The 72,089-nt window shown below is 40.7% G+C and overlaps 4 protein-coding genes across 6 annotated transcripts; 1 reads left to right on the top strand and 3 right to left on the bottom strand.

The window, feature by feature from the left end:
* Window positions 1–12,584: 12,584 nt before the first annotated feature.
* Window positions 12,585–24,206, bottom strand: LOC131232294 (cytochrome P450 87A3-like). Its single transcript, XM_058228534.1, has 10 exons — window positions 24,008–24,206; window positions 23,083–23,290; window positions 21,188–21,512; window positions 19,535–19,684; window positions 18,786–19,037; window positions 18,617–18,706; window positions 15,074–15,152; window positions 13,499–13,605; window positions 13,265–13,392; window positions 12,585–12,678 (listed from the first exon to the last, which is right to left on the bottom strand). Exons 1-10 carry the CDS (start codon window positions 24,204–24,206, stop codon window positions 12,585–12,587), a joined length of 1,632 nt encoding a protein of 543 aa, XP_058084517.1.
* Window positions 24,207–39,759: 15,553 nt separating this feature from the next.
* LOC131233898 (plant UBX domain-containing protein 8-like) lies at window positions 39,760–53,111 on the top strand. 3 transcript variants are annotated; one of them, XM_058230740.1, is made up of 11 exons: window positions 39,760–39,938; window positions 44,215–44,276; window positions 44,371–44,890; window positions 44,998–45,081; window positions 45,208–45,326; window positions 45,766–46,018; window positions 46,536–46,751; window positions 46,831–46,995; window positions 51,531–51,674; window positions 51,767–51,839; window positions 52,695–52,785. In XM_058230740.1, exons 1-10 carry the CDS (start codon window positions 39,855–39,857, stop codon window positions 51,791–51,793), a joined length of 1,674 nt encoding a protein of 557 aa, XP_058086723.1. In that variant the 5' UTR covers window positions 39,760–39,854; the 3' UTR covers window positions 51,794–51,839; window positions 52,695–52,785. The 3 variants fall into 3 exon arrangements, with proteins under 3 accessions (XP_058086723.1, XP_058086722.1, XP_058086721.1); XM_058230739.1 differs by having other exon boundaries at window positions 39,761–39,938; window positions 45,025–45,081; window positions 51,783–51,839; window positions 52,695–53,111; XM_058230738.1 differs by having other exon boundaries at window positions 39,762–39,938; window positions 51,783–51,839; window positions 52,695–53,111.
* A 2,246-nt stretch (window positions 53,112–55,357) lies between these two features.
* On the bottom strand, window positions 55,358–56,311 carry LOC131233899 (protein 108-like). Its single transcript, XM_058230741.1, has 2 exons — window positions 56,008–56,311; window positions 55,358–55,449 (listed from the first exon to the last, which is right to left on the bottom strand). The coding sequence occupies exons 1-2, from the start codon at window positions 56,309–56,311 to the stop codon at window positions 55,436–55,438; spliced, it is 318 nt and encodes a 105-aa protein (XP_058086724.1). The 3' UTR covers window positions 55,358–55,435.
* A 412-nt stretch (window positions 56,312–56,723) lies between these two features.
* LOC131233897 (probable methyltransferase PMT16) lies at window positions 56,724–65,320 on the bottom strand. The gene is made up of 6 exons (XM_058230737.1): window positions 64,640–65,320; window positions 59,826–60,036; window positions 59,427–59,724; window positions 58,650–59,042; window positions 58,251–58,328; window positions 56,724–57,110 (listed from the first exon to the last, which is right to left on the bottom strand). Exons 1-6 carry the CDS (start codon window positions 65,303–65,305, stop codon window positions 56,855–56,857), a joined length of 1,902 nt encoding a protein of 633 aa, XP_058086720.1. The 5' UTR covers window positions 65,306–65,320; the 3' UTR covers window positions 56,724–56,854.
* Between the last annotated feature and the right edge of the window lie 6,769 nt (window positions 65,321–72,089).

The raw sequence follows: 72,089 nt of genomic DNA, 5'->3' as shown, positions 1-72,089 counted from the left end.
AAAACACATGCTTTCAAAATATTCAAAGCAAATAGCTTAAGTTTTCTACAATTAGCCATCCACATGCCTCAAGTGATATCATGTATTAATAAAGAGGTAAAGCTGCCCTCCATTAAAACCTAACCACGGTAAGGAGAGGGGTATGTTAGCGTCCAGTGGTCCAAAGCTAGGTGGGGCCCACCATGGTGTTCGTGAGAAATCAATCTTGTCCATACATTTTTTTTCAGATTATTTTAGGGCATGACCTCAAAAATGAGGCAGATCCAAAGCTCAAGTGGGCAACACAACAGAAAAGAGTAGAGATTGTATGCCCATCGTTGAAACATTTGTGGCACAAAAGCTTTGTATCAGTCTAATATTTTTGTTCTTTCTGTTCATTCTAATGCAAATAGCTTTATGAACAGTTGGGCTGCTTTTTGAACAGTTTAGAGGTTTTCCCCTATTGAAACATTCCCATGACTTACTAATCGGATTTGGCTCATTTTTTTGCTCATGACCTCAAATATGTTGGCAAAATAGATTAACAACATTTTGATCATACGCATGCATAAAAGTTGGCCTCAACGAATCTTCCACATGCCCACCCCCTCCCAATAGAGTATATATAACGGTAAAACTGTGAGAGCGCAAGGTAAATTGACATTTAGACACATTAACAACACATTTTTAGCATGCGTTTTTTTAGAAAATAACCTTAAAAGACATGCTTTATATGAAAAAAAAAAAAAAACACTTTTTTTTAACATGAGCTGGGCCATATTGATGTACAAAACATAGTAATTCGGCATACATCATGTGGGACAGATTTTAGAATTAGTTGGGCTAAAAATATTCAGCTAGGTTTTTGTCCGTCATATATTTGTTTAATAAATTATGGCCCACCTGACGAGTGGAAACCTCATTCTTGAACAAGAGCATGTACATAGTGGTAGTGCTCTAATGAATGGATTGGATCGCATACCAACTTGCTACATTGGTAGATGTGTGGCATGTGCATGATATATACCTTGTGCAGTCATAGGGGTTAGCTTAAAAACCAAAACTTATCTTTCATTACTAAGCTACTTATTATCCACGCATTACATGCATTACCTTTTTATGAACTTATATATATATATATATATATATATATATATATATATATATATATATATATATATATATATATATATATATATATATGGGAAAAGGTACTATGCGCTCGACCTCATGATAAGCTCCCGTGAGGTCGAGCTGTGTGGACCCCACCGTAATGTGTGTCGACCATCTGTTTGGTGAATTCAACCCTATATAAGAGCTTAGTTCCCATATAAGAACTTATCATGTTTGAGTTACAAAATCTTATCCTTAATCCTACACAATGAAATAGAATAAATGGACTCATACATGACACTTGTCAAATTGATCAACATTAATGCATCAGTCTTGAGTCACTTCTTCAAAGCTCTCATATGCTTTAATCTGCTCTTCAAATGCTCCCCTGATCGTTGATGACAATGCTTGCCAATGCTTCAGCTCCAAGATGGTGGGATGTTGGGTAAATCTCCTATAACACATGAGAATGTTGTAATTCCTAGGGGTTTCATGTAGATGGGTATCCTATAGGTTTTAGATAAGGAAATTGACTATTGGTTCAAGTCCAATATCTAGAACAATGGTGGAGATCAAGCTTTTCTTGTTTATTGAGGTTGGAATCCTCATTAGAGTGATGAAGCTCAAGGAGGAGACTTGAATCTCATGGATTTAGAGGTCTACTAAGATGTGTTGTATGAGTGAAAAAATACAGTCTCTATTTGTATGAAAAACTCATAGAAATGTCCAAAGAACAAATGTCTTATATAAAGGAATCAAGTTCCAACAGTCATAATATAAACAAAAAACAACACCGCTAATCGATCAACTAAGAGAGGTTGATCAAACAAAACTCTTTAAAATATTTCAGATAACTTGCTATATAGCTTTGGCAAAGTTCGATAGATCAATCTCGATCAATCGAGGATTGCTCGATCGATCGATTGAATTCACTTAGAGTTGGCTAGTTTTAGGCATTTAGTTTTCCAGCACTCGAGACATTTAAAGCCTTAAACAACATATTCCAATGGGGCTCCTAAGGCTATGAGATAATTAATCAAAGGTTTACTTATTAAGCCATAATCATGTAGAAGTTTTGAGTTGTTTTGGGCTAATGTTAGAGTCACTAAGGTACCTCATTATGTGTTCTTCACTTCCTTGATGCTCTAATCTCATGTGTCTTTGGTCTTCAGCTTTCAAGGACTCAACCAACTCCCTGAGATACAAACGCACATGATTGACAAATGAGGTGCATAAATTAATGCACTAATACCCACCAAGACCATGAACAGGCTATCACATCACCAGCCATCTCGCCATGGAGCTTGATTTCGATTGAGCAATGAACAAATTGTCGAAAATCTGTCTGGCATCAGTCATCTTGCCACAAGGACCAGTTTTCAATCGAACAATGAACAGACAACCATCTCGCGCATCATGATCGTCTCGCTACGACGAAACTAAGTTCCGATTGAGCAATAAATAGATCATTGTCCCTCAAGCCAATCGTTAGTGCCATTATTGTAAAAATCATTAATAGAAGAACATTTTTGGATTATATCTTCTTCATATATTATTTTTACTATTGAACTATGGTAGCATTGTCACGCCTCGAACTCGGAAACCGGGCTCACAAAATTTCCGATCGCCGAATCCGGCACCGACAGCCTCCATAGAACCCTATTCTCGGATCCCGGCACCCATTCACCAGGTTCCGATCCTGGGATACTACAAGAAGGATTTATAATCATCAGTCTGATTCATAACGAGCATAACTAAAAGCATAACCCACGAACAATAACCACAAGAACACCACCACAAAATCCACTATGATAAAAAACCTTTGAGTACAATGCGTCTGAAAGGGAAAATACAATGTAACGAAAGAAACAAAACTCCAGAAGCTCGGCTAAACGCTCCAACTACGTCGAGACTATGGCTGCGACTGCGTCCTGACGTCACCTGCACGCATCAATCGTGCATAAGCTTATAGAAAGCTTAAAGAGTGGTGTAAGTTTGTGCGCAATATAAGCGTGCTCAAAATGCATGGTCAGAGTAATGCGGAATCATAGTGATGAGCACATGAATGTAATCAGCCGTACCAAGGCTATGCGGTGCAAGATATGAATGCTATCGGCCATAACACGGCCATGCGATGCGAGATGCAACTCAAGCATGCCAATCCTCATCATGTATCAGTACAGTTCTCATTCTGGATAATCACCAGGGTTCAATACACTCCAAATGGCACTTTCGCTCTCCTAGCCGCACAGTCCAAGTGAGCGTAAGAAATCTTACTATCCGCCTGGCCAATAGTCTACTAATACCTATCCGGCACGTCGATAGCGGACCCATTCGTGAGCTGGTCAAACTCAGCCTAGTATTGCCCCCTATCATCGGGCGAGTAAGGCCACACTCCTTTCCAACCGACCACGACACAGTGGGAGACGCGGTCTCCTGGTATTCAACCTTCGTGCGCTCATATATCCACTCGGTCTCGACATTGGAGTCATCCTCTGGTACCATCGGGTTTAGAAATTTTCACCCAGGGACATCTATGGCACCCGTATGCTAGAACCAAATATTTTCAGTATCCAATCCTGCCATCCACGATGTGTCTGTAGAGGCTATGGCCCTGATGTCGCCAGGGCATACAGTAACTACAATCACACAAATGCAAATACATGAGTCACACTATCAGTCATGCAACAGTCCTGCATGTACCATGCACTTATATGGGGCAACTCCGCCTATCAGGGAGCCCATAAACAGTCCGCCCGAAGGCATATGCTATGATCGGTCACTCCTCACATCAGGCATACATATGATGCGAATGATCATGAATCATGGATGTATACTAAACATGTATAAAGAGATGGGCTCTAAGTATAACGGAGATGGGCCTAGACGGCCTACTTACCACAAGTATGGGCCTATCAGTGGGCCTTAGGGAGAGTTATAATGTGGACATTTAACCAACATTATCAATGTGGACGTCAAACCAGCATTGCTCCCAAGGCATGACCCGTTATGAATATCAATACATATGCTATGGTGTAGTAACACTACAAGAGACATTATGTACATCATATTGGGCCTCGACTCATGGGCCTCTAATACATCAAATGGCCTCATACATGGGTCTCACATATACATATCAAGGTGGGCTTCAATGAAGGGCCATAAATACATCAACATGGGCCTAGTCGCGTGGGCCTTGCATTCGTCAAGTGGGCCACACCAGTGGGCCTTGTATACATTACAATGGGCCTCATAGCATGGTCTTAAAAAAATTTCCAAATGATTGGACGGGTTGGATGAAACACATGCATCATGGTGGGGCCCGCTCAAATTAAGGGTGTGGTTTTCAATGCATACACAAGTGGGTCCCATGTGGGGTCCACCATAATGTTTATTTTCCATCCAGCCCATTGATAAGATTACTCAGACATGGGGGCCCACAGTATTATTTATATGACATCCAAACTTTTCATAAGGCCACTCAGAACTAGGGCCCACTGTACTATTTATTTTCCATCCAACCTGTTCTTAGGGTCACGTGGACCAGGGTAGGGCCCACTGGACCGGGACTCACTGGAACGTTGGTTGGCCACCCAACGGTTTATAAGGTCACACGGTCAGCGGCGGGGGCCACGGTGATGTTTATTTGCATCCAACCTATTAAAAAGGCCACGAGGACCTGAGAAAACTAGGGCCCACCGAATGTGGTTCCCAAATCTAGCCCACCCATTTTGTGTGTCCCACTTGGCTGAGGGTTCAGACCAATTTTCAGCGGCATCCAAATTTCAGGTGGGCCCCACCAACTAATTTTATATGTTTCAGCATGTCTTCACATGATTTTAAATGGTATGGCCCACCTGAGTTCTGTATACGCCTGATTTTTGGGATGGACGGCTGGTCTGTGGGGACCCATCAAATGCACGGTGCTGATGTACGAAAAGCATCAAGGTGGGGCCCACAGTTGGGCCGTGAGGCCCTGCCTCGTCCGTCCGTCCGCCAGCGCCGCAAGCAGCGCCTGCGCTGCTTCTGACAACAGTAGCAGCGCTGCTGCTCGTTGTCTATATATTTTTTTAAAACCAGTTTTTACATGGTTTTCCTGGGGTGGGGCCCACTTCAGATCGATCCGACCCAACCACTGGTCCCTGTAGATCGATACAATCCCATAGAGTCCAATATTGGGCTGTTTCAAATATACAGGAGCATCAGGGAGTAAATCAAAGGTAGGAACATTATTTCCTATACCATGGCCCACCAGGAAACCAAATCAACCTCATTTTTTGGTTCAACACCTAAAATGATCTGAGGAAGAGGATGGATGGCTTGGATTATATATATACATCAAGGTGGGGCCTACATGAGTGGCCCACCATTTATTTCTCCTTTTGCTAGCTCATTAGTACCCTCCCATGACCGTTTACACTACACTGTTCGGCCAATAGCATGTCCAGCGTCCAGGGACACTGGAGGGCATAGGAAGGCACATCATTGTGGTGGGTCCCACGTGGATGTGGCCCACCAACACCTATATACATATAATCTATATGTGTATATATATATATATATATAATATATTATATTATATATCATATATATTATATAAAATATATCATATAATAAGAAGGGCATTGGGCCCATTTTATCAGTGGATGGTGTGGAACTTCACCATCACAATGGAAAGGGAGAGAGAGAGAGAGAGAGAGAGAGAGAGAGAGACTAGAGAGACGGTGATGGAGAGGAGGGACCCCGCCACTATGGGCCCTCCATTGATATAACTCATACATCAAAATGGGTCCCACAACAAGTGGGCCCTAAAGATCAAGATTTCAACGGTGGATCACCCACCTTTAAGCCTCCTCCTTGCTCCCTTGGCCTCAAATGCTCCTTGCCTTTGCCTTGGATGGTGGATGATGGGAGATTAATGGTGTAGATGAGAGATGAGAGGGTGTAGATGGAAGATGAGAAGGTGGACCACACTTGTGGTTGGGAGAGAGGAAGCTTGGACGTGGGATGCTTGAGTTGCTTGGGAGATTTTGAGAAATGAGAGAGAAAATGAGAGGATGGGAGTGATATGAGGTGATGAAGTGATGGGTGTAATTAATGAAGCATGGGTTGGTTTGAAAAATGGGTAAAAGAGGGATGTGTGAAGAGAGAGAGAGTTGACTTGTAGAGAAAGAGGGATGGGTTGTTGTACTTGGGTAAGGTGTGACTTGACTTGTACTTGACCTTGATTGATTGATTGATTGATTGGACATATCGTAGAGATTCCCTCGAGATTCGCAATGCGCGGCGTTTCTTTAAAATAAACGCAGATCGACATCTTCTAGCCTGGGTATCGGTTCGGTGCGCTGCGACGACGCGGTCGCTATGATACAACTTTCGGATCGAGCCGACGTCCGTGTGCGGGACCTGGCTTAGGATCGTACACAAACATCAGATACGGTGCGAAGGTTGCCGAAATTCGACCGGAAGGACCGCGGAAGCTAACGGAACGGTACGGACTAGGACACGGGTCTTACAAGCAAATTGTGCTAAAATAAAAAGTTCTTAAGTTCGTTGACGTAAGTGTATTGTCACAATGCAAAAAGAACTCATTTGGAATGGCCAACCCCTACTACTTCACAATTTGCCTGAACGGAATGTAAATTAGTGGTTGAGAGAATAACTAGATCATGCATCCAGTCTCCAATTGGTCCATCTCGACGCGGAGGATGTTGTGCAACACGCCAACAACGCAATGAGCCGAGATCCAATCTCAAGTCTCACCCACAAACGATAAACAAGAAGAAATATAAACTAGAAATAGATTAAAGCAATCCAAACAAACCACAAGACAAGATATACGTGGAAAAACCCCAAACTAGGTTAAAAAAACTACGGATGCAAACTTCCACTATGAAGAAAAATGAAGATTATAAGGCAATATACTAACCTCTCCCTTGAAAGTACAGAGAAAATTCCTTGCCCACACCTTAGAAATCTTTCCCATTATTTACCTTAACCCTAGAATAGTACTAGGAACTCCAATTTATAGTTTTGGCAACTTTCCTTTCGCACCCTTACGAAAGGCGACTTAAAAATCCGCAGTCTGCATCAGATTCAGAAACGAATCTACGTAACCATGACCGGTCGAGCAGACTGCACGACCAGTCGAGTATGGGCCACAACCGATCAAGCCCCTCGGAACCAAAAGTCTTATGCTCGCTGGACTTTAAGTCGTGCCAATCCACGACTGGTCGAGTAGGGGCCATGACCAGTCGAACAGGGCCCACGACTGGTCGTGCGGCCCCCAGATGTGGCTTCACATCTCAACGATCTCCCACTTGGAGACACATCGTCATAAACCTTCATCTTCTACATCCGAAGTGCACCACCTCCCCGTCTTCAAGCCTAAAGACCAATCAAAGCTGAACAGAGCTTCAGCTTCTCCCATGTGACCGCCTTGGTTAGCATATCCGCAGGATTCTCACTTGTATGAATCTTCTCTAGAGTAATCGATCCATCTTCCAGTAACGAACATATGAAGTGATATCTGATGGCAATATGTTTGGTCCTTGAATGAAAAAATGAATTCTTAGCCAAGGGTATTGCACTCTGACTGTCACTGTACAGCTTGCAATCTGCTCACTTCTTACCCAACTCCTCCATATAACCTTGCATCCACACCATCTCCTTGCACACTTCTGTAGCCGCAATATATTCTTCTTCCGTCGTACTGATAGATACTATCTTCTGTAACTGAGAGACCCAACTGACTGCAGCACTACCTAGAGTAAAGACATAACCTGTAGTGCTTCTTCTGCGTTGATATCTCCTGCCAAATTTAAATCCATGTAGCCTTGTAGCTTGATTTTCGATCCACTATAACATAACCCTACATCCTTAGTACCTACCAGGAATCTAAGGATCCACTTCATAGCTTCCCAATGTTCCTTCCCTAGGTTGTTCATGAACCTACTAACAACTCTCATTGCTTGAGCAATGTCTGGCCTCGTGCTCACCATAGCATACATGAGACTCCCAATAGCTGACGCGTATGGAACTTTAGCCATGTAATCCCGTTCCTCCTGCGTCTTTGCACCTTGCTCCTTAAATAGCTTGAAGTGGTTGACTAATGGAGTGCTAACTAGCTTAGCACCTCCCGTATTGAATCGATTAAGTACCTTGGCTGTGTACTCTACTTATGACAAAATTAATTTCTTATTTTTCCTATCATGTTTTATCTCATGCCTAGGATTTGTTTTGCAGCTCCTAAATCTTTCATAGCAAATTTTCTAGACAACTGTCTTTTGAGGTCTGAGATGTCCTTCATGCTTGATCCGGCCACAAGCATGTCATTAACGTACAGAAGAAGGATGATGTATTAAACTTCTTCAAATAACAACAGTAGTCAGCATGATATCTCCTGTAACCGTTTCCCGACATGAAACTGTCGAACTTCTTGTACCACTGCCTCAGGGCCTGCCTCAGGCTATATACACTCTTCTTCAGTCTGCACACCTTGTTCTCCTTTCCTAGTGCCACGTATCTTGTCGGCTGATGCATATATATCTCTTCTTCAAGGTCCCCATGAAAAAAGACTGTCTTAACATTTAGTTGCTCTAGATGTAAGTCCTATGTAGCCACTATACTCAAGACCATGCGAATCGTAGACATTTTCACCATAGGTGAAAATATTTCAGTGAAATCGATACTTGCCTTTTGTTGAAAACCTTTCACAACCAGTCTAGCTTTGTATCGTTTTGAAACATCGTGCTCCTCCTTCAGTCTATAAACCCACTTGTTATGAAGAGTTTTCTTACCCTTAGGTAGAGTGACTATCTCCCATGTACGATTAGACTCAAGAGAGTCCATCTCATCATCCATGGTCTGCTCCCACTTAACCCGTGTATCTGACTGTAATGCCTCTTCAAAACACTCTGGTTCACCATTATCTGTCAGCAGTAGATAATGTAAGGAGGGTGAGTATCAGATCGTGGGTCTTCTCTCCCGAGTAGACCTCCTTACAGCTGGTGTATGCGACTCTGCCTCATAATGTTCCTGTGCATGATCATCCTGTGGCGCTGTAACACCCGTGTCCTGTAACTCTTCCAACTCTATGAATTCTTTCTCCTCGGCCTTATTTTTCTGCACACTATCCTTATGCATCACCTTTTCATTGAAGACTGCGTCCTTGCTTCTGATGATTTTCCTGTTTTCTGCATCCCAAAACCTATAGCCAAAATCATGCTGCCCGTAGCCTATAAACGTGCACCTCCTGGACTTCGCATTCAGCTTGTTTCTGTGTTCTGCATCAATGTGAACATATGAAGTGCAACCGAACACTCTGAGATGTGCAAGGTTCACTTCTTTCCCAGTTCATGTTTCTTCTGGTAGTCCACCATCCAATGGTGCTGAGGGACTTCTATTGATGAGATATGCGGCAGTATTCACAGCATCTGTCCAAAAGGTCTTGGGCAACCCTGCATGTAACCTCATGCTCCTGGCGCACTCAAGGATGGTCCAGTTAATGCGCTCAGCCACACCATTCTGTTGCGGTGTCCTTGGAATCATTTTCTGATATTTGATTCCATTTGCTACACAATACTCCTCAAATCTCTTATCACAGTACTCTCCCCCATTATTAGATTTGAGACATTTTACTGTTTTACCTGTCTCGTTTTCTATCATTACTTTCCACTTCTTACATACATCAAATATATCAGATTTATGTTTTAAGAAATAGACCCACAGTTTTCTACTAGCATCATCAATATAGGAAACAAAATAACGTAAGCCACCAAGAGATAATACCTATGCCAATCCCCACACATCAGTGTGTACAAGCTCCAACAGATGCGTCTTTGGAGCGCGTTCAGTCTTCTTGAGCTTACCCTCTTCTGCTTGCCATACACGCAATCCTTGCAGAATTTCAAGTCAATAGACTTTAGCCCTGGTAGCTTCCCTTTTGACAATAGCACTTTCATCCCTTTCTCACTCATATATCCCAACCTCTGATGCCATAACTGCCTATTCATTCCAGTTGATGCGACTGCAAGTCAACTATATGATCTTGAAGTCACGTACAAAGTACCTTTCTTTTTGCCTCGAGATATCACCAATGCACCTTTTGTGATCTTCCAAGAATCATTGGTGAATGTCATTACATAACCGGTATCGGCCAATTGCCCCACTAAGATCAAATTCCTTCTCAAACTCGGTACATGTCTGACATCCTTCAATTTCAACGTCATTCCGTCTTTCTGATTTATATGAACGTCTCCCTTTCCAACAATACTGCGCGGCTCATCATCACCCAAGTAAACTTTTCCAAGGTTACCTGACACATAATCACGTAGAATTTCCTTACACGAAGTGGCATGAAATGAAACACCCGAGTCTATAACCTAAGACTCATTCCTCGCATCAAGAGAGAAGATCAACGCCTCTATGTCACTCTCCTCAGATAGATTCACTGAATCCTTACTGCCTTGAGAGCTTCCTTCTAGTTTCTTGAGCGCCCTACAATCACGTTTCATGTGTCCCTTCTTGTCGCAATGCCAACACCCGTCTTTGTCTTTTGGTCCCTTGGACTTCTTCATCGACTTAGATTGCCTGTGTTTATTGATTCCTTTGTTCAACGATCTTCCTCTTCCTTCAACGTTTAGAGCATTCCCTGAATCCCCTAAAACTCCTGATGCTTTTCTTCTAAATTCTTCACTGAGAATTAGACCAGCCACATCATCAAATTTCAGCTTTGTCGATCCTGAAGAATTGCTCACAACAATCACCAAACTATCCCAACTGTTTGGCAAACTGGACAAGATCAATAACCTCCTGACCTCATCCTCAAAAACAGTGCCAACAGATTCCAATTGGCTTGTGACTGTATTGAACTCGTTTAGATGTTCAGTCACGCTCCCACCATCTGATATCTTCATGTTGAATAGCTGTTTCATAAGATGAACCTTGTTGGACGCAGAGAGTTTTTCATACATAGTAGCTAGGGCTTCCATTAATTCTTTTGTAGTTTTTATCTTGGATATGTTGAAAGCGACGCTTTTAAACAAAGAGAGTCGGATCGTTCCTAAAGTGTTCCTATCCAGTAAAAATCATTCATCATTTGTCATTCTTTCTGGTTTCTTCTCTTTTCCTCCTAGAGGAATATAAAGGTCCTTCTAATACAGATAATCCTCCATTTGCATCTTCCAAAAGACAAATTTTAAACCATCAAACTTCTCAATTCTAGTTTTCCCTTCTTCTGTCATTACTCCCAATAAAACTTCAACCAAAAGCTTTAATACCAGTTGTTGCGCAGCACGCCAACAATGCAGTGAGCCGAGATCCAATCTTAAGTCTCACCCACAAATAATAAATAAGAAAAAATATAAACTAGAAACAGATCAAAGCAATCCAAACAAGCCACAAGACAAGATATACGTGGAAAAATCCCAAACTAGGGTAAAAAACCATGGATGCAAACTTTCACTATAAAGAAAAATGAAGATTACAAGACAATATACTAACCTCTCCCTTGGAAGTACAGAGAAAATCCCTTGCCTTACACCTTAGAAATCTTTCCCATTATTCAACTTAACCCTAGAATAGCCCTAGGGACCACAATTTATAGTTTTAGCAACTTCCCTTTCACACCCTTGCGAAAGGTGACTCAAAAATCCGCAGTCCGCGCGCATCAGATTCGAAAACGAATTCGCGTAATCACAACCGGTCGAGCGAACTCCATGACCGGTCGAGCGGACCCCATGACCGGTCGAGCATAGGCCACGACCGATCGAGCCCCTCAGAACCAAAAGTCTTATGCTCGTTGGACTTTAAGTCGTGTCAGTCCACGACTAGTCGAGCAGGGGCCACGACCGGTCAAGCAGGGCCTACAACCAGTCGTGCGGCCCCCAAATGTGGCTCCACATCTCAACAGATGACACCAACAATTTAATCAAAACCTTTGAGTTGAGTAGACTCTAACACACCCTCGTATATATCTTACCCACACACGAAAAACCAATCCGATCCCTTGTTTACATGTGTGACATTGTTTGATTGAATTGGCAGCAACATGCCCAAATAAAAGAACACCGTGTAGATGGGTTATAAAACTTAAAAAATATCAAGTGGATGATTGAATCTCTGACTTCTGTATTGAATTCCAACGGTTGATTATTCTTCATTTTACAAATATGACTGTCCATTCGATGTCCACAAATCGACAAGCTAAGACATCATTTCAGCATAGCTGTTTTTTATAAACATTTCTAAAGAGGTTCTCAGTATTTAGACGGTTTAATTTCGAGTTCAACGAGGTTTTATTCAACTCACAATATTTACAAAGGAGCCTTTATTTGTACCCGCTTTCTGTGATTTGCATACACCAATTAACCACTCGATGGAATTACAATAATATAATACCTATTCTCTTAATGGAATGGAAAAATGGGTGTATGCAAAACCAAACCCGGGCGTAAATATTAATTTTTATTACAACAGGTACTGAGTTGTATTTATTTACGCTTCTGGAACAGCTGAATGTGAAAACCATTGGGAAATGATAAGCCTGGACTTCGCAGTGTCTCCCCTCCTTTGACTGCTATCCACCTGCGAATGAGGAATTGTTTATGTTAACTACAAGCGTAGGTTAGCAAAACCGCGAAAGGAATCCAGTGATCATTTCGAAATCCAAATTTTCAAAGGTTTAATTGCAGTTGCCTTGTCTCCTTTGTTTTGGTACCTACCATACGTTAGGGACACTAAAAGAATCTACGGCAAATGACAAAAATACCCTGGTATGAGGAGTTTGTTTTGCCTGCGTGTGGGGCCCACAGTTATGTATAAATGTCATCTAACCCGTCCATCATGTTGCTTTGCCATAAAACTAGACACCCAAATTAAATTGGGCTAATCCGAAAACCAAGTGGGCGCTAGTAAAAACAAATGGTTTGGTGATTGGAACCGTACATCCTCTAGATGCTATTGAGGATGGGACACAATCTACAGCTCCCACAGAATGGATGGTATTGATGATGAATCTGTGTTGAATGTGGGCCGTCAAAAAGAAAATTTTCATCTGTTTATATTAAGTCCACAAATCAACGGCTAGGATTATTCTTTCAGCTTGATCATTGGATTGTGTCCAAATGGGCCCAGCAGATTGGTGGATGGATGGTTATATTTAATATTGTACCTGTATTTGGTAACTAAGTGATGAAGAAAGACCGTCATTTGTAGCCTACTGAAATCGGCCCCCACACAAAGCCTCATGCCCCCACCAAAGGCCATGAAATTCTTAGACCCTCTGTTCGTATCCATGCCCTGTGAAATAAGCAAAAGCCCATTTGAAATTTTCTTGATTAACATCAACAAACAGCATTCTTTAGAAGATCTCATACAAGAAAATGATTGTATTTAAGTGGCTCACCTCCCATCGCCATGGATTGAATTTGAGTGGCTCAACAAACGTTTCAGGGTTTAAGTGGACGGCTGGAGGGCACACCATCACCGCCCATCCTGCTGGAATTGTATATCCTGCGCCATTAATGGCTAGTTAAACGTGGGATCTGTGCCTACTCCCACATGCGCTACATGGATGGTCCTTGATTTTGTTCGGCCATCACGATGGTCGATGACAAAAAAAAAAAAAAAAAACCAAGGCGATCAAATTACTATAGTCATTCTAGAATCATTGGATCAACTCTTTTTATAATGAATAGAACTATCCGACCCTTGAAGTTTTTTGATCCCATCATTTCTAGGGGTCAGTAATGGTTCAGTTAGGCCTTCTGAGGCAGGTTCGAGCCAAGCTAATTGGGTAGATGGTCAGTCTGTGAGGCAGGGATGAATGTGATGAGGTTGACTGATACCTACTCCGAATCCAAGAGGAAAAATTAAGAAAGAATATAAATAAATTCTTGTAAACTTGAAATTTGATTAATAGATAATAAAAATGAATTTACATTTATACCAAACTTGGAAGAAGCTTCAGAATCAAACTCCAACTCAAGCTCCCTAAAACATGTTATTCTCCTAATTTTCCTAAACACTTGCGCACAACTCGTATGGCTCAAAGGATGAAGAGTTATAATCAAATTAAAACTTATAAAAATGCAAATAAAATGAATTTTCGACCCTCGATCTGGTAGAATCTCGCAAATTAGGCGTGAGCAACCCAGCATAGATGGGTTAGTTGGCTAAAGTAGCTTCTCCTGCCCAAAATCATATATGGTAGGTAGAGTAACTCATTCCAGTTTGTGAGATATGCCTAGTGTAAGGTTTTGATGGTCTGGATTATCTCCACCTTTGATCAGGCCTTCTCTGGTCCATCTTGGACATGAAAGTGTCTACAACCCACTTTACATCAGTTAGTCCATCTTGGACATGAAAGTGTCTACAACCCACTTTACATCAGTCTAGGGGTAGAAACATTGGTCGGGCTTGAGTTAAAACCTAGCCAATCCAACCCACCATGTATGTTACCCATGGGCTGTGCCAGATAACCCAAGCTGACCTTGACCGAGATCCAAAACAAATTAACAGAAGATAAGTGTAGACTGATAGATATGATGTGTGTGTGCAATGTAGTATCCACTAAGTTGGGCTTTTTTGCCCCATATTCCATTCTTAAACATGAGCCAGGTTGTGCCAGGTCTTGGCCCAATTGCAGTTAAATGGGTTGGGTCGGGTTGGCTTGATGAAATCTTAAGTGGGTCAGGTCAGGCCACAAGGTAATTTGGTCGCAGGCCTGGTTAATTAGGGGCATAATTATTCTTAGTCGGTTTAGTAAATGCTAGGGCTTGGGCTGACCCTGACCTGAACCATTGCTACCCCTATTCTTATGGTGTTTATCAGACGAATGGTCCCAATCGTCACATACTTTCCCAGCATGGTGTGGACCGCTCTAGGGAGCACTTATACAAAGCTCGTGGTAGTAATCTTATCTCATGTGTTTTCACCTTTTAAAATAGCACCATATATCTGGGCTGGTTCTTTATTTTACCTTTGATCTTGACATCATCCGTAGTTTTTCTGAAAATTCCAGGTGCAATATTAGCCAGCCTAACCGCTTCGTTAATAACCTGCATCTCCCATGCAACATTTACTGTATAAGGATAACAAGCCCCAAACGCATCCGCATGTGTTAATGTAGCACATTTGTGCAAGATCTGCACCGTTCATTAGGTGCAGCTCACCATTAATGTACGCTGCCAGAATATCCAGACCAATCGGTTCATCAAGTGGATCACACATATACATTAAACATGGACTTTTTGACCATTTTCTAAAGAAAGTGTGAGCCCATCTGATTAAAAGATAGGCGCTAAGGGCACATCAGTCATCAGAATCGCATGTCCAAAAACGTGGATCCGCTCCTTGTGGCCCACACAAGAAAAATGATTTTTATAAACAATTACTTTTTTTAATGAGTTAACTAGAAAGAACCACATGATACCTTAGGGCCTGTTTGGCAGCGCGGATTAAGAGGGATTAGGAGGGATGGGATGGTAAAATCCTGGGATATGCAAAACGAGCCAAACAGACCCGATGAACTTGTCTCAGGATATAGCAAACCCATGGATATCTTAAACCAATCCACTGACATTACCATCATTACCTTAAAATTGATCCCATCCCTCTTAATCCTGTTCAATCATGCCTGGAGAGTGTTTGGTTGGATGGATTGGAGGGGATTGGAAGGTAAAATCCCGGAATATGCCGGGTGTGCCAAACAGGCTCAGTGAACTTGTCCCGGGATATAGCAATCCCATGGATCTTAAACCAATCCACTGACACCACCATCATTACCTTAAAATCCATCCCATCCCTCCTAATCCCATGGGATCCATCCGACCAAACAGGCCTTAGGGTTTAGATTTTAGAACCTGCATTTTTTTAATGCCTTCTTTATTTTTACCATCTTGCTGTCAAAATGAAGTAATGTCGTCCACTTTTTTTTCTTTTTTCTTTTTGAAAATAACGAAAATATCTTGAAACTATGAAAATACTTATTTATAAAAATATAAAAATAAAAATAAACCACTTCAGATAATCATATGTAGATTATAGTAATGAAGAGAGAATATATAAAATCAACCTGATTCAAATCTCTTGCGGGCCCCACTGTGTGAACGTTAACAAATTTGAGAGCAATGCGCATGTGAGTTTCCGCACGGGCTTATGTTCCGCATTTACAGTAAAAATAATGGTTCTAATAGGTGATGCCCGAAGTGGACTTCACATACATCATGATGGACCCCATTTTCTTAGGAACCGGAACAAGGTGTTGTAGACAATTCGGGTCTTAATAATGTAGGTGCTGAAATCTAACTTTTTTATTTTTATTTTATTTTCATGAGTGGTTCTTTCCAATGAAGCGCATGTGCGCACCACCTTTGAACACGTGTCATGGGCCTTTTATTCGAACGGTGCATGTGATGCAGCATCCCATGAAACCTTCAAAGACCAATTTTCACCGTGATCTAAAACTCTTGTAAGCCATAGAAAAGAGAGATGCAAATCAAGATAGAAAATTTTCTTCTTTTTTCATAGCCACCAAAGTTTTGGATAAAAGTAAAAAATTGAGCCATATGGGTTTCATGGGGTGGTAGATCTATAGGGTCGAGCTTATGGGAACTCCCCATGAGGTCGAGCTGTGTGGGCCCTACCATAATGTATGTCAAACATCAACACCGTGCATTTGATGGGTCCCCTTTAAATTATGGGATATCCCAAAAATCAGCCGTATACGGAACTCAGGTGGGCCATACCATCTAAAATCATGTGAAGACATGCTTTAAATATATAAAAGCACTTGGTGGGGCCTATCTAAAATTTGGACGCATATGAAACTTGGCCTGACACCTCATCCAAGTGGGACACATAATGGATGGGCTGGATTTCTGAACCACATCTCGGTGGGCCCAAAAAAATGATTATGAATGTTTTAATGGAAGATAACCCCTCTCAACTTTTGTAAGTGGTTTGGCACACAAGTCACTGATTAACTTGATTTTTAAGCCCTAAGCCCACTATGGAATGGTGCATTAGACTGATCATGGGGCAGATGTTCGACATACATCATGGTGGGGCCCACATGACTCGACCTCATCGGGAGTTCCCATGAGCTCAACCTTATAGAACCTTTTCTCATATATATATATATATATATGCTCACCTGTGCATCGCACCTTCTTATATGAGCACTCGTGTGCACTTTACACACAGTCCACATGATGCGGCACCCCTTGAAACTTCGTGGGCCCAATTGTCAAGAAGATCTAAAACTTTAGTAGGTCATAGCAAAGAGAAATGCAAATCAAAGGAGGAAACTGTTTTTTTTTTCCATGGCCCACCAAAGTTTTGTATCAGATTGAAAGTTGGGCTTGTGAGGTTTCAAGAGTGCTGCATCACTTGTACCATTCAAATTATGTGCCCATGACAGTGTGAAAGGTGCTCACGTAAGAAGGTACCCGGGTGAGCATTCATATATAGTCACGCTCACCTGTGCATGCACCTATGCACGTGCACACCTTTGCACATGTGTCATGGACGTCTAATTCGAACGGTCCATGTGATGCAGAATCCCATAAAACCCCAAGGGACAAATTTTCACTCTGATTTAAAATTTCAGTGGGCCATAACAAAGAGAAATGCAAATCAAGGGAGGAAACCGTTTTCATTTTTCATAGCCCACCAAAAATTTCGGTCACGAAATTGGTGACAGTGGTTTGCATTAAAGTGTCAAGGTTAGACCATTTAATTTTCAAGTCGACACTCGTAATGATTGCTAAATTCAATAAGTTCCATGAATGGCATGAGCATAATGCGAATAGGAGCAAATTAATTTTTTCTCACAAAGTTTTACGATTAAATTGGTTTGTGAGGTTTCAAAGAGTGCCGCATCACATGTCTTCTCTCTCTCTCTCTCTCTCTCTATATATATATATATATATATATATATATATATATATATATATATATGTAGTCGAGCTCATGAGAACTTCCTATGAGGTTGAGCTGTGTGGGCCTCGAGCTTAAAAATCAAGTCAATCCATGACTTGTATGGACCACACCACATGCAAAAGTTGAGAGGGGTCACCTCCGTTAAAACATTTATAATTATTTGTTGGGCCCACTGAGATGTGGTTCACAAATCCAGCCCATCTATTATGTGTGTCCCACTTGGATGAGGGGTCAGACCAAGTTTTAGACTCATCCAATTTTCAGGTGGGCCCTACCAAGTGGTTCTTATATGTTTTAGGCATGTCTTCATATGATTTTAGATGGTATGGCCTACCTGAGTTCCCTATAAAGCTTTTCGGGATGTCCCGTAATTTTAAAGGGGACCCATCAAATGCCCGGTGTTAGTGTTCGACATACATCATGGTGGGGCCCACACAGCTCGACCTCATGGGAGCACTTGATGAGTGGATAGGTATGATTTTCATATACATATATATATATATATATATATATATATATATATATATATATATATATATATATATATATATATATATATATATATACACTACTGACTCACCTGAGAAGTGAAAGTCATGGATTTATATTCTTCCCAAGTGATTCTGGAATCTGGATCTTCCCTCCTCTTCAAAATCTCTTCATGCTCCTCCTAAGCAAAATCACTCATTCAGATGGATTCCATTTTTTCATGCGTTAATGAAAAGAGAGAGTGGGAGAAGATCATAGACCGTTAATTTCTCGACCACATGTGGGTGGTCTGTAAGAAGCTTCATTGCAACGGTTAGAGCAGAGGAAGTTGTTTCAAAGCTGGCGAAGAGCATAACAAACATCATATCAAGAGCCATCCCCTCCGACAATGCACTCCCTTCCTTCTTCAACTCATCGATCACATAGTCGAAGAAATCTCCACAGCCTTTCTCAGGCGAAGCACGTCGCTCCTCTAACATATTCTTCAACATCCTCATCGCATTCTGCCGTCCCTGTAAAAACCCAATTTCTGAATTATTATTATTATTTTTTTACATAAACAAGTAGGCTTGTTTGAATAGGTACCATACAATGATCAACTTGAGAATACCAGAAATTTCGTCTCGATTGTCAGTTTGTACATGTGAGACCCATGTTTAGCTAATCAAACCATTGGATGTTCCAAAAACTAATAATCATCAAGAGGCTTATTTAGTTGGAATGTCGGAGATCTATGCTGTTTCTTTCTAAAACTTCTATCAGTGTCCACCAATGGATGGATTATAGAATTTTTTTAATTTTTTTTTCTTTCTTTCTTTCTTTTTCATGTGCGAGAACTTTGTTTGATGGGGTCCATCATATTGATGGTTTGGATTGATGAACTACGGGCCCCACTTTAACAAACTGAAAACCTCAGCAAATTTTCAACAGTCGGATCAAGCTAGCATTGTATGAAACCTCTTTATTAATAGAGATGTAGATAGTTGTTCATGTTAAATGTGAAATTCACCTGCATGCATTTGTAGAAAGGGCTGCCAGGAATGTTGATCGGGAAGGAGATGAGACCATCGAGAAATGCAACGAAGTTATCTCTCAAATTCTCGGAGGACGTCGATGGATGGTAGCTTATTAACCTCTTGGCAGTTAGATCAAATATCATCTGTAGGACCAAATAGGTAAGTCATTTGTTCATCCAATGGAAAGTTGTCCACTGATCCAAACCAGAACTGGGTCCAAAAATGGACCTCAAGTCGACCGGATTTCTAAATGGTTCTAAAACTTTGGACTCGGAGCTGCCATATATAATCAGGTCAGGTCCTTAGGCTAATGCAGACCTAGGTATCCGTTTACAGCCCTAGTCTCACTGTTTCTTATGTTAGAATATTTGGTTGAATCAAATAGACTATTTAAAATCTTAAATAAAAAAGAAAATAAAATTGAATCCAATAGACTATTTAAAATCATAAATAAAATTGAATCAAAGTATGACATGGTGCATTAAGCACCATTTCAAAATGGTTTGGTCCATTGGATCTAAACTCCACATGTGCGACCAACCAACCAGCCACATCTCTACTCAAACTCAGCATGGCGCAGCGCGACGCGACTCAGCTTGGGGTGCACAATTGTGTGTGGTTAATGACATAAATTATAGTTATTGGCACATCCCTTTATAAGACCAAATTCACATGCCCCTTGAATAGGGTTCATGTCCCCTGAATAATGCTTAAGCTCCAAAGGAAAAAAAGAAAACATATCTTATATATAAGAAAACTTTAAGCTCCAAAGCAAAAAAAAAAAAAACATATCTTATATATAAGAAAACTTTCTTAGATGAATTCAATGTGTGATTAAACTCACAATTCAAAAGCAAAAAATAAAAAAAAAATAAAAATCAAATTTAAAGAGAAACTAAAATATTTTAAAAAAAAAATAATATAAATTTTGAAATAAAATACAACAACTCATGCCTATGGCCTAACTTTGAACAACTTGTCTAGGTGCAGCTATATGCGTTTGGATGTCAAACTGAATTATGACAAATAATATAATAAAAGGCATACAGCCATTCTAGACTCCAAATTCCTCACTAGGAATATTAGGAAGTTTCAATAATAATAATAATATTTTTTTTTCACAATGCAATTCATTTGAGCATTCAAATGCAGTCTTAAGGAATCCCTTAACGCTGTCAGAAGGTCGGTTCACTGCAGATCTATCTACAATAAGCATATTCTATATGTTAGTTATTCACTTGCATGTGAAAATCTACCCCCTATTCATTCACCTGCCTATTCACCAATTCATAAACTTATTTGTACATGTCTGCCTGTGTCAGGCCCATTATATTGTGTAGTCCACCCAACACGTGCACTAAGTGATCCGTCATAAAAATGGGATGCCCCGGGCCAATCCAATTATTTTATATATAGGCCACACCATAGAAGTTAATGGACAACCACCCAAAAAATCTTAAGTTCAAGCAGTAGCCCACATGATAGTTGGATAAACCTGGTTTGATCAGGCACCCAATTCTCATGTGCAGTGATCCCTCTGCAAGGTTGATGCCATGCACACACTGTGGTGGACCACACACGCAACCCATTTTAGATAAACGGGTCTCAGCTATCAAAATTCACTGGAGATTTGTTTGATAACGTACAGCAGAGGTGGCTTCTTTGACTTCTATAGAGGGTTGGGTTGTCCATGAGCTGAGTGTCGTACGTGCGAACTGGTCCACTTCAGGGAGTAGACTCTGTTTCAGGGTTTCTACACCCAAGAGTTTCTTGGTGAGCCCTTTGAGATACTTGTGCAAGAAACCATGCATGGAGCCTATGTTCTGGGGCCCTAAGATCTCTCTGAAGGTCTCTGGCCACCAGCTCTGGAACAAACGCCCTTCTTGCTGGAAAATGAACTGGTTGAAGTCCTGGTCTGTAGAGACTATCAATGGCTGGCCCACCAAGCAGGTTTTAAAGATGGGCCCATATCTGAAACCATAAAAAATCATCATGAACCTACTTTTTTAAGGGCCTGTTTGGCCGAGCAGATTGTATGGTATAGGGTGGATTGCACGGATCTCAAGGTAATGATGGCTGTGTCAGTGGATTGGTGCAAGATCTATGGGATTGCTATATCCCGGGATTGCTATATCGGGTCTGTTTGGCATGCCTGGCCAATCCTGGGATTAAACCTTCCAATCCCTTCCAATCCCTCCAACCAAACACATCCCAGGCAAATTTGAATGGATTAGGGTGGATTGGATGGGATTTAAAGGTAATGATGGTGATGTTAGTGGATTGTCTTAAGATCCAAGGGATTGCTATATCTCGGGATCAGAATCCGGTGTCTGTTTGGCACGCCTGGCCAATCCCAGGATCTATCTTCCAATCCCTTCCAATCCCATCCAATTTGCCCAGCCAAATCAGATAATTAATTTCCTTTTACAAAAACATATGGAGATATTTGCTTGAACAGCTTCAACCAGCACTTGCTTCTTTCATTTCATTTTGGGCATCTAAAGGCAAGGTTATATATTATGTCTTCGTTTAGTAGTGAAAATTCGTTGGAAAACTATATCAAATCAGGCTTAATAGAATATATACAAGTAGTGTAGCGAAATCCTTTACACATTTGAGGGCTCTGAATATATTAAAAAATCGTACGGTGGTGTGTGCCTTTTGTCAAGCAGACTTTTAGAGTAAATGATTGTTTGACATGGTATCAGAGCGGAAAGTCCTGTGCTCGAATCTCGATAGCAATAAATATGCCTCGCTAATATATTATTCTCTCATGGGGTCCAAGGAAATCAGGTCCAACCCAGTATCCCTCCACCCTTGTCAGCATGTTCCCGTGCAGAATTCCTACCATCACTTTTAAGCTAATTTTGATATTTTGTAAGATTAAAGACATTTTTTTCATTTTATTTCTTTCACCTTTAAGCTACTTTCGATATTTCGTAAGAATAAAGATAGTTTTCCATTTTATTTCCTACACGCAATGTGCATCTTCTTTAACACATCCATCAATTTATACTATAAACATCATGGATACACTTTAACTAAAGCATCCACCGAAAAACAAAGTAATTAGACAATCCTATCTGATAGATGGGATTTGGAAAGAAAAATGATTAATGGCCCAAATTCCCAGGAGAAAGTGGATTGTGAGGATTATATGACTATTGAGTTTTTCAAAAGTATTTACTAGTTAGTTTTTCAAAAACAATTACGTTTAAGTAACCGTAACAGTATGGACCATAACATTGTGGGGCCGCCCGTACGTCATTAACGGTAGTGATCATTACCCTTGTTAAATACTTTAGTGTACTTTTTATACATATCCACCAACATAAGGGGCTATAATTTGAAGGGTTTAGGTTGAGATATACCATGTTCAAATCAAATAAAACAGTACCATCCACCATTACCAAAAATAGAAAAAGAAAAATTCTATGCAAGTGTGGGACATGATGTGGGTGGGTTCCACCATTTCCCGCTCTACAAGTTTGATCAGATTTCTCTGCATTTTGCAACTGAGCTGGGTATAAGTGATCAGTACCTCTCCATGCGCGTTTTCACAAAGGGATGAACATCGGACGCTGTATAAGAAGAGAAGAAAGAGAGAGTCTCCCCCAAGAGAGGGAAGCCCATGGAACCTGGAGGGACTTTCCCATTGCATTTTGGATTTCCCCATTTGTAGATCCAACTGCTGATCCAAATGATAAACAAGGTAACTATGCATACTTCAATGCTCCCCATCTGTTCTCCTTCTTGGATTTCCAATATGTGATCAAAGAAAAAGGAAGTGATTTAAGTAAGATCACCACCACATCCCTTAAATTGTGCAACTTATATTATTAAATTTATAATAAGCATTGAATTCCACGTAGCATAGTGTTCTTGTACCACATATTTCAACGCTGTATATGTGGCGCATATACCTGTGGCCGTCCTTTTTTGTCCATTTCGTTCGGTAAAATGGACCGATGATATGAGAGGGGGCCGGAATCGTTTACAACGCTTTTGTGGAAATCTATATAACACCCAAGCTCTGTGGGGCCTACAATGTTATATGTGTGACATCCACTCCGTCTATCAGGTGGGAACCATTACGTTCACTGTAAATACAAAAATCAGCGTGATAAAACATTCATATGGATCACACACAATGTAATATTACAGATAAAACCAATAAATTTATATAGTGAGGCCCAATTGAGTCTTGGATCAGGCTGATTTTTGTATCTTACCTTCATGCATGAGAGTCACACCTGATGAATGGGTTGGATGAAAATATAAATACCATGTTTTTCCCACACACAAACCTATGGTTCCCCCCTCGTTCCCTATGGTGTGGCCCATCTGATCTGTAAGTCAGCTGATTTTTCTCCCAAGGGCCTAGAATTGAGTGGCGAACCTGATGAATTGAGTGAATGTTACAGAGAGAATATAGTGGGCCCACAGATAGAAATTGTTGTACATACTTGGTACAACATGGTGTGCAAACACCTCATTATTGATGGAAGGCGCAGCCGGCAACTGGAGATGTAGAGGATTCCGGTTCGATGGGACGTAGGATCTCTTTTGATGGCCGATGATACGGTAGACACTGTAGAATCGAAATATGAGAGAACCATCTGTCATGGAGAGCAAGTGGGAGGGTGATCTATCTACCAGAGCCATCCATTTAATTGCCCCTACATTGGATTGAAGGTGTTTCAAAATACACAGATATCAGATGATCCTAACCATCTGATATGGAAAATAAAGGAAAGTGGTAGCTAGGAGTAGTATGATAGGAGTAAATTTTGGAAACATAGACATCCAGAATAGGCCCACGAGATGGATGGCCCCAAATCGTACATCACCTTGCCATGTGTAATCTAGAGAGATGGATCTACCATGTTACAGTTCTCTTGCTCTACCTTATCAATTATCATACCCATCCATCACCATCACTTGCACGGATGGCATTTTATTGCTAGGTAGGCTGGGCCCAATTGCCGTCCAAAAGGCAGCCACGAAGATTCTGACTGTGGGTGTGGATCATCTGTGTTGATGACAAAACTTCTCACTGGTACACGTCATAGCCGATTACTCAAGCTTATAAAACAGGCTGATTTTCTCCCTCAGTAAATTGGGCACTAGACAACACAATTTTTAGTCTGTAACTTTTCTATGCTCCAGCATGATTCGTGTTAAATCCACATTGTCCATAAATATTTTCGTATCATTTAGGAATATAAGCTAAAAAACGAGGCACATCTAAAGCTCGAGTGGATCACACACAATAAATAGTGGAGATTGAACACACCATCGTTGAAACATTCCTAAGGCCAGCATGAAGTTTATTTGCTTGTAAAAACCTAGAAGGAAGGGAAAATACAAATTAATGTCAACTTGATCAAGCCTCCTCTTCCCTTATGAAGTTATCTAAGGTTGGTGTCAATTTCTACTATTTCTTGTGGTGTTGTTTCTTCTGGTGTAGTGTATTGGAGCTTTGAATTCACTATTTCTTTGTCTTAGAATAAACTGAAAAAACAGTAACATTTCGAGGCCACAGAAGGCTTTAACTGTGCTGATATTTGTTTTTTTGTTTCCTTCACCCACATCTTTGTTATCTCAAATAAACTTTACGGTGGATCCCTTGAAGGTTTCAAGGGTACTCATTCAATCCCCCTTTCTTTCTACGGTGTGTCCATTTAAGCTTTAAATATGACTCATTTTTTAGGTCATACTCTAGAATCATCTAGAAAAATTGATGGACATAAATCATTGTAGGGCGGCCAGGAAAGTTTCATACGTTAAAAGTTGTACGGTGGATTAGGCAATCTATTAGCGAGCGAGAAAATCATTGTCTTTTGCGAGCTGTGTCATTAGCATTGACATATGCCAATGAGAAGCTACGGCCCAGAATTTCCATGTACCTTCTGACCGTACTAGCATTTGAGATTGTTATGTATTAGACTGGGAATACATGCACGAGTGTGCGCCTCTTGTACGATGCCTTGTGCACCATCACGAAGACCCCACCTTTGATTGCTCATTCTTCTCAAATCACCTTAATTTATAGAACAGGGCCATCCATTGCGGTGCATTCCTGTCTTCAAGGTTAGATTTGTCAAATTTATCTGTTCGGTAGGTCAGATGGAGGGAGTAGAGCCGTCTCTCATGGAGAACAAATGGTTCGGTGATTTATAGATCAGGACCATCCATCTAGTTTGCCCGAGTGCATATGGCAAGTAGATAAGAATACACAGAGATCGGATATATGGTCTTAACCATCCATCTGATCAGCAATCTTCCAACTAACCAAATGAAATAAAACTGGTAAAATGTTTAATATTCAATGTGGGAAAGTGAAGCAAAGCAATTAAATGAGACGGTGCTTGACCATCCTTCTCAAATCACCTTGATTTTCCGACACTCGCAGTTATACCGTAATCTCTCACCTCATTTTACTGCGGGGGGTTATGATGAGGTTGAGCACCGTGTTCCTTAAGGATAACTACTAGAAATTCATGGAGTTTGTGAGGTTGAGCACCGTGTTCCTTAAGGATAACTACTAGAAATTCATGGAGTTTGCCTTGACTCCTTACAAAAACTTCTCGAATCCACTAGGAAAAAGTAAGAAAATTAGAAATAAATTTCATAAAATTTGCAATCTGATTGATTGATAAAATAAACAATTTCACGTCCCTTTAAATAGGGATACTAAGCAATGTGATAAATTTCAGAATCAAATTACAACTAAAACTCCTAGAATTCGCAACTTACCATAAATAGTAAATTTTTTATTTATAATAAGTGTCATATTGGACACAATTTCTAGAGCCCAACAGATGAAGAATTATAATCAAACTAGAACTTACTAAAATAGTACAAACGGAAACAAACATAGAATTCGACAGTTGATATGATGGAATCTCGCAAATTCAGCGTGGCCAACCCAGCATAGCCGGGTTGGTTGGCTAAAGTAGTTCGTCCTACCCCAAAATCATATATGGTATGTTGAGTAACTCATTTTGATTTGTGAAATATGCTTGTTTTAAGGTTCTGACGGTCTTGATGACTTCCACTTCTGATTAGGTCTTCTCTGGTCCATCTTGAACATGAAAGTGTTCGCAACACCCAACCTAAAATGGGCTAGAGAAACAAATGGACAGTGTGGATATACAACACATAATTAAGGTGGGGCCCACAGTAAGGGTAACACCTAATTTGCTCCGCCCATGTCCATGTAAACCGGACGCCAATTTCCTGCACATGATCAAGTGTGCAACAAAAAGTTGTGGGGCCCACTGCTATGTCCATCTTACATCCACTCTGTCCATTTGCGCCTGCTACTGTTATTAGGAAGTGAGCCCTAGGATTGGCCGACCAAAAAGTCAACCGAGGGAACAGTTGGGATGGAAAAACCCACCATCGTAACCTTCCTGGGACCCGCCATGTTATTTATACATATGGCATCTAATCTGTTCATAAAGTAAGTCCCACCTATGTGAATGGAAAAACTAAAAATCAGCTTCATCTAAAACTTCAGTGGGGCCAGACGATTTCAACGGCAGCATCCTCATCCCCACTGGTCCATGTCAGTTGATCTTTGTAGTCGCGTCCAAACATGAACTAGCCCCAACGATGGATGGCATTAGAGCTGGGCAAAATAGACCCGATCTGGTGGATCCGACCCGATCAGAACCGATCCGACGATTTGGATCGGTGCTAATCAGGTAGCCTCATCCAAATTTGAAATCTTTTTGGGTCGAATTCAGATTGGCCCTGATCCGACCCGACCTGACTCGAAAACCGATCCGAATAGATCCGGACAGATCCGATCCTACCAAATCCGAAGTAGTTCTTTTGATACTTCTACCTTTTCCTGTGGTATGGTCCGCTTAAGCTTTGATATACATCAATTTTGGGTTCAACTACTAAAATGATATGCAAAAATGAATGGACGGCGTGGATACATCACATGCATTCAAGGTGGGCCTCAACTGAGATTGCTGTGTATATAGCAAAATGATTTGCTGTGTACCGCACACTGCACACAACTACTACATAGCTGGCTTTCAACCTAGGTGTAGGTACGTGTCGTGCTAAGACGATGCTACTCTATTCAAAGGAGATCAACATTCTATGGCCCCATAGTGATGTTTTTATTATATCTACATCGTTCACATATATTTACAGATTAATTTAGAGCATTATACAAAAAAAAAAAAAGCGACCCAAAAAGGGTTTCAATGATAAACGTTTAATATTCACTGCTTCTTTTAGTGTGGCCCACTTAATAGTTAGATCTATCTTATTTTTCATCTCAAGCCATAAAATCAGCTCGAAAAATGGATGGACGGTTTTGATATAACACATGTACCATGATCAGACCCACCTAACTTGCTAACGTGACGTCAATACTGTGTACTACCAACGCACGGGACAGTCCCACTGATGTCATCCACAGCTGTAAACAGCTGTAACTTTTAAACGTCGAGCGTTGTACGAACGGTTCAAACGAATTCAACATGGGCCCCACAATGATGTATTTATTATATCCATACCGTTTAACCATTTTTCATGATCATTTTAGAGCATTCGGTAAAAAAATGAATCATATCTGAAGCTCAAATGGACCACAATGAAAATAACAATGAGGATAATGATTTTCACCGTTAAAAAATCTGATCAGTATCGTACCTAATCCGATCCGACTTGATTTCCCTGGTCGAGTTGGACTTGGTTCAGGTCAGGCTAACAAGGTGTCGGATCTGATCGGATGGCATGTCCCAGATCCGGTCCCGGATCAGAACGAGTTCGGGTCAACGTATTTAGATCTTAGACAGAATCGGATTAGGCACAATCCGATCCGACTCGGTCCGATGCCTACCTCTAGATGGAATGGGTGTCAGACATACATCCCTACAGTTCCCAAAAAGCTGCTTGTTTCCCAGATTCCTTGCAGCAACGGTAGGAACTCGCATAGCCATAAATGGACGCAGATTGGATACTACCCCCGCTGGTTCTAACTAGAAAAGGATAGGCGCTCTGAGGGTCCACCATGATGTATGGGTTTTATCCACACCATCCATCCATTTTTCCATATTATTTTAACCTACAAGCCCAAAAATGACGTAGATCCAAGGCTTAAGTGGATCACAAAGTGGGGATTAAACAAATATTGTTGAAAACTTTTTTGGAGCTGCGGAAGTTTTGGATCAAGCTGATATTCCTGTTTTTCCCTTCATGCAGGTCTATTTTACCTTACGAACAAGTTGGATGGCAATAAGGGACCACAGGGATTTAGGTTACAAGACCAAAAGGGAGATAGATATAAGGTTGAAGTGGACGAGAAAGCGTTTATTAAATAGCTGCCCTTCAAAAAAAAAAAAAAGAGCTGCAGAAGTTTTTGTCTGCATCATCAAGGTCTAGGTGACCTTATGAACAGGCTAGACGGCAATTAAGGACCACCAGGTTCTAGGGTATAAGCCCAAAAATAAGATAGATCTAAGGCTAGCTCAAGTAGACCACCAAGTGGGGATTAAACAACTACCATTGAAAACTTTTTGGAGGCTACAAAAGCTTTCGATCAAGCTCTATCTGTGACTTCTTGAGCAAGTTGGATGTCAATTAACCATCATGGTGGGCCTTAGTAAGTTTTCAACCGTGGGTGTCATTATCACCACTGTTACCTATTGTGTGGTCCATTTGACCCTTAGATCTACCTATTTTTGGGCTTGCACCCTAAAATAATATAAAAAATCACAGTGGCCACTTTTAGCCCTTGTCCTTCCTAGCTAGGAACAGATGGGCAGTACCCAGTCCCAGTCGCCAATAAACCTTTAAAAAAAAAAAAAAAAAAAAAAAAAAGGCCCATCCACTAGCAGCACCATCATGACATTATTTGACTCGCAAAATGAACAAACAGATGCGACCGAATCGGCACGTCACATCATTTCATTGTTTGACTGCAATGCACTTTAAGCCGAATCCAAGAGAGATGGTGGACCGAAGCAGCGGAACTAGGTTGCCAAAAAGAGCTTGGTCCAGATTATTCCGCTGAGTTTTCTAGGAAAAGCATCAGCCGTACATTCAATTCCATATCTAGGAGTAGGACAGAGAAGGATTATCAACTACTAGAATTAACCTATGATTATATTTTAGAAAAAGTTACTGTTAAATATTAATTATATCTTAAAAATTTTATAATATTTTCTTTTATACACTTAGTTAAAGAGTTAAAAGAACAAATTTATGAAAATAATTACAATATTTTTTTTCTAATAAAACCTAACTTAAATTTTTTAACGACATAAATTAAAATTGTCTACAACGCATGTTTTATGCAGCACATAGAAACAGAGCTCTTAGGGACTATACATGAAATCCACTCTACTCTGTGTGGTGATAACCATTATGCTTACTGTACGAACAAGAGATCATGGGTCACATAAATAAAAAACTAAGATGAGGACAACAATGGGAACAGTGTAAAATTGTGCCGAAAGGCTCTAAGTTAACAAGTAGTGGCCTATCTTAGATTTGGACTAGGTCGATATTGTGTGAATTTCATTCCTCTTTATGAGTCTGTATCGATGAATGAGTTCAATAACAGAAAGACAACCCAGTCCAGGTTTTATGTGTGGTGTGTCAGGCCACAAGGTAATGGGTCACACATCAGGTCTGGGCTATAACTCTTGGCCCATTATTTAGTAAACTAATAGAGTACAAAGTCAAGGTTGATCTCATGGATGGTCAAGATTGAAAGAAATCAGGCTAGAATGTTCGATCCAAGGGTCTAGCGTACACTATAGGTTCTAACTGTCATAACTTTGCGACTAATTAAAGCATATAATATATCATTCAAAAGCATTGATGGGTTCTAAATCTTGGCCAATGTCAAAGGCAATTGACCACTAAACGATTTTGCAAAATTATGTCATTTTAGGGGGGTTAATCTTGAGTTTCCTTAAAATTACTTAGCAGTTTTTGTTATTCTTGTGGTATTTAAGGATTTGAAGAAGTTTAGTTATGCTTAAAGTCCTTTTTAAGTCATGTAAAAGAGTTTGAGTCATTTACAAAGTCATTTACTATTTTAGAGAAACTTATTTTGGGAAAGTTACAAATTGAGCATTTAGGGTTTCTATAAGTGGTATGAAAGGGCTTTGAAAATAAACTTTAGTCATTACTCTCAATAATATTTACTCCTTGAGAGATTTTACCAGGTGGATTCAATATTCCTTGTCGATTTGAGGTTTATGATAAAGGAAAAGGTTTGTTTTCTCTTCTTCTCCCTATTCGCCACATCCATTATTATATTAGTTGGTATTAGAGTGCGATCTTTCCTCAGCTGGGTGCCTTCCAGTAGAAGATTGAGCAGCAACAATCCTTCAAAAATGATCTAGGAATCAAGTAATGACTAACGAAATGTTCCAAGCTTTTCATTAAGAAAGCCTACGATAAATACCGGAGATGATGTTATCTATTAACCAATTGCCCGAAGCTATGGATTGCAAATATATTCACCACAACAAATGACCCACGTCGGTTAAAGGTGCTCATGGTCAGTTAGTTTGTGATCAAAAGCTTTTTAGCCAATCAAGTATAAAGCGAGCTTATGTAAATAAAAAAGTTGCCGCTTCAGGGATCCATCGAAGAAAAACAAAAGTAAACTTATGCAAAAGGAGTGCTTGTTGGCTAATCCACCATTGAATTACTTGATAGATCCATGAATGGATCAATTCTGAGATTTATGGTTGGATTAGAAGAGGTTTCAATTGAATTGGGACATCACTGATGGATGATCAACAAAAGCGATCAATAAATAGATGGTTGAGAACGACTCGATGGCAAAGGAAAATACACTTTCATGATCATCCCATCAAGCTCTATGAAAATCAATACCTGTATACTTTCTCGACAACAATAAAAGTGTGTGGATTAAAGGGTAATAGTGAAGTTGGCAATAATGTGGTCAATAGATGCGAAGCAGCAAATGAAGCTATGATCAATGCAGCCAATCCCGGAATGCAAGTCCATTGTTGCAAAAGTGGCGGAGATCAATGCACTAGACGTTGATGTATGAAAGGAAATGAAAAGTGAGGCTGCACACATTTAATATTTTTTTTTAATCTTGTGAATAAATTTTGGATTCCATGTTTAAGAGTTCACACCATCAGTTGCAAGCAGAGAGAGCACACTACAAAGGTAGGTTATGGAAATGCACCACTATCATTTTAAACTCTCGAGGATGAGTTTGATTTTTTAAGTGGAAGGGTATAATTACATAGGACAAAGTCAAGGTCAATCTCATTAATAGTTAGAATTAAAAGAAATCAGGCTTAAAAAGTTCGATTCAGTGATTTAGCGCACACTATAATTTTCAATGGCCATAACTTTGCCATTGATTATCTACTTCATGCATATAATGTCATTTGGAAGTTATCGAAAAGCTTTACATCCTCGCTGATGCCAAAGGTAATTGGCCATTGAATACTTTCATAAAATTGAGTTATTTTGGAAGTTAATTTTAAATTTTATAATATAATTTACTGTTTTTATTAAGTTAGTTTTTGCTATTTTAGAATTTGAAAACTAACGCTCAACTCAGTCAAAAACTGGCCCATTGCCACTCTTGCTTACAACCATGTGTATCCTAGATCAAATACAAAGCTTTGTAGGCTGAGGTCAACATTCAACATGAACTTAAGTATGTCTAAGTGAATTTAAGTACTTTTGAGATGATCCCATCTCATCTAGGTTTGTAATCAAGCACCCATCAACATGGCATACATGTACAAATTAATGTACGTGTAATTCATTAGGCCTACGGTGGAATGACATAAACCAAAAATCAAAATTATCTTTTGATCCTAACTGTCACTTGGAGGTTTTGCTCATTGGATGGTGTACAATAGCTGGACATTATTCTCACCACAGAAGTGTAAGGGGCTGGTTCCTCTTAGATCCTTGTAGAATAAGCTCATTCTTCAAAAGATGGCATGCAGGACCCACCTCCATGGGTTGTGTGTGGCATACCTCTTCATTTACAAATCCTCGCAGAATAAATTTATTCTCCAAATATTGCTTGCACACAAGACCCACCTGCGGTCGCCCACCTTGAAAGTTGGACTCCTTAAGGTCCAAACCTAGTCTAGGCCACCATGTGAATTTGGAGGTTTTTAGGTAGATTTTCATCTTTCTCTACTGTGAGGTTTATTGAGTTGTGCATATGTCACCCCAAGCCCCACCATGATGTTGGGATGCCCAAAAAATAAGGCCTATACAATATTTAGATGGGTCAAACTACCAAAAAAGTGTAGAACCATCCAAAACCTCGAAATTATCGTGGTGGCCGCCTACACGATCCTTGGATCAGCCCAATTTTTGGGGCCTTCAACTTTAATGGTGGTGGATAGGTTGGATGCTGTAAACACTATGTGGCCCCCACACTCAGCTAGGCCTGGAGTTGGCTTCAGCACAAATTTTGAACAGTTCGGTCTGGGGCTGCTGGGCCAGGCCTGTTAATATTTTTTCTTGGCCTGAGCCCAGACGGCAGCCCATTGATAACCCTACACTCAGCACTTGTAGAATAAGCTTTTTACGCAAGGACTGAAAAGGAAAAGTCATCGAATTTTAATCCTTGAATTCTCTCTATACAATCCAATGCTTGTACGTGAATTGAATGTATGTTGAAAAGATGGATTGAGGGTTGGAATTGACTATCTTCTGACTGCTACATATTGAGGATGGAGCCATCCACGTCTCCCACCGAATGCTCCATCCTGACTACGATGAATTGAATATAAACAGCTGAGAAGAAGAAAATTTTCACCGTTCATATTCCACTACGAATCATCCGTTCCATGGTCACTCTTTAAGTTTGTTTAGGAGATTGTGGCCCATAACTTGTGAGCCCAAACAACCTTGCACATAATGATTTTTCATTAAAACCTAGTCATTTGGATTTAAGCAAAGTTGCATAATGATTGGTTGTGTCAGCTAAGGTTATCCAGTCTATCTTGTTGAGACTACACCCACAAACACCAAAGGTGGGTTTACTTTTTATTTGTGAAACACTTTTAAGTATGAATTGTGATACATATAGGAAGCTTAATATGGATGGTGGCATATATAGCATTTATAACATCGTATATATTAACAAACATGCTATATAATAAATGCTAAAAGATTTATGGTGGCACATGTACATGTGTAGACACCCCACCCAAGCTAGTCGTGTACCTATCTTACATCAGAAGTGATGACTTGTGAGCTTGAACTCCTTAGAAAACCTATCTAACCAACTCCAAAGCTAAATCCATAACATGATCCATGTGCCCTCGCCAAGTCTTTTTTCATGAGCAAATTTCGAGAACAAACCCCCATTAGGGTGGTAATGTACTACCACCATATTGTTATCTATGAGGATAATTACACATCACGGAATTGCAATAGGCACACACGTGGCAGCAATGCCACCTGCCAAACCCATGTCAAAAAGCCCATGTTGTGATTAGGGCCCACCAAAATTTTCTATACATACGTAAAGATCAGACCAGTAGAAAAAGTCAAGTGAGATACAGTGCTAAAACCTCTAAATTCAAGTGTGGCTTACATGAGTTTTGGATTGGGCTAATTTTTGTATCTTCTCGTTATCCTAGTGATTACACCTGATTAATGAGTGTTATGAAACATACATGCCTTGGTAGCCCTGCACACAAACCTATGGTTGGCATTCCATCCCATCATTCCCTTTGGTGTGGCCCACCTGAATTATGGATCTGGCTAATTTTTAGCCCCAAGGCCAAGCATGCAGGGATATAGCACATGATGGAGTGGCTTTTATACATGCAACGTGGTTGGCCTTTTAGTATTTGTTGTTTTATGCCTGTATACAATAAATGCGGTAGACGATTCTGGTCCCAACATCTGTATGATTGGCAGGGGATATGGTGCATCAGAACCGCCAATGTAGTGGACCCCATCATGGATAACCTCCATTTGGAAAATCTCATAGCTTGGGTGATCTTTACGCGTCCAATCGCTGGCCTTTAAAGAATAAAATTATTTAACAGTTGACATTGATGCGTGCCTTCGAAGTCCAATGTGAATTTTGTAACCATGGCCATCCATAGATAGATGTAGCAATGGGTTGGGCTTAGGTTGGCCAGCCGAAGCCCAACATTGGCCTAGCATAACAAGCCCAAGTGCAAGACTGGAAAATTTTGGTTGGCCCCCGCTAGACTTGATCTCATGCTCAGAAATTGATAAAACTCTTATACCATTCCATTTGGACAAAGTGAGAATTTATTTTTCAATTAGAAATTTTAATATGGGCTAAGTTAACTTATATTTTATGAGATCAGTGGAAGCAATTACATGAATAGTATTGAACATAAAATAATATCATAATTTTATAGTTGAAAAATACAATGACAGACATAACTTTTCAATCGGTGAATATTGTTTTTCAGCACTGTTCTGCATTCTACTTAAATAATAAATGACATGTTCTTTCTGATCATCATTCTCATATGCCAATAATGATCCCATTGACTACTCAACTATTGATATGTAAAGCCCGAGGTATCTTTCTTTTCATGGTGGAATCGGCAATGGTGACTTCATTATTATTATTATTATTTTTTGTTAAAATCTCTCTGGTAACATTTTCCCATATGAATTCCTCGCTTGATTTAAGTTTAATCAAATGTTAACAAATTAGTTTTTTAATACATAGTTTGAAATAAACTGGCATAAATAATTTTGAACTTTTTTGAGAAATATCCGTAACTCTTTTTTATTTTTCTAGAAGCCGGGCTTCGATAATAGCCCGTGTTTTATTATGCTCTACTTCAACCCCCTTTAATGTTCCAGGAACCTTAGGAAGTTCCCTACTAATACCCCAAATGCATATTTTAATCAACTCATCTTTAACTGGTACCGCTTCATACGCTCAAATGATCATCATGATGTGATAAATGATTAAGTCGCAGGACTTGACGACTACATCATCGATGTACACCTCTAATATTCGACCAATCATGTCATGGAAAATAATATTTATGGCCCTTTGACAAATAGACCTGACATTCTTAAGTCCAAACGACATCATTTTTCAAAAATATGTGGCAATAGCCCCGCGACATCTAAAGGCCTTTTCGTGACTCCACTTTCCATAATGTAAATTTGGTTATAATTGGAATGATCATCCATGAATGAAATTATCTTATGACCTACCACTCTATCAATTAACTAGTTAGAGACAAGCATGGTATATTCATACTTTGGAGTTGCATGATTCAGATTTCTGAAATCGGTGTATGCTCTTATTTTTATTTATTTTTATTCTTTTTCACTACTTGAATGATATTTGAAATCCATTCGACATACTTTATCGGTTGAATGAATCTAGCCTTGAATAATCTTTTGACCTCTTCATTTACTTTGGTAATTACTTCCAAAGTTATTCTTTTTGGAGGTTGTTTAATGATCAAAAACCTTTTTTTTATCGGCAACTTATGATTGACCAACTTCCGATTTAGACCAAGCATCTCATGATAATCCTAAATAAAATAATCTTTATATTGTTGTAAGAAATCCACTATCTCATTATGCTTCTCAAGCTGTAAGCAACCACTGATGTATGTTAATTGCAAAGTTGCACAAGTTGAGTTAGCTCGGTCAGCTCACTCAATTCGACTCGGAAAAGCTGGACTTGCCTCAACTCGAAATTAGATTTAGACCAAGTCGAGCTTGTCTTTGGAGCTCGAAAAAAATTTCGAGCCGAGTTCGAGCTTGCTCGAGCTCGACTCGACTTGGATCGAACCTCAACTCGAACCGACTCGGATCAAATCGGCTTGATGACTTGATTATTTTAATATGGATGTTGTTTGCCAAGTGTTTGATGAAATGACGTAACAAAGTGTTGGAGAGGAAGGAATGGATATGCCGGGTGTTTGATTTTGATGTTGCTCTCCAGGTTTGATGAAATACCTATAAAAATATTGTTAGTGTTCTGCATTTTTTGAAAAATTGAAGATGCATTCTACATGTTTGAGAAAATGCCACGCAAGCTTGAACTCGGTTTGAACTGGCTTGAGTTGCTGATTGAACAGAGCTGAGCTGGCCAAATAGGCTCGGGGACCGAGCTGAGCCGAGTTCAAGTTGGGGTTAGCTACTGGCCAAGCCGAACCAAGCTGTGTCAAGCTTGACTTGGTTCGACTCATGTATAGCTCTAATCGAATGCGAATTTTGTTCAGTTTTTATATTCACTTTAATTAATGGATCTTGCATGTCATCCTTTAAGTTATCTAACTTTGCTGGTGTAGCTTTCAATTCTTCAAACAATATGCCATCTTCTGAAATTTCATCATGTTCTAATAAACACTTGGTTATGTTAACAAAAAAATGGTTCTATAATTCTTTTCTGTATTTAGCATGTTCTATTCTTCCAAATAAGGTTGTGATATCAGCCGCCCATTGGTTTTCGAGTAAGATTTTATTGATGGCAATTCCTCAATGATACATGATTGCTTGTGGCCGATATAACACAAGTGCTTTCGGCATAACAAGCTCATTGTCATCTATAAGACTTATATCTTTTATCTTAATCAATGGGTTCTTCAAAGCCGAAATTCTAATTGGTTGGCCAAATCGGTTTCGACCCATGAAAAACAAAGGACCAACCTCATTCTCATAAAAGTAAGTTTTGGATGAATTGAATTCAGCCCAGAACAACTTTTTATAAGCTCAAACTAATCTGACTTTTCCTTTATTCTAAAAAATGAGGAATTGACGTAAAAATGACATGATACATAAATTAGAATGAACCTAATACTGTCAAAGAAGGGCATTATAGCTAGAAGATGATTTTTCGACAAAGAGGGTTGTCAATGCTTTCTTACTTCCAATTGTTAACTCAATCAGTAAAACCCCTTTTACATCTGTTACACTGCCGGTGAAATTACTGATCATTACTTCGGTGCTAATTAAATCATTATATGTTTTTCCTAATTTTTTTAACATAGTTCTCGACAAGATATCAATTATAGTCCCATTTTCAACCGTAATACAAATAATTGGATATCCATCCGCTATATATATATATATATATATAATCAACATGCTCACTTGCGTGCACATGTGCACACCTTTGCACACATGTCATGGGTGTTTAATTTGAACGGTCCATGTGATGCGGCATCCCATGAAATTCCAAGGGGCCAATTTTTACCTTGATCTAAAACTTTATTGGGCTATAGCAAAGAGAGATACAAATCAAGGGAGGAAATTGTTTTCTTTTTTCATAGCTCACAAAAGTTTTGGATCAAAGTAAAAGTTGGGCCTGGGAATTTCACGGGGTACTGCATCACGTGGACCATTCAAATTTTTGACTTACATCACATATGACGAGTTCTCAAAAAGTTAGCACAGTTTAGTGCCAGCTGGTGTGCTGGGATAGACTTTCTGATTTTCAACACTAACGTTGAGGTCGTAGGTTGAGCGTTTATGATTGAAAAAAATTGCTGATCCAATTGTAGATGGAACATGGTTAAAATTTATATTAACCAACTTTTTTTTTTTTTTTTTTTTGGGTTAGCTTGTTAGTGCAAGCCACTGCGGGTACACACTCCACCGTTGGCCAACCCCACTAAGAAATCGATACCAAGTGCATCTTCACTCATGCTACCACTAGAGCTATGGATGGGTCACCACCATTTAAACCTTACATCTGGTCGGTGTGTCTGTTAGTGGGTGCTCCATTTACAGTGTTCCTGATCCAGTATTATGCGCATGTGGCCCGCTTGCTATTAGGCACCGATTAGGTTAGTCTGGGGTAACAGCTTAGGGGTGAGTCCCTAACCATAGGTTTGTATACCCACCCTTTCAATTCTTCTAACTCAGGGCGTGACCGCTAAAATGAAGCATATAGAAATCTCAAGTGGACCAACCATGAGAAATAGTAGTTATTGGAAAAACAGTACTGAGTGGAGTGGATTGACATTACACGCATTAAGGTGGGGCCCATGGTCAGGGACTCATCCAAATCCGGTAAACTGTTACCCGGACTCGCCTAATCCACGTCCCTTGATGTTGGTCGGCCGCCCCGAATAAATGGTCCCGATCTCGTTAGCGTGTTTCTGCGCTAGCGTATGCATGCGGTATTCTTCTCACGTCAGCCTTAGTGCCGCAATGATACAGTGCGAACCCAGAACAACCATAATATGGCAGAGCCATTTCTCCAAAGGACACGTGGATAGGTGATGTGAAAAATCAGGTCCGTTCATACGCAAGGCCCTAACAGGTATGTTCTATGTCTAAAAATTCACTCTTATTAGAGAATTCTATTTATTATTACCTAGAGCATGGATAACGAAAGTAATTGACGGTCAGATATGCACTGAGATAAGGTAAGTAAAATTAACGGATGGTATCGTCTGGCGAATTTATTTTAAAACGAGTAGATGGGTGGACCTGATCAATACATCATTTTGGCACGTGTCGTGTAGAGAGATGGCTATACTATGCTATGGTTCTTCCGGCCCTACCGTATCATCAGCCCTTTAATCCAATTGCGTCAATGAGTTCAGCTATCTTCGCTTGCAAGTAATGAATTGAAAACCGTCTTACCTCGCGTAGGTACTTACCAGGGATACTTTCTCTTACATGGAAAGGGAAAGAATGTTTACATGAAATCCACTCCGTTCATCAGGTACAACACTACCTTTTTGGTCTTTATACCAAAAATAACACTGATTAAAAATTCATGTGGTCCACCCTATAAAATCATACTTAAAAGCCTATAAATTCACGTGGTCTGGTACCTCTTTCTGAAAAACTGTATCTTTTTTGGTAATTCTTTAATCCTAGAGAGTAAAATCGGATGATTGGATTGGATGGAATATAACGCCACAGTAAGCCCTACCCAAAACTAACGGTGAACATCCCATTCTAACTTTTTTCCTATGATGTGGCCCACTTAATTTCTGGATCACCATGAATCTCTTAAAGACAATCAAAATGAGGCATCGTAACTGATAGACGGATTGGATCTTACCAAAATTTGACCTAAATGACTCTAGATCAGCGAAAGTAACCAGCGCGAGGTACGCAAGCACGTCCCTATTCCCTTTGCCCAAAGGAATCAGCTGTGGACAAGAAAAGAACTCAGAAAAAGCATCCCTCTTGTTTTCGCTCTTCCACTTCCATTCCAAAGGGGTCTCTCTTCCAAGCATTTTAAAATCTCTCTCTCTCTCTCTCTCTCTCTCTCTCTCTCTCTCTCTCTCTCTCTTAGAGATTTGAGTTTCAAAATCAACTGATTTTTCTACAATGGAGAGGCCACATCAGGACGCGATCGAGAGCTTCATGAGCATTACCGGCGCCTCCGAGCCCATGTCCCTGCAGAAACTCGAGGCAAGTTTTCTATAAATCTCCCATATTCGATTCCTTCTTTTCATTTCTTCCTTTATTCGAATTCCCCAATTCGCGGAAAGTCGTCCCTTTACTGCTTCTATTCAATATCTTCTGCTATTAGGGTTACGTTTCTTCCGATATATGCTAGTCGTTTTCTGATAATGCGCGTAATCTGATGAGATCGAATTGAAAGATATGCTGATAGCTGATTGTGATGAATTGTGTATTTCTCTTCATACCTATGAATACACATGCCCGTATGCATCAGCATAATTATAATTTAGCTGTACGGCCTGGAAGAGGTCTGCCCGAGCCGGGCCCACAAAGTAAAACCTAGCCGGAGCCCAGCCCAGGCCGAGCCAGGTGCCCGCTTTTTTGCAAGATCTGGGCTGTTCATTAAGTGTGCCCCACCATGCAGGATTTATGACATAAATGGCCCTTGGAACACTAAACAGGGAGAGCTGAAGGCTCTTAGACATGGTACAAGTCTAGCACGATTAATAGATGGGCTTGAATTTTGGGCTGGGCCCAGTCCATGGCCCTAATATTTCAGTTCAAGCCCTTACAGAAGCAGTTCACGACTGAAACCCAATGGGCCAGCTCAGGCCATTGACAAACCTAGGTGGGATGCGGTTTCGTAGGGACCCCTCCAGTACCGACGTTGGTGCTGGTAAAGCTCTGTGGGCCTCACCATGATGTGTGTATTATCCATGCTGTCCATCTATTTTGCCAGCTCATTTTAGGGCATGAGGCCAAAAATGAGGCAGATCCTGATCTCAGGTGGACCACACCACAGGAAACTGTGGTGATTTAACACCCACTGTTAAAAACTTCTTAGGGCCCACTGTAGTGTTTATTTTCCATCCAACCTTTTGATTAGGTCACACGGACCTGGATGAAGGGAAAAGACAAGTATCAGCCTGATCCAAAACTTCTTAGGCCCTCAAAAAGTTTTCAATGGTAGGCGTTCAATCCCCACTGTTTCCTATGGTGGGGTCCACTTGAGCTTTGGACCTGTTTCATTTTTGGGCTCATGCACTAAAGGAAGCGGGAAAAATGGATGGACGGTGTGTATAAAACACATACATCACGGTGGGGCCCACAGAGCTTCTCCAGCAGCGGCCTTGGTACTAGAGGGGTCACTACTGGATCCCAGTCCCCTTAGCTGTACCGCTTGTCTCATATTTCATCAATATGTGTAAAAGTTGCACCATGGTCCATCAGTGATGGAGTCATTAAATGATCCTTGCCTTGAAGATGTTTGTAGTGTCCTCAGTCCTCTGGCTTTCATAAATGTAAGGCCCATAGTTCCATTCTGAATGGAGTATGCCCCAAATGTTTTCCAAATTGGTTGATCCCATCCATCTGGTCTTTGGTCTTTATTCCATTAATTAATGGCTACTGCATTTTCTTAACCATATTTTATGAGGCCTCTAGTTGAGATGATATTGTCCTGTTTAGAGATGCAGTCCATCCAGAGTGGGGCTTTTCCAGTTGATGGTCCAGATAATAAAATTAGGGTTGTACTTCTTCATGCTAGGACCTAAAGTCACTAAACATATATCATTGGTGTTGAGGATCATGTCACTCCTTTTTCGCTGTCATATCAGGTTTTTGTATCATCAATAATGTTTTCCTTTATATCAGACTATCATATGCATTACAAGTTAAATGCATTGAATTTTTGGTAGGTCAGGATACTGAACTTTGATATGATGGGATAAGGTGATGGACCATGGCTCGTAATTAGGTGGAGTTCTGCTTGTGCTAATGTGGATCTTCACCTTGAACATGATTGGCCTTAAATGATGAGCTGATGGCCCTGATTATAGGTTGAAACTCCAAAAGACTTGCCTTTTGTGGGTGTTTATCTGGCAGGGTTCTTGAATGATTGGTGGGATAGGTTTTTGCCTATGCAACTACTTTAATGAGGTTGCTAGCATGTTTTTCAAAGCCCAGGACTTGCAATTAAAAACCATAGTTTTCAGACTAGTCCAGTCAACCTGGGACTTGGTTATGGACTTGGCTATTGGATGGTTGGGGAAACTAGGACTGGATCTTGCCCAAGTCAAGTTAGCCAGGTCATGAGCCTGGTCATTCAGTTGGGAAAACCAGGCAGGCCCTTGTTCATGAGTGACTCGGCCTTGGTTTCCTAGGTTTACTCATGTGTTAGGACTCAACTCAATCTGATCTCAAAGAGTCGATTGAGTTGATTGAGGAAGAGGAGGCGAGGATTTTTTATTTTTTATTTATTTTTTTAAAATTATCATATAATAAAAATAATAAATAATTTTCTTGACCCATCTATCTAGTTGACACACCAAGATGGGTGACATTCAACATCAATTTTATTTTTCCTGATATTGTTTTAAGAGTGGTAAGATCAACTTACATGGTCTTATTGGCATCATGGACTTGAAAGGGGTGCAAGCTCTTACCCTACTAAATGGATTCAATCATCACATACTTGCCTTCCAGGCACTTTAGTAGTGGAGAGAGATCTCTTGATATTATTAAGGAGGTATCCTTTCTGATTAGTGGGTGGAACAGTAGAGATTCCATATCTAGGATGTCTTTTGAGGTTTCTTTCACCACATACATAAACTCATAGGAGATGATGCTAACAAATGATGAAGTTGGCTGTGTGTGCGTGCGCTCGCGCGTGTGTGTTTGTGTGGTTTCTTTTACACCAGAAGATGGGGAACTAGATTCTACAATGAATAGACATCACTTCTTTTGATCTCTCTCTAAACATGGCCAAAGGATAGAATCATAGAACCCACATTTTCATGAATTGTCAACTCTGTGAAAGGTGGGTCAATGTTGATGGAGTTAGCTTCAAATATGGTTATTTCATTTCTTTTTTCTGCTCCATCTATTTAGGGGGATTTCATTGCCTATGGGTAACTATGTCCAACTATATTATACTTTGAAAGAAACAATCCAAACCATACTCCTGTAAGGGCAACACTTATATGAAATTTGCAGGCAGTTTGTGAACTAGACATGATTCTTTGGTAGTACAAACACACGAAAGCTTCACGAGCCTGCTTTGGCTCAGCTGAAGGCTGTAAAGATACGCTCAAGTGCATCCATACAAGTATGTGTAGGAATTTCAATTGCACTTATATTCGTCATTGTAGGAATTGGGTTCAATCTTTCCCCAGCCCCTTCTCAGCAATTGACTCTTGACATATACAAAGGAGTGTGGTTCGTTCAAAAAAATCCTACCTCTATATCTATCTATGAGATGTTTGGATTTTTAAAACTCCATGGCCTTGCAGAAGAGAAATGCTATCTCCACTCGAAGAACCTTCGTATGCATCTTTAACATCTTCACATCTCTTCCTGCATGGCTGCATCTGTCCTAGGATAATACCTTGCAGGATACCTCCTTGATGCTACTTCTGCATGCACAAAAATTTGGTGAAATGGATTAATAGCAATATGACCTAGCCTTCTTAAGGTGTGAATTTATGTGTAAGGCACAAATGGGCCAACCTATGATCACATTGGAGCATTTGGATGGGATGGTTCATTGTGGATTGCACATGGCCTAATATATCACCCTGTTTTGTTGATCACTACCATTCAAACAAGGCCTGCAAGATGGATGGCAAGACCATTCACTCTTACTCTTCCATTATGCATGGCCTTGATTGTATGGCAATGTTCATCCAATCATGGCTGTCTTTTTGGGTTCACGGGGGGTGTGGCAGAGAGAGATCAACCATGATTGGATGAAATAGTGGAGAGAGATTACGAGGGAAGGGTGCAATACATACAGAGAGTGAGAGAGAGGGTTTATGCTACACAGAGAGGAATAGTGCTAGGTACTCGCAAGGAGCGAGAGGGTGCGCTCTATACTCAGAGACTGGAGGAGAGAAATACACGTGCAGGATACATGTAATAAGAGAGACTTTGAGCGGGTACATGATCTTGATGGGGATTTGCAGGTAAATTGCAACCGTAGGTTGCTAAGCAGCCATTTGTGTCCAATTTACCTAAATACCCTAATCTTTTCTTAAATCCCATCCGATGTCCTTGTAAAACCAAAAGTTCTTGACTCCCTGAAGAGTGAAGACAAATAGTGTGGGTAAAATTGTCCACGGCTACTGGCGCATATATTTATCTTTGATCTTGTCGTGCTGTTGAATTCTATGTGACAACATGCCAAAATTTGTTGCTCCTTATTCTTCCTATAAATCGTGTAAGTTCTATAACCCCTTCACTGAAACATTTTTGAGTCTGTATTTGACATCTGACAAAAAATCAGGAACATGGTGGGGATCTCAATCGAGCTGTGAATGCACATTTCAGTGGAGAAGAAAGAACCATGTACGTAAGATCTATTCCGTGTTTTAATGCTAGTTTCCCTTCTGATTACTTACCTCTAACAAGATGTGCTGACTTTTGTGTTTCCATTGTCCAGAACACATCCAGCATCTATTCCTGTACCTCAAAATGATTTCATGGTGATAGATGATCCGAATCAAGAAGAAACTCAGGGACCCAATCTACCCCGTTTATCATCTACAAGGAGTTCAAACCCGTTTGGACCTCCTGACCTGAATTTTGGTCAAAGTTCTTTTGATGAGAGTGGAGCTGCTAAGTTTGACAGTGAGAACAGTCAGTCTAGTCACTCTGGGCCTCATCCTACCATTGAGGGTTTTTCTGGAAGTGTCTATGTACGTGGATCGGAGACACGCGAGAATGTCAGAATTGTTGATAAGGAAGATGAGGATCTAGCAATTGCTCCTGCTGCCCATGCTGTTGGTGAAAACGAAGGAAATGATGCTTATGATAGACGTCCTCGACACAGTGTTCCTCAATTAGACAATGTGCCTGACTATGGTAATGACATTGAAGAAGAAATGGTCCAAGCTGCCATTGAGGCTTCTAAACGGGAGGCTGAAGATGGATACCCAAGCCACCAACTCGGCATTAAAGATGTATGTTTTGATAATCCAAATTGTTCGCTCAATTTCTTGATGATGGTTTGGTCTATACTGTGGTTTTCATGCTGTATATCTTTGGATCCATTTTCACATTAATGTAGGACATACCTGGTCTCTGGTTTGAGCAGGGGCTGCCTCATGCAGAAGATGTTGAGCTTGCTGATGTTGTTTCATTGTCCTTGAAGGTTTCTTAATTTCACCATCTTGGTTTAGTTTTCTGCCTTCTGTCCTGCTGATATTCTTTTAGTTTTCTGCCTTTTGGCCTTCTGCTCATATTCTCCTCGTCCCAATTTAACATGTCTTGAGTATAGACTGCAGAGCTAGAGAAAACGCTGCGTGAACAGAAGCAAGTAGTTGGAACAGCCGCACAGGGGGGTTTTGGTTCATCTGGTGTGGAAGATATAGGAAGACTCAAAGCAGCAAATGAAAGGTGTGTATCAGCTATTGCCTTGCATGTCAATCTCATGTGCACACTTTTTGCTTGTTCATACTTACATGCATATACTGGGGATGAACCTATGCTACTTATTCAAACCATATAATGGTGCAAAAGATCTGTACTGGACTTGCCAGTCCAATCATTGATCCAGACCATCCATCTGGTGGGAGTGGGGCCACTGCTGATGGATGGTTTTAAAAAAATCAAGAATTGGTCAGGTTTATCTGATTGCAGTGACTTCTAAATTGGGGGCAACCAAAGGTGGGGCCCGTCCTGTGGATGCTCTGGATTGATGATTGAACTGTCCATGTACTGCGAGAATGAACTACATGGGATGATTACTGGTTATATGTCATTCTATGTGTGTCCATGTGCCTGCATGTAAGTTGGTATGTTCCTGACTTGTGATTTTTTTTTTTCCCTGGTGGAGGCAAGAAATTTGTTCATCAGATGCAGAAACTTCAAGTCAATTTAAATTAGAGGCGGGAAACACATCCATCCAAGATGATGCTGAAGATGTAGAGGAACAGCCATTGGTGAGGCACAGGTCAATACCCCATTCTTCTGGAACTGCAGAACCTGCTGCAGAAATTGGAGAAATGGTGGATAGCCTAGCATCGATTTCTCGCACAAATGATGGCACAAGTCATCTCCAGAACAATGGAGATGCATTCCCTGATGAGGTATTTTCTATCATGGTTACGACAACTGTAGTTTGCAATACGTCTCATAAGGGGTCCCAAAACACACATGTAGATCCATCTCAAGAAGTTTGCCCCCAGTACCACTCCACTGTTATATTTGCAAACTTGGTGTGCTTGTGTGCTAACTGCTACCCAAGCTGCCATCAGGTGGATCCCAACATGTACGTGCCTTGTTCTGAGAGTCAGGCTGGTCTGTTTATCTAGCGGGCACAACATATAAACAAACGGATGGCTAAGCTTTATTTTAACTATCAGTTTTTCCATGCACTGTAGCCCACCTGATGATTGGATCGGCCAGATTTTTTGGGCAGGGCATCTACATGGTGGGGTCCACCTGATGGACTGCTCGGATGTTATGCACATGTCAGCTTGGCACATATAGCAGCATGTAGGGGGACTAGGATCCGCATGATGGGGAATTGGTAATTCTCCCAGCTTGGTGAGAGATTGTTGTTACACTAATTAGTTGGCCTCTGCATTCTTTTTGTAAGCGAAGTGGGGTGGAATATCTTCTGAGGAACATGATGAAGCAGTTATGCTGGAGGCTGCACTTTTTGGTGGAATTCCTGAAGGAGCTGCCTATCGTTTTGCACACCCCCATCATCAAGTCCTAGAAACCAGTTCTGATGGAAATGCTTATTTCTACCCTCGGCAAGAGCCTCCTCCGCCATCACCTACTCTAGTGGCACAACGGTTACTACGGGAACAGCAGGTTTGTCCGTTTTGCATTATCACCATGGTCATGATGATAGTTAGCCTGCAAAGGAATGATTTCAAGTTTATGCTTTCAGGATGGTGAATATCTTGCAGCTCTCCAAGCAGACAAAGAAAAAGAACTGAAGGCAATAGAGCAGGCTGAAATTTTCCGTTTAGAAGAAGCTGCCGCCAGAGAAGCTGCCCTTGAAGAAGAAAAACATCAAGAAGAAGAATCTCGCAGGAAATTGCTGGAGGAAGAGGTACTATCAGTTGAAGTTCTGGCGTTGTCCATCAATTGAATTAGGATGAATGATGATAATTGGGTATTGTCCTTATTAACCCTCAATATGGTGGGTTTTCTACCTCAAAAAATTCCTCAGGAAGTTGAGTTTTACCGCTCAAGGCCTCCAGGACTCGAATTCCCTGGTCAGTGCTTCTTGAGGGATGAAATTGTCAAAATGCTCTTGTTATTTTATTTTATTTCCCGTTAAAAAGTAACGTAGTCGACAATGGTGGGGTCCACGGGGTATGTGTTCGACATTCAACCTGTCTAACATATGCACCTCATCATGTTGATCACCCGAACCAAAACTTGAGTCATCAGATGGGCTACACGTGAATTTGGACGTTTCTGGGTGGTGTATATTGTTTTTATTTTTATTTTTATGGTGCAGCCCACCTTATGATTGGATCTGCCAGATTTTCATTCTTCTGGTCTTCATGGTGCGATTCATCTGTTGGATGGGTTGGATGTTATACCCACAACGTGGGACCCACAATTCTGGACTTCACTATTTTTTAAAGAAATATATGAGTGCATTTTGGTAATTTCATCCCTCAGAAAGCACCACTTGGGAAAGGATTTTTGCAGTAAAAATCCCTAATATATGTGGGGTATTATTGATTATACATACGTCTACATGTCAATTGGTTTTGTGGTGCTGCCACTGTCTAACATACTAATATCCTGGTCAGATATTGGCATTGCCACCCATATCCATGTCCAACTTACATAGGTAGAGCTTCATCCTTGCATGGGTAAGGACTATACCAGTGGTTCTAGTCCAACTTAGCTAGTAGACAAGATTTTTTGGCCACAAGCAATAAAGGGCTTGTGTAATTGCAAACATGAGTTGTTTTTGCTTCTTTTTTTTTTTTCGAAACAATGGTAAGTTTTCGTTAAGAGAGGTGGAAGCCAGAATATACAAATAAACAAAAATACAGCTCCACCAAGATATAAAGAAGGAAACTACTCTTCTGTCCACGCCTTCACATTGTGAAGAGCTGAAAAGAAGATTTGAAATGATTTTATTTTTTTTGTCCCTGAAACACTGCTCATTTCGTCCCTGCCATAAAGCCCAAAGAACTACTAGCATGCCTAATCTCCATAACCTTTTCCCTAACTTCCCTATCTCCCCACCATGCCAAGCAAAAAGAAATTCCCCTATAGTGTTCGAAAACACCCATAGAATCCCAGAAATCTGTAGAAAAAGATCCCACACCACCTGTCTAGCAAAAGCACAATGTATAAACAAGTGGTCCACCAATTCCGCATCTTTAAGACACATCAAACATGCATTTGGAAGGATCATCTTCTTCTTACAGAGATTATCAATAGTTAACTAAACACTTTATTCCTTCCTACCAACCATCCAAAAGCTGCCACCTTCGTAGGGGCTCCATAATGCCAAAGAAATGCCGTTGAAGCAATCTGTAAGTTTTCATCTTCTGCTCACAAAGACCGATAAAATGACTTGACTAAAAAAGAGCCCAACTTAGCCTTCAATCGCATTATAGAGTCCTCCTCTAAGAACACTAGAGAGACCTTCATTAATATCTCAAACAAAAGAACAAGTTCTTCAATCTCCTCATCCGACCAATTTCTTCTAAAGACAGGAGCCCAAACCACCACTCCATCCCCCATTTAGTAGTAACTATTCACCTTCACCCCTTCTTCCTACACTAACCCTGCTAATGATGGGAATCTATCACCCAACTTCACTTCTCCCACCCACCTATCCTCCCAAAATCTAATTATCTTTCCATCCCCCAAATGAAGGCCTATACCCTCCCACACTATCTCTTCAAGGGTTGCTGCCGATTTCCACAAGAAAGAAGCTCTATACAAAGAAGATGCCTTAGTCCACCGCCCCCTTTCTTCTTACCCCATATTTTTCTCCAAATGACCTCCCTCCATCTCGCCTTTCCCTTCGACCCAAACCTCCACATCCATTTCCCCAACAGGGCTAGATTCATCTCTTCTAATTTTGAAATACCCACTCTACCTAGAACCGTTGGCTTGCAAATTTCTTCCCATTTCAGAAGAAGGAATGCGTGCTTCTCTCCCGAACCTTCCTACAAAAACTTCTTCCCACGTTTCTCCAAAGCATTGATAATAGATTTAGGACACTTGAAGAGAGACATATAGTTGTGATTTTTTTATTTTTATTTTTATTTTTATTTTTGGTTCTTTTATGCATAACTTAAGTTGTGACTTGAGGAGTCAACTTTTTAAATGCTTGGATTGCTTTGACAATTCCTTTAGAATCCTTGATCTCTACCTTTGGAGCATTCTGGGTAACCGATACTAGTGTTACCATCTTTAGCACTAACTATTCTAGTATTTATCAACCTTCATTCCCAACAAAGGCAAATAACGGTGTTCTGGTCGGTAATTTGGACTTCCTAATCTCTTACCTAGGTGTTCTAGTTGCGACCAGTGTTTTAAATAGCGGTAGCGTGTGGCATAGCGTTCACCCTTATATAGCATGTAGCATAAGCTACATGATACTTTTATTTTTTAATTTAAAATAGAAAAATATGATAAATAGTAAGGAAAAATATAAAAAGGCAGAATTTTTTTTTTCAAGTATAAGCATGTTCAAACACGTTATTAATTATCATTTATCAAAAGCTAATCCACATATATAAATCAAATCAAATGATTATCACATCAACAACTTTCTAAGCAAACCACTTGGGCCACACCATAGAAACCAATGCACATCCACCCATATGCACACCTCAGTGGGCCCCACGTGTGCCACACCATAGAAAACAATGCATATCCACACCCATACATAACCTAAAGTGGGCCTCATGTGGGCTACACCATAGAAACAATGCCTACCACTGCCAAAAGAAGAAAAGAAAATGAAAATTTTGCATACCAACCCTATCCTACAAATATCGCATGATAATCAGCAATTTGAAAAGAAAAAAATGAAAAAAAAAAAAATTCCCAAAATAACTAATGAATATTCATTCCAAATGAAAAGGAACTCGTTAAGGGGAAAGAACATATCTATTCGAGGTTGAAGAAGAGATTGAATGAATCAAAAATCTGAAATTTGCAACTTCATAGCCATATGGATGCGGAAAGGGGGAAGTCTGATTTCTCCTTCGTTTCAACTCCAATGTTCTTCAAAATACATCAAATAGACTATCTTGTAGGCTCCAAGGATCGGCAAAAAAATCCCCTTCAATGGCCTTTTGGATTGATAGATTCGAAGAAGCAAATGAGTAGTTGCATCCGAGGCTAGGGTTTGAAAGAGGGGTTTTCCAAAACCCTCTTTCGAACTCTTTTATTTTAAGTTAAGTTTTAAAGTTATCTTTATGTTGAGTGCAACACATGTTTTAATAAAGAAATCACCACTGTTTTAAGTTAAAAACAATAAAAGCAATTTTGGTTTCAATTTTACATTATAAGATTTTCTTATTATATGAGTTTTACACCATTTTACATACATAAAACTTAAAAAAAGGAAAAAAAAAAAAAAAAACTGTGCAACATAGCGTACACTACCTACGCTACACGCTACGTAGCTGTAGCGTATGCTACACTACAAGGGATTTTCACTATTTGGGTATGCTACGTAGTGCTATGGCAACGCTACAGTACGTAGCATATGCTACTGCTATGCTATGGGCACTATTTAATACACTGGTTGCGACTTCTTAGGGTTTCTGATCCTAATGTTTACCTATCAAGGATTAAGATAGGCTTATTCCCATCCCTCCATTTTGTTGACTTCCACTGGAAGCTTATCCTCCGGCGGCTAGTGTTAGACATGCAACTAACAAGCATATCATTGTCATAGCTTTTAAATAGAGTCAAAGCTTACCTTCAGCATTGCAAGTGTTGGACATTGCAATTGACAGGAATTTCATAACTTAGAAATAAATTTGAAAGTACTAAGTGCTAAAAATGGCTATCATCTGCTCTATATGTGGCATGCATGTATGCTAATCCAGACCCTGTTCAAATCATGAGGCCTGTCGACGGATTGAATGATTCTAATTGTCCTGATGATCAAATGGATGGCCAAAAATAAACTAATCACTGGTCCAAATTCAGTAGACCAAACTATTTGTTATGATCATGTGATCAGTATGAATTTTTGCCTTTTTGGGTCATGCTCTGTATGCAATGATGCCCATGAGTTTTTGTGATTCCCATATATTTATGCCACAGGAATGGTGGATGAGTCATTGATGTTTTGGGTTGCTTATGATTCCAAAGCAGCATTTAGTCAGATGATGCTAACCATTCAATCTATGGGTTGTAAAACAGGGGATGGTCATAATGATAATGGGCAATATTCGAAGGGTTATGACCAATGATTTGCCATCCCATGTGTTATTTAAAAGCCCTGGGAACATTGGTAACATCCCCATGAAGGTGGGTGATGTTAGCATTTTTCACATATCAGATAAATTACTCTTCAATTGATTTGTTATACTTGCGTTTCCTGAAATTCTCAGATGTATTTGTCCTTAATTGTATTAATGACAGGAGTTTGAGAAACTACTTGGAGCAAAACAAGCTTCTCTTCCTCAGGAACCAGCTGCAGATGATGCAAGTGCAGTAACACTTCTTGTTCGAATGCCTGATGGTAACCGCCATGGTCGTCGCTTCCATAAGTCCGACAAGCTCCAAGTAATTCCCACCCTTTCTTTTCTTTGACGGGCATCATTTACAAATAGTTGGATGGTACTCAATTTTCATTTTCTTGTGGCTATGTCTTACAGCTGCTTTGTTTTGCAGTCTCTTTTTGACTTTATAGACATTGGTAGAGCGGTTAAGCCGGGGGCCTACAGATTGGTAATTCTTCTGCCCGTTACTCACTAATTCTGAATTTTATCAGTTTACTGGTAAATATTTTTAATAACTGTCAGCTGGCATTAAAGCTACCACTGCACCATGTTGAGCCATAGACCTGTCAGGATTGGCATGGACAGGTGCAGGCTTGGACTGCAGTTGGAGCCATTGGGCTGAGCCTGACCTGCCAGCCACTGGAGGAGTTACATAATCCTTGGTCGCATGACATGCACAGTATCATCAGGCTCTAGATCTGTATAAGTGGGGACCATGGTTTGGTAATCCTATTCATTGATCTGTCAGGATTGGCATGAACAGGTGCCCGGCTTGGACTGCAGTTGGGGCTATTGGGCTGAGCCTGACCTGCCAGCCACTGGCAGAGTTACATGATCCTTGGTCATAGGACATGCACAGTATCTTCATGAACTAGGTCTGTATAAGTGTGGACCATGGTATGGTAAATCCAATTCGTTGATCTGATGGGATGCACCATGGATAGATTTTTCTCACCATTTTTATCTCCAAGGTTTTGAAGGACATCCACTGACTATTTTCCTCTGTTGAATGTGGACCATTGCTCCATTTCTTTGCCATCCATTTGCACACTGCTGATCAATGGTTAGGAATGTCTCATGGGGAGATATTTTCAGTGTGGTCCGTCTGCAGTGGAGCCCCATAGGTCCATGGTCGGGAGCACCAAAAAGATGCAACTTGCACAACTCAAGGCCTGAGGATATAGTGCATCTTTTGGGGTCAAGGATCATATAATTCCTCTGTTGGAAATTATCAGAGCCATGAATTTAGCTAAAATAAAGTGTGGAATTACTCATGTTGTTTCAACGTTTCTGCATGGGACAGGTTCGACCATATCCTCGCCGCGTTTTCGGTGATGGTGAAAGCGGACTCTCTCTGGGTGAACTGGGCCTGACCAGCAAACAAGAAGCACTATTCCTAGAACCAATTTAAGGGTAGCCCTCCTCTTAGAGAAACTGTGACAAAGAAGATTTCCCTTAAAAGTTCAATTGATACAAATCACACGAGGTCTGGGTATTTCTGATAACCCATGTCCAAAATCAAGGAAAGAAAGCTTTTCAACTCAAGCTGAGGGAAGTTGATTGAATTTCATCCTCTCTAGCCATCTTTCATCATCCCCATGCAATCATTGGCACGATGACAGGTTATTTGTCATTGATCTGATTGTTGATTGACCAGCTTATATAAATTTGTACATACTTCAATTATAGTTAATTTATCTCATAAAACTTCACAGGTAAACTGATACCAGCAATGCCATTTCAATTCTGACAACTGGGGCCATGGCTGAGTGATCAAAACATTGATCAGATGTGTTCCACCATGGAGACTATTCCCAAAAAATAAAAATAAAAAACCATCCTAATGACATCCCAGCCTTTTGATTTGGTGGGCAATAGATGGACGGTTGAAAGGAGAAACCTATAAATATTTTAACTGATTCTGGATCTCCCAATCTGAAATATTCTTTGGGAATGGTCCACCCACTGTGGAACAAATCAGAGCTATTGTCTTAATTATTCTAATTACCCATTTTCATGAGTTGTACTATTTGATAAAACAGATGGGGGGGTAATATTTCAAGATCCATGCAATTGAATTGAATGCCCAGTGGGCCAGAGTCCTGTGATAAGTATGCACCAATTAAAAAAATGGTTGGGGACTCTTTAAACATGCAAAAGGCATAGATGTACGATAGCACTGACTGTCACCGAGACCTAGATGGAATCTGACCCAGAATTTCAAATTAGGAGATGCTGGTGGTTGCTATCAGCTTATTTAACCCTTGGAATTTGGACTATTGAATATTTTATTTTTAACCATCCTTTCGCTAGCCATGACATGGATGGTTAGGATTGCTTCATCAGTGTGATTCTAGATATATGCTGCATCCGCAATGGGACCCACAATTGGATTTGGATGGTTGAATGTCAACGCAACATGTGAAATACTGCAAGTCACCACCATTTTCAAAGAACCTTATGGAGCTTTTTGTAAGCCCACCATGATATGCACATGGCATCTAAAAATTCAAGCTTATACCATCTATGGGCAACACCAAGGATACAATATAAAATCATGTCTAAAATCTCCAAATTCAAGTGGCGTGGCCCACCTGAGTTATCTCTATGGTGGCGTTTTCCCTCATTCTTCCCTTGTTGTGGAACACCCGAGTTCTGATTTGGCCCACTTTGTAGGCTCATGGCCAAAAATGTTAGGTGGACTCCGACGGATGGATGGGAATAGCTGTTATCAGTGCGTGCGAAAACGGTTGGTAAAGTCACTAAAAGCCAATATAGATGGGTCCGGTTGTGTAGTGGAGTGAAAGTCTTCTCTAGTTACTCCCAGAAATGTATTCATTTTATTTTTAATTTTTTAAATGTTTTATTATTCATATGAAATGTGGAGTGGGCCCCACCATTTGCATCCTGGACCTGTGTATTAATTTTCTACAAAAGGTGGAGCCCACTCCGTCATTTCATAAGGCATCATGAATGATAAGACATTAAAAAAATGAATATATTTCTGGGAGTGGTTACGGGGTTAAAATGGGTCCCACATACTAAGGTAATGTATCCTCACCGTTGGTATGTCTTTTGATTTTTATTTATTTATTTATTTTTATTTTTTAAAAAAATAATTCATCGCCTCTTTTTCTCATTAACGAACAATCGGCCGATGCGTCCACTATTGTTTGGACTTTCTGAGCAATGCAGCAGAAAACCAGCAATGGAGGAGGCTTCAGTATCTCACAAGGAATGGCAAGTGCCCAGGCTAGACTGCACTTTGAAAATGCATTTGTCACGCACCTGGAAACGAGGAACACGTGCACAAGCTTGGAACCACTCGTTGGACAATCCATCCACCGGGCAAATGGCATCTTTCAAAATCAGGTTAGTACGATCATTTGGTGGGCCACGCTAGTACAAAATAAATGAATGGTTAAGATAAATTGAAAAATGATTCAAATTCTACGTAAATGTATGGCCCACCTGAAGATTAGATCGACTAGGTTTTCTAACACATTTCATCTAGAGTCTAGACAGTTAGACAGTGCGGATCACCTGATGAGCAGTTCCGGTCTTCCATGCGTTTTCCTTGTTTCAAAGTGTGAGGGCGTACGTTTAAAGTGCACTTAGAATTCATCAGTTGGGCCACATCAATAGCCCCAGATTTGATTGGAGCAATCATAATCAGTCTGATTTTCCTGATAAAACAATAAATTTTGCCATGATTTGTTTTTAGACTTGATCTGAAAGCTGTTAATTAGTTGAAAAGATGGTCCAACCAATGTCAAGCTTCCCATAACTCTTCGGCTGATTAAATGGATGGTCAAGATCATACGAACACAAATTCAAGTGGGCTCAATCAAGAAATGGCCAAAAAAAAGGAGAGAATTATATGATAGTAAACACTTAAAAGTGTAACTATTCTTTTATTTAAACATCAAAAACTTCCATCTAATCTGATTTGCATGGCATTGCTCCTTTACAAATCAGATGGGAACACGAAAAAAAAACAGAGGAAATGTGGGAATTTTATTCGGTCTTCCGCCCACAGCCCGCTCATGGTCCTGGCACTGAAAAATAAAAATAAAAATATAAGTTAGTCAACTAATGTATTTTAAGGTGAAAATGATGAGCAGCTATCATATTATATCCATTGCATCTTATCATAAATCCAGGTGAGACTCACTTTCCATATTGGTGTTTTTCTGTGGGTTTTGGGCACTAGTTCTTCTCTCATTGAATTGAAATAAAAGCTAATTGCTTAATTCCAATCTCACCATACGTTCCAACGGTTGTCCAAAATCCAGGTCATGCATTTAGTGGATCGTAAAAAAATCAGCCCCATCTAGTCATCCCATGTGGACGCATTTTCAGGAAAAGAAATGGGCCATTAGAAACATCTACCAAGGGTTCAGATTCGATGTACATGTGATGTACCGATTACTGGACATACAGTCCTAATTCTCAGACCACACTGGATGCACTGTGTGGCCCACGTGATGAATGGTCTGGATCTCACGCATACATTGACCATGGGGTGCAGGAGGGAGGGAGGGAGGGAGGGAGAGAGAGAGAGAGAGAGAGAGAGAGAGAGAGAGAGAGAGAGAGAGAGAGAGAGAGAGAGAGACCGCAGGTGATAGGTGGAAGATTGCACTGGGTAGGGATTTGGGAGACGATCCTCATGGTGTTGCAGAGGCAATCATGATTGACTTCTCGGACAGCAGAGCAGCACTGACTGTTGGGGGACGCAGTTGCACCAGGCACCACATATGGCGCGCACGAGTTGAGGTCGATGAGCTCGGCCGTGCAGTTCTGGGACTGGACCACTTGGGTGTGGGCCATTAAAGCCAGCAGGAAAAGCACAACCACAGCCTGAGACATTGAGCAATGAGAGAGGATTGATTTTGCAGCTGCCATTACTCCCAACCACATCTACACCTCCACAAGCTCTACACCTATATGGTTCAATGACCAAAGGCCTACTTTGCATGATTTACCTAACTCAGCTTCTATTCAACCAATGAATGTGCTTGCATCACATTCTCATGAATCCTAACCGCTCGTTGTGTATTTAGAATTGGAAGCTCCATGTTTTGGAATGACCAAGTGCCCTTACTAGTGTTTCTAGAAGGTTCTGAAAATTATCATGCGAATTACATGAATTTGCTTCAATGAGTGGTGACACAAAGGAAGTGAGATCCTCAAAGTCGATAATAAGCTGCCATTGCTGTTGCTCCTTTTTCAGTTAATACCAGATCAATGGTCTATAGCACTAGACACAAGTGCCTCTTAAATTCAAAGGCAATACTAATCTTAATGCACTAGCGATGACAAAGCGGGGCAATGATCTGAATATTTTCATTCTTGTTTTCTTATTAGACTAGAAACAGATGTTACACAAATCACATTTTGAAAGAATTGCATTTTAAGAATGAAAAAACAAACAAAATAACATGGGTGGAGCTCTGTATGCCACTATCGCTGTAGTGTCTGGCTGTCGTTGGATTCTTCTTGATGTGGGTCAGGTGCTGTCCAATACTGCTTTGTGGCTATCAGAAGCTTCTCCCTCTTCTTGGGTCCATCTTCATGGTCCACTACCCAACTGTCCCATCTCATTCCATTCACTATGCTCTTGATCTTTACTAATATATCTACATCATCTCTAAAGATCACAGCTCCTGCTGGCCGGAGAATTCTATCCATCTCCAACAGAATATCTTCCATTTCACATCTGAAAAAGGACCCAAATGCAGCATTTTATAACACTATAGTTTTTGTTGATGGAAAGGAGGGCATTAAGGCATTTAGCAGTTGATCTTGACGAATCCAAAGTTTGTGAGAAGGATTGGTTGTGGCAGTGTTGTTTGCTATGATGGTGATGGGAGGACATGGTTTGAATCCATCGATATACCCAATGAGGTCATATCCAATAAATAAAGTTTCAAATTGCAGCTTCCAGGAGAGGTAATTTGTGGAGGTGAGTTTAAGTGGTGCTTGAGCCGATATGTTGATGGTGATAAGAGGAATTTCAGTGTTTGGAGGACTAGTGGCAGAGGTAATGTTGGTGGAGTTTGGTGTTGTCATTTTGGTGTTTGACAGCAAGAGAGTAAGAGGGAAACAAGAGAGGAAAGAAGAGAAGGAGAGAAAAAAAAAAATTAATAATGGGGAGGAATCGATATGGGCTCTGATACCATGCAGAGATGAGAATCAATTATGATTTTCCACTGATTTTCATTAAACGAAATAAAGTACATATACACAAAGGAATAACAAAATCACACCTAAATACAAGAGGAAGTCCTAGTCTTAAGGAATACTCAACTATTCTGCTATATACAAGGAAATATTTGAATTTAAATAAAGATCTGATAATTATCAGATCTTTATTCAAATTCAAATATTTCCTTGTATATAGCAGATTAGTTGAGTCTTCCTTAAGACTACGACTTCCTCTTGTATTTAGGAGTGATCTTGTTATTCCTCTGTGTATATGTACTCTATTTCGTTTAATAAAAATCAGTGAAAAATCATAATTGATTCTCATCTCTACATGTGTGTGCCGGATTGAAGTCGCTCATCAGGTGGGGCCCACCATTTAGCTGCCCCGGCAAAATATCGGGCCATTTTGCTTGCACAGTGGGCCACACATGTATGATGAATGTGAACCATTGGTCGACATTTTCATCCATCCATTTCAGTTGTATGAGTGTTCTCCTGATGAGTAAATCAGCATGACATTATGGCCAGGGCATCTACATGATGGGTGCCACCTGATTAGCGGCACTGGCGCATGTATACCACATTGACATATGTGGGCTGCAAGTGCACTAGCATGAGTCCCCTTTAGCTGGGCTCCTGTCTAATTAATCACCTGTCTTGGTAGAGGCTAAACACCGAGTCAGCATGAAGAAGATCATACGTCCTCGGATAAGTTGACATGGCCTCACACCTGCAACAAAACAAACTTATATGGCTCTGTTAGAGAATATCCAAAATGTAGAAATGGAAAAACCGTCATGTAATCCATGGGAAATAGAAAAATGAAAAACGGCAGTAATTCTGTTAGGCTGTGAGTGTTGTTTTTTTATGAAAATGTTAAAAGGTCAACAGTGAAATGATGAAATATGTCTCTCCTAATTCAGGAATTGTTTTTACTCATTTTCTTTGAGGGAAAGCCACGGAAAGGAAATCAATTTTCCTTTTTTATATGTGAACAAACACAAATCTTTGAATTATATGTGATCCTTATCATGGAATTGCTAAGCCTTACCAATTTTGGTATGTCCCAATCAAACCACGTTCATAGACTACTCCCAACGTGTTGATTTCCGACTCGATAGGGACGACATTCATGACCCACACTGGATCATCAGCAAGTGCAGCTGCAAACCCTCCAAAGTGAGAATTCATGTCGAGCAAATTCCGGTACCGGCCCCTCTGCCCCAACTGATTGACAAGAGACTTGTAGCGTACTAATCTCCTCTTCCAGAGCTCTGAATCTTTTAGGAACATTTCTGGTGTGACTCCCTCCAGGCTTCCACTGCTAATCCTCGGTGGCACTGCTATCAATCTCTCAGGCCATCTCTTCAAATCCCCGCCCGCAATTTCTTGTATTGTGGTAGCTGCAGGCAGGGGAGTTATGCAGGCTTCCATTTTAGTGTACCTGCGGCAGCATTCCAAACTGTTCTAACTCATTGTGATGAGAAATGACAATTCCAATGAGAGATTGAAGATGTGATTAGAAACACATGTGCCAGAAGTACCAAGCCATTCATCAAGTGGGGCACACTGCAAATGCGTCCTGTCCCATAAATCAGTCAAATCCACTCATCAGGCTCCAAACATTGTGGATGAGATCAACAAGCAGTCAGAGTAAAAACTAATTGTCTATATTCAATGTACATGTGTTGCCTACCCGACGAATGGATGAGCCCAGGGACACACCTGATGAATGGCTGAAACCATAAAAGTATACCATGTTGGCACATAGGCCATGAATCACCTCTTCAATATCATACAGTGAAATTTTCTTTCAGATAGAACTTACCATGCAGAATCAGGATCTTCAGCAGAGCAGAACTTTGGAGTCTTGAAGAGCTTTCTATTGAGCTTGCAATGTATATGATTAGTGGGTTTCTGCCAAACAGCAATATCACCCTTCTCCTTCAACTTCTTCCAGCAAAGGCTCTTTGCTATCGCCTCGATCGCAGACTGCTCATTACTCAAGTCCTCCTCTGTTCTATTCCAGCCTTTCCAGTGGTTCTTCCAGTTAATTGGCGGGCCTGTAAGGATCCAATACCCACCCGGACGTAAAATTCGATCGACGTCAATTAGGTAAAGCCCATCTATTTCACAATCCAACACATATATCGGTGTTAGTAGAAATCCCATGAGCTCCATCTTCGGAAAATTCAAAGATGGTTTTTTATTTCTTGAACTAAATTACCATAGAGGTGCCATGGAATGAGGCAACGTGAGCAATGCGCCATGTCGAAGGCCCTCGACGGGTATGGAAGCCTGTTGGAAGCGAGTACTCCGATCATGGCCGGGACACCTCGTTCCAGTGCGAATTGCACCTGAGCTTCATGCGTGTCTCTCGGTGCAATCGACATGGCCGTGATGTTTCGGGACAGAAGGTAAGCTCCCCAGCTCGCTACCTACGAAAACAAAACGGCTCGATATTTTCATAACCATAGGATCGTCGTTATTCAAAAAATGGCGGGAAAATTGTAGAAGGTTGGGAGATCAATTAACAATGGATTTTTAGATCTCATAGTTATCGGTGTGGGGGCCACCATAATCAAGGTTTTATATGGTGGGCTTCACGATTGTTCAATTGGCACGTTTGTTAGTAATGTGTTGCAGTACAAACTTTCAGACCTGATAATTTGAGTTTGCCGACTGTTAGACCCGACGTTTGAATATTTCAAACGAGGCCGCGTTCCGTGCGTATTTGCGTATTGGCTGGGCGATGACCCCAACATCACCCAGCTAGGTGGTGTTGGGCGCTGGGGCCACCATGATGTATATGCGTTTTATCCACGCCGTCCATCCGTTGTGCCAGCTCATTTTAGGTACGATCCAAAAAAATGAAACAGATCAAAAGCTCAATTGGTCTACACCAGAGGTAACAGTGGTAATTGAAAGCCCACCATTAAAAACTTCTTGGGGCCATGAAAGTTTTGTACCAAACTGATGTTTGTGTTTTCCCTTCATCCGGGTCTTTCTGACCTTATCAACAGTCTGGATGGCAAATAAACATTACGGTGGGTCCTAAGAAGGTTTCAACCGTGGTTGACATTATCATCGCTGTTTCCTGTGGTGTGGTCCACTTGAGATTCGAATGTGATTCATCTACCTACTCCAGGCCTAAAATGAGCTAGAAAAACGGATGGACGGCTTGGATATAAAATACATAAATCGTGGTGGGCCGAGAGTGCCCAACGCCACCTAGCTGGGTGGTGCTGTGTCACCGACCAATCCGCCCCCGTATGACGAGTTTCTAAAGGTTGGCTTATCCAAGCCATTAATCTGATGGGTCCCATCACGGACAGACCATGCTCCTGATACGAACTGGAAGATCGTAGCCCTGAATCTTTTCTCTTTCCTCCATTGACTGTGGTCTGTTGGTGCATTCCGTATTTGCATGCTAACAATGGAAAGGTTGAGTTGACTGCGGAGATTTTAGCATATTGACCATCCATCATCGGGTCCATCAGCTTAATGGTTTGGATGAACCAAAAACGACTCCACATGTAATGATGGAAAGATGAGGAACTTCCCTGTTCATCCAAACAAACGTGAATAGGGTCGGATGCACCCGGTCGGGTACAAGTGGGGCCCATGCTCTATGGATCCAGACTGTTAATCGTGGGAAGACCACCCCAGATGTGGGATGATCCAATAATCTACCATATTAGGAGATCTTCTCAATCGAATTAGTGGACCTTTTCTTAACCGTTGGCATATTTTAACTAACCATCTATTTTTCAGCCACTGATTGATAAGTCATAGACCTCTAATATAGGTATGTGTTCTAGTGTACCCCATCTACGACAGTTACAATTCGATCAACGGTCTAGATCTCCAAATCATGAGACCTGTCGATGCAGAAAAGTGTATCAAGAGTTCAGGAAACTATTCATGTTCAAAGTTCGCAAGCGACTAGCCGTATCGTCAGACGAGTCTAACCGGAGGAAGGTACATCTAGCGGGACTTGCGCTTTCGAAGGTGGACATGGCCAGCTTGCAAGTGCATTCAATATTGGAATAGAGTCAGTCAATTGACCATTGACCATTGACGAAGAGGGAGCGGATTAGGTGTAACCCTGATCGTGTGGGGCCCACTTTGACACTTTCATGAAACCATTGTATATCCACGCCGTCCATCCGTTTTTACATCTCATTTTAGGACCTGATCCCAAAATATAAGAAGATCCACATCTCAGGGGGACCACACCACTGGAAATACTGGTGAATGACCATTAAAAACTTTGTGGGCCACGAAAGTTTTGGATCAAGATGATCCATGGATTTTCCCTTCATCCAGGTCTTTTTGACCTTACAAACAGGTTGAATGGAAAATAAACATTACAGTTAGAAAGTTTTTAATGGTGGGCGTTCAATCACCACTGTTTCCTTTGGGGTGGTCCACCTGAGATTTGGATCTGCTTAATTTCTTGGACCACGTACTAAAATGGGATGGAAAAATGGATGGACAACGTGGATATACAAAAAACCATCAAGGTGCACCGCAGTAAGGGTTACCCACTGACACCTAATCCGCTCCCTGACGAAATTTAGGTTTCTGACAATGGAACATAAATCAAGACCGTTGATCTGATGGAACCCATTCTGGATGGGAGATGCCCTAAAGAAGATTCAGGATCGGGCTATTCTAACCCTTCAAACAGTGGCCTGTAAATCTATCATTGATCTACGGTTGAGGATCCTCCATATTCAAATTCGGGGCATTTTCCGTGCATTACCATTCGTTACGAGGCACATATAATCAATGGTCAGGATCAACGAAAGCATAGGCTCCAAACGTCAATCCCTGAGCCAACTACGTATTTGCTCGGGCACCGGACATAGGCACGGTTTCTCAGTTTCTTAGAAGTGGAGCCGATGGTTTAGCGATCCAAACCGTTGATATTTTGGACCCCATCTTAGATGATCCAAGGCAAAAATATACCAGACAGGAAGATCCTATCCTTTGAAGGATGTCCAGAAAATAAATGATAACAAAGAAAACCTAGCAACAGTCTACATTCACCGAAAAAATTACAATCTAATTTGGCGCATGGGTATCCACGGTGACTCCATCTAATCAACGGTTTGGATTAAAAAAAAAAAACGGTGATCTATACATTCAACGGCCCAGATTAAATTAAACGGTTCACATAGTCAGGCCTAAAAAGTTTGTTTGTATCAAACAAAAAGACTTTATACCAACCATCTGATTTTAGACAGTGATGATTCATCCGCCATTTTTTATAAGGTGATGATTCATCCACCGTGTGTGGGACATTTGTGTAATTGAATCAAAACCATCGAAATAGTTAGCCCATGCTGGATGGATCATAACTCAAAAATCACACTAACCTGGGGTTCTTCGTCATCACATTTTGCCCGTTGAATTAGGACCTCTTATCAATTAATTCTACCCATTCATTTGATGTCCATCAGTTAGACTGTAGTTAAACCGTCCATCAATGCAATTTTAAAGACATGCTTCCCCCACAATGCGGCATCACAACTTGACACCGTTTGTACACGTACGCCACGTGCAATAGTGTGGCGGATTGCCTGTGACCCCGGACACAGAGATATCTCTGTGCCCCGGGCTATGTGTGGTCCACGGATATGTCCATGACAAATCCACTCCGTCCATCCGTTTTCAAAGACTTACAATAAACAGAATTCTAAAAATAATGCATATGAAAAACTCAGGTGGGCCACGCTAACGAAACAGTGGAAACAACAATTTCCACCGTTGAAACTTCCTGGAGCTAAACATGATATTTATGAATCCGGATCTTCTGTTTGACAAACAGGGATTTCCACCTCATCACTAACTGCTGCATTAGATGCCGACAGTGGTGACGTGGCCAAATCGCAATGCAGGCAAACAGAAAATCTGTGTTTGCCACAAACTCAATGTTTATATGGTATCCAAACCGGTCACGGAATTATTAATACTCAGATAAACTGCAGCAACAAGATACAAAACTTCTATCACAGCTAGACGTCCAATCCCCCATTGCTTCGTGTGGTATGGTCCGCATGAGTCTTGAATCTGCCTGATTTTTAGTATCCTGTCCTATTGTTATCTTTCAAAAGTGATGGACGGAGTAGATTTGTAACGGACATATCTATGGGCCCCACACAGCCCCGGGCACGTAGGATTACACGCAATCCGCTCCGGTGAAATAGCCAATAGATGACTTCCTCCCACGCACTCAAAGACGAGACTGATTACCTACATGCAACGCACCATTTTCTCGCCGAAGATGATGCTTATGAAGGACATCCGACCCATTAAAACGGTAGGCCCCACCATGACGATCGCCCTTGTCGAAAACAAGGCAGATCCATTCACTAGGTGCGTCTGCACATGTATGCTGAGTCAGACTGCCGGATTTCCATTGATTTGAAAGTTGTGGCCCATCTGATGGGCGGACCAACATCTTCTTTGTTCCATGATGGGGCCTACAATTCATGGTACTGATGTCTTACACGAGTCGCATGTCGGCTGGACCACAAGTTGCGAACGCTGCATGCAGCCGATCACTTTCCGGTTCGAGTTCCGAACCAACCGCGTCCGGTCCACGCCGAGGAAACGAAAATGAAAGAAGAGGAGTTATACGATACTCTGGTTGCGTATGACGTGTGATACGCAGGCATTCAGAAATTGTATAAGTGGAATACATCAACTCAAAAAGAAAACCGACTAAATTGTGTAAAACTCTGGTTAAAACTTACAACCCAAAAATCTTAATGGTTGAACAATCCTAACATCTGATTTGTGGATATATACTTCCTTGTGAAAATCGGACCGTTGGCAAAATTATTCATCTTCAACCGTCCAATAGATGTCCACCAATCCGATAATCGGATAACCATATAAGCTTAAATTCGACTATTTATGCGCCACGTATGCAATTTCCAAGTAATTTCTTACTGCCTGCGTATCATCCATCACATTGCGCCAGAGTATCGAAGTTTTTCTCATGAAAGAAAATGAAAGAAAATAACTCACCCCACAACCGGTATCGATGGCGGTCCTGATCGAGCCGTCCGTCAAAGGGACAAGGCTCTCGATATCGTCGATGTAAGCGTCGGCCCCACGCGGGAACATGGTCCCACCACCCGGAAACCGGAACCGGTCCCCCTCGACCCTTATCCAGTTCTGGACCGCCTTCTCGACCGTCAGCTCCTTGTGGGGCACGTTCGCGAACCACGCGATTTCTCTGCTCGCGGGCCACGGGAACGGGCTCTTGTAACCGTACGGCGCTGGCACCAGGCACTTGAGCAGCTCGTCCTTCATAGGACAGTGCCTCTCCCTGTACACCAGCCTCTCCCTCGCGTACCTTAGCGACCGGTGCGTGTCCTCGCACGGCGTGTACTCGCTGTAGCTGATTTGGCAGGCCGGGTACTCGCGCGCCTGCGCCGGCGCGGACGACGCCTCGTCAGCAGAGTGGTGGGTGGAGAAGTCGAGGTCAGTGGTGGTGGGATTTTGGGGTTTTAATGTGGGGCAAGGGAGGAGAACGGAGGAGGATGTGGTGGGGCCCACTGAGGCGTGGGTCCAGGAGCCGATGATGTAGGAAACGGAACAGAGGGCTGTGATTAGAGCTATGGTGAGGAGGTTTCTTCTCTTGAAGTAGAGCTGTAATACACTGGAGTAGGGTGTATAAGCCCCTGGCATTGTGTTCTTTTATTTTCTTCTGCTTTTCTTCTCTGCTTCAGTTGGTTTCAAAGAGATGAAGAGAAGAGTTTTCAGCTATCACTGCATATACCATATCAGCTAAAATAGATGGATGGAAAGGACGGGCAAAGATGGAAATATTTTAAGATGACCGTGGCCGCTGATGAGGAGTGACGCCGTAGGTGTGATTTGGACAGTGACGTTTTGGATAAATGATCTGGTGCTCTCGGAGTACTACAAGTTTTAGTGCTCCTAATTTCATTAGGGTATTTGAACCGTCCAGTTGTTGTCTTGAGCTATTCATTTGGTTGCGATACCTATTTTCTTGGTTGCCATGAAATTTTTTTACCAATCGGACGATTCTGACTCTTCGATCAAGAAACTATACAATGGATGGTCTAGATTGCTTAAATTTAAAAAAAAAAAAAACGTACTTCACAATTTGACCCCGCCAGTTCAGGTAGTTCCAAGGATCTCGTTTGTTGAAAGTGTATGGCCAACTACCGAACGAAGTGGGTCCCGTTTCCCCATGAAAAGGAGCGAAGATGTACGTGAATTGGTAGTCCGGTTAACAACCAAGCAGAAATTTTTGTTGAATATTACAACGAGAGTCGCTATTCAACGCGCCTGTAGATCCGTACTCATCCACCGTATGAAACACATGTATCAGATCTAATAGCTTCATAGTGTTAGAAATAGTGCTTAGATCTACTTAATTACAAAATTAGACAATTTTACTCTTCAAGTGGGGCCACAATATCCAAATCAAATGGACGGCTTACAACTTGTTTAGTCGTTCATTTGTTTTGATATGCTTGTGACCCACCAGAGATGTTAAATAGACTGGCTTTTAGGTCAGAAGATCTAAACAGTGTATTTCACCTGATTGAGAGCTCAGATCCCACACATGTTTCACATAGGAGCACATACAGCCGCTTGTGATGCGAACAAGTCTCGCACGCGTGTGGAATTAGCAAACGTACATCTGGTGCCCCGGCAAATCATGATCATTCATCCACACCCAATCAGAAAGTACACGTGCCATGCATGTAAGTCAAATAAACTGTGCATGTGGTGGTACGCACGGAAAGTGGGCCAAAACCATACAATTAGATTGATTGGCTTGACCGTCGACTTTTTAATTTGGCCACCCATTAGATGTCCACTAGGGCATCAGCTCAGAATAATCGTTGGCCTATAACTAATCCATAAGGGGGTCCACTATTTAGATTTTGGACAGTTTGATCTTTGTTACAGGTATGCCAGGTGCATAATATCTGAGTGCATGCGTATGAACCATCAGACTCCGTCAGTGTATCCAAGTTTCTCTCCTTATAATAATAGATTATATTCTCAGTCGTACCTGGACGCGGATTGGGTACTACCCTCACCAGGACCTGGCTAGAGACGGACGGTCCTGACAGGTGCTCTGTGGGGCCCAATTTGATGTATTTGTTTTATCCATGGCGTCCATCCATTTTGAAAGATCATTTCAGGCATGAGGCAAGAAAGTAGGAAAATCGAAAGCTCAAGTGTACCACAGTACATGAAGCAGTGGAGATTGAACAGATGCCGTTGATAATTTCTTGGGGACCACAGAAGTTTTGGATCAAGCTAATATTTACGTTTTCCTTTCATCCATGTGTATGTAACCTTATGAACAGATTAGATGGGGGGGAATAAACACCACGGTGGGCTGTACGAAGGTTTCAACGGTGAGTCTCATTGTCACCGTTAGTTCATATAGGGCCACGAAGCTCTGTCAGGACCGTCCGTCTCTAGTTTGGCCATGGTGAGGGTAGTACCCAATCCGCGCCCAACCGATCTACTCTCTCTATTTGTAATTTATAACAGAGTACGGTGTCCAGGCCCTCTCTCTCTCTCTCTCTCTCTCTCTCGGGTAAACTCCTATGTCAGTTCCACACCATTTAAAAAATGGCAAGATCATCTTCACGGCACAGCTATGAAGACCATCCAAATCATGGGTTCTTATTGTCCATCGAGTATATATCTAAAATCAGACTGGGGAAGACATTGAAACTATCCAATGGACGGTTTAAAATTAAAATAATGAGCGGTTCAAAGGGAAAATTCACATGGTTAAAATTATCTCCTACGTCCGAATTTTAGGTTATGACTCATGCACAGTTGGATGATCGATTTTAACGGTCTGGATTCCCTTGAAACTATACCCTGTGCATTTCTTAAGAGTCATCATCATTTTTTTTAATAGTGGAAAACTAGGGTAGGAATCTAACCTCTCGATAGTCAATGGTCTGAACTCCTTTCGTCAGTTTATTGATTTGCTTGGGCGAACGTAGACATGTATCACGCTGTACGTTTCTTTTGATTCACCAAATAAAGCAATATGATCTTTTTGGACAATGCAACCGTGATCGTTCACCACTAAAATGCAGACCGTTCAAATTGTGGATTCGTTTCAGATGGATCATATCTCGAAAATCACATAGATTAACGGTCCTGATCATCCAATGATTGGCTGTCAAATGAACAGTTTAAAATAAGGAGAAAAACTTTAATACTCCAATGGAAGGTGATGGACAATGTACAGGCACTTGGAAATTACATGGAGAATCCATACTAGCATGCAAGTAATTCAAATTACATATCTTAGTTTATATGAATTATATATGAACCAAAAATTCTGATTATTTGATCTTCTGAATACCAGATACACAGACATTTATTCGGAGGCTAAAAATGAAAATATCCAACTCTGATTTTGGAACAGTGACTTGCTACAGTGGAATCTACAATTTAATGGTTTTAATTAGTGCATGTCATATATATATATATATATATATAGCGGAACGCTCACCTGCGAACCACGGACTACCTACGAACTTTTGTGAGAACTCATCATATCTGATGATTCTTGAAAATCTAAACGGTCCACATGAAGCAGAACCTCATGAAACCTCCTGATACTGATTTTTACTTTGAACCAAAACTTCGGTGGGCCATAAAAATGCAAACCGTTTCTTCCCTTGATTTGAATTCCTCTTTACTATGGCCAATCAGAATCTTAGATCAGGGTGAAAATTTAACCCTAAAGTGTCATAGGATTCTGCATCTTATGGACCGTTCGGATTCGACACCCATCACACGTGTGCAAAGGTGTGCATGTGCGTAGGTGAGTAGGAGAGCATGCCTCTATATAATATATATATATATATATATCTCACTGCCGGCATATCAAGTATCATAGTTGACATATTATGCCAGACTATTAAATAACTTCCCTCCAGATAATGCAGAGAAATCAGTGTATTTTTATCTCCTTCTCACATGTTTTTTTTATCTCAACCATCTAATAAATGTCCATCAATCAGCTATGCAAATAATCCAATTAATGTAAATTTTGAAATCTATTGCAAGTGAGAGTCACCATTCGGACAGTTTAACACTTGAAGCTACATGTATATTTTTTCAGTGCATGCATGTCAACCATCGCACTCCCCGCTGGAGCATCAAAGACCTCTTTCACACACAACATCCCTTATATAGAAAGGGATGGACCATGAAGATCACCTCGAGTGAAATTGAAAAAATAATCCACTTATCAGGTGGGCCACACACAAACATTGAATCTAGCCACGGGTTCTACATTGATTTCCACATTGTACACCGCTGATGAATGAACAATCCCTTCGTGCCAGGAAATATTTATAATGCAGCCTACCTTTTGCACCCGTTGCATGTTACATATAGGTGACATGTCAGCGGAAAATAAAATAAAAGCATTGCATCTTAAGTTAACATGAAGTCTTTGTTCTTGGATCCACTGCTATAGTATCAAGCATTCAACACCATTACACTATAGATGTGTGATAGACGTGTACCAGAACTGGAATTTTCATCTAGCCGGACCCAACTTTGGATAGGATATGCGTGGCAATTCTCGCTTGGTTGGGGTGACCGTAGCCTCCGATCCGAATCCGGCTGCCTATATATAGTTGGTATCACCATGGTTTATGGACTACTTGTACTAGATGAACATACCAATCTTATGGGATCATGCCACCCATACAGATGTATGTTGGGTGGTAGATCATAGCTTAGATATATATTAATTTGGAACTTGGGTTGGTATTGCCTGCTTATACAAATGCATAGTAGGTAAGATTTAATTGGATGGTAGGCTATTGTTTTGAAGAGACTAATTGGAGCAAAATTGCAATTAAATAAGTTTCAAATATATTTTATATAAATCATTATTGACAACAGCCTTACATCCAATCAAATTTTAAGGTTGCTTGCTTATGCCATGCTCCATATAGGTCGTACAATCCTGCTCGTACAATGTTCTTGAGGATTGAAGCATGTGAATCAATATTTTCTTGAAAAGAGAGACTATAGTGTTGGTTCACTACCACTTTTAAAGTGGTATATGTACGGGTAAGGAAATCCGGACCATCGAATGGATGCATAGGTGGAGGCATCAGTTAATGTGGGCTCATGTGTTGTGGAAATTCAGACGATCTGAATCATTGACCCGTAATAGATTGGTATGATTCTTAAAGATGGCTCGTACATGCCGTGGGCCAATGTTAGATGAGATTTTCGTGGGTCACGATCTCACATTCTGTAAAGAAGGAAACGTGAGCACGACGATTTAACTGACCTTAACTTTCTCAAGCATGATTTCTTTAGTAAAGTTAAAGGAGCACGACGATTTTTCTTTTTCTTTTATAAAGTAGCCAGTTCTCTTATAAGTTGCCTGATTTAGAACTCAAAAACATGAAAATATTCGGAGTTTTACTGTAGAATATCTCTTTCCCTGGCTTACCTAGCTAGATGTACTTTTGTTTTCTCCCTTGTACCCACGTTGATGCAAGCAAAGTTGTATACGAGACAAGCTGTTCAGGCAGACAAGCTATCATGGTGATGTACCACGAACCACAAAATACTTTATGGAAGGCCAGGATCAAAAGAAATCAAACCATAGAAGGCAACGTCAAGGTACCTGTTTGGGTAGATAAGTTATATCCATGTGATTTAGCTGTTGACACTCTACACCTCAGGCTGAAAAACTGATCGAGATTCAACAAACCCTTATCCATACCCTCAAATCAAATCCAAAACCTAATCCATACCCTCAAACCCAATCGGAACCCTTATGCATACCCTTAACACAATCCAAACCCCATTAAACCCAATCGAAACCCTTATCTATATCCTCAAACCTTTACTCATAACCCAAACCATAATCCATACCCAAAAATCCAAATCCAAATCCAAATCTCAAATCTTAAATCCAAATCCTAAAAATCCTAAAACCCAATGAATCAACCTTAAACCCAGTTAACTCAGTTATATAAATTGGACGAAAACCTAACCCTAAACCTAAAATCTGGAAGAGCCTAACCTATTCAGTCTACCCATAAGTCAACCCATTGAGTCAACCCACATAGGTTGCCCACTTAACTCGCCTTATCAAAATCGGTCCATGAATCCATTTTAGCCCAAGCCGATTTGAAAGCCCATTGATGTACAAGAGGATATGGCAAAGCAACTTCGGATGACCAAAGCTATTCATGTGCATAGAGGAGCATCCCTCCAAAGCTGAAACAAAATTGAGGGGCAAATAGCACCCAAGGCACTGCTCGCCACATGGCATTAGCCATACTTTGTCCAGTTGTTAACTCGTGTGCAGCAGGCCTCTTTTCCAATCACATGCATGTGTAAAGTGTTGAAGTTACTCCGACACTCCTCATTTGAGCTAAAATTACACTTCATGCTATTAATTCTACACATGAAATCTTGCCACGTGGAAATCTCAAATTCCAACCATCCAAATCCTTTATAGCCTCAAGCTTTGTAAGATTAATTTATCAAAAAATCAAGTTTGGAGATATAAATACCCATATTTCCTTCACATTTTAAAGCATTTACTCTCATTTCAAGCCTTTTCACTCAACCCTTAAGCTCTTACTCTAGCCACTTCATCCCTCCACCAAGAGGAGAAAAAAAAACTATGTATAAGAAAGAGTCCAGCCAGGTACAACCAACTCTATCTAAATCTGTATCCAAGCCTCTTGGTTCGACCCTTGCAATGCTACCGTCTATCCAACCGCTCAATCTTCAATTAAGCCCAATCTAATCCAAGCGTTTGCATTATGCAACCCTCATCTTATCCATACAATACTCCTTTTCACCAAATTGGCTTGAAAGTATGTTTTGCGGCTTGTCGATATAACCAAATTCTATCCATCAAAAACCTCACTAATTTAGTCACAAGAATTGCATTCCATACAATATTGGCATCTTCCATTTGCATTTGCATTAATACATCATCTTAATTTAGTCATTAACCTAATTCCATTTCATTGCCATCCTCCATTTGCATTAATACATCTTCTTAATTTTAAATTAAATAATTGTGAAAGCCAATCTATTGGAGAATAACTTTGTTACATTAGGTTAGATTAATTATTTGCAAATACATTAGAATTTTATCAGTATTGTGTATTCACCACAAATAGCTTGGCAAATAAGGTCATTTTAGAAGTTAAATTTCAGTCAAAAGCCAAAATTTACTAATTCCATTAAGTTACTATTATTCTTTTTTTAGGTTTTTAATAATTTAGTTCTAATCTAAAGTCTTTATTTGAGTTATCTAAGAATACTTTACCAAGTTTGAATTGGTTTTAATAGCATCTACAACTAATGGGGAGGTTTTAACATGTTTACTATTTTTAATAAGCTTTGCTATAACATCTAGGTTATACACTACATAGGCATGTTGTAAATAGCAATTCAT

This window comes from Magnolia sinica, chromosome 18, assembly GCF_029962835.1.
Source record: "Magnolia sinica isolate HGM2019 chromosome 18, MsV1, whole genome shotgun sequence".
Taxonomy (NCBI): domain Eukaryota; kingdom Viridiplantae; phylum Streptophyta; class Magnoliopsida; order Magnoliales; family Magnoliaceae; genus Magnolia; species Magnolia sinica.
Note: the sequence above shows the minus strand (reverse complement) of the source record. Positions and strands in the feature narration are given on the sequence as shown.

Bases quoted from the DNA above. Each gene is read 5' to 3' on its own strand.
- LOC131232294 (XM_058228534.1), bottom strand. From the start codon at position 24,206: ATGGCTCTGGTAGATAGATCACCCTCCCACTTGCTCTCCATGACAGAT. The intron at 15,153-18,616 runs GTGAGTCAGTAG...TGGGAGATGCAG, and splicing joins CCATGACTTTCACTTCTCAG to GTTATTAACGAAGCGGTTAG. The intron at 13,393-13,498 runs GTGAGCCACTTA...CTTATTTCACAG, and splicing joins TCAATCCATGGCGATGGGAG to GGCATGGATACGAACAGAGG.
- LOC131233898 (XM_058230738.1), top strand. From the start codon at position 39,855: ATGGAGAGGCCACATCAGGACGCGATCGAGAGCTTCATGAGCATTACC. The intron at 44,277-44,370 runs GTACGTAAGATC...TCCATTGTCCAG, and splicing joins AGTGGAGAAGAAAGAACCAT to AACACATCCAGCATCTATTC. The intron at 44,891-44,997 runs GTATGTTTTGAT...ACATTAATGTAG, and splicing joins ACCAACTCGGCATTAAAGAT to GACATACCTGGTCTCTGGTT.
- LOC131233899 (XM_058230741.1), bottom strand. From the start codon at position 56,311: ATGTGGTTGGGAGTAATGGCAGCTGCAAAATCAATCCTCTCTCATTGC.
- LOC131233897 (XM_058230737.1), bottom strand. From the start codon at position 65,305: ATGCCAGGGGCTTATACACCCTACTCCAGTGTATTACAGCTCTACTTC. The intron at 60,037-64,639 runs GTGAGTTATTTT...TTGTTTTCGTAG, and splicing joins CCATCGATACCGGTTGTGGG to GTAGCGAGCTGGGGAGCTTA. The intron at 58,329-58,649 runs GTAAGGCTTAGC...GTTTTGTTGCAG, and splicing joins ATTGGGACATACCAAAATTG to GTGTGAGGCCATGTCAACTT.